The sequence below is a fragment of the Coenobita brevimanus genome, chromosome 63 (genome assembly GCF_032717465.1).
Source record: "Coenobita brevimanus isolate Jiangsu-jjx chromosome 63, ASM3271746v2, whole genome shotgun sequence".
Lineage (NCBI taxonomy): Eukaryota > Metazoa > Arthropoda > Malacostraca > Decapoda > Coenobitidae > Coenobita > Coenobita brevimanus.
The window spans coordinates 22,610,008-22,682,096 of record NC_137016.1 but is presented as its reverse complement, the minus strand read 5'-3'; the positions used below and the strand labels follow the sequence as shown (position 1 = coordinate 22,682,096).

Genomic DNA, 72,089 nt, shown 5'->3' with positions numbered 1-72,089 from the left:
AACATAACACCAACACCTAGAGAACACAGTTTTTCTCCTCGCTACCATCAGTGACCTTTAGCCGTCTAATTAGAGTCGCTTGTCAAGTAATGTTACTGTTCACAGGTGATTTGGACATAATTATAGAATTTTTTTGAATGGAGGACACTGTAAACTGGCGTGTGGATCTGTTTTTTTTTTTTTTTTTCTTTCCTCCTATCATCTTAAAAAAAAAAAAAGTGACTGATATTTCTCTTTATTTCAGATTGGAATCGTAACCATAGAAACGATTCAGATTTATTATTATACTTATTACGACAAATTACATCTAAAGCCAGTAAGGACAAATATTACTTTTTAAAATTACGCTTTTCATGACGAAGGCAATAATATTATCGGTATATATTCTAGCTTACGTGGGATTTCTTCTTTTTTTTCGGGGGGGAGGGGGAGTGACCACAGGATTATAGGGGTGTTAATATTGCTATCATTAACAGTTTTTTGCATTGCTTGATCTTTTAAAGGATAAATTTGAGTCACAGAACCACTGGAGTGCTAAGAAAATAAAGTGTTGGGTGGGAGAGAGAGATAGTATGAGGCCTTTATTTTCTCTAACTCATCTTCAGCCCGAAAGTTTAGAGAAAATAAAGAATTCAAACTCTTACCTATGTCTTTCTCCCAGCCAACATTTTCACTTGTCGTAGTGGATCATCAAGAAGTAAGAGTATTTCTTTACTGAAGGTTTAGGGTATCGTGTGTGTCACCTGCCCTGCGTGAAGCTACCAAGAGCTGACATGTCCTGCTATGTGTGCTTGTGCCACCAACTGCCCTTCCTACTGCGCCCAATCACCGGGTCCTGCCTCCTGCTGGAGATGTGATTGTGGGGGCAGGCCTGGGAATCCTATGCTGGCAGTGGTGGAAACGGTGTTAAGATGCGTCCTACCCTCGGCCCGTGTCCTTCCAATTATCAGAGAGTTGTGGACAGCAGTGGGTGCCCTGGGTGTGTGTACAGAGCCTTCCCCGCCTACATGTCCCCCTGTGGCTTGTCGAGGGCTGCACTGAGGATATAAACGAGGATGGTTGTCGGAAGTGTATCTGTGACGGAACAGGCATTTGTCCCGAGGTTCCTTAGTGTCTCCGTGGCTGTGTCGACCAGAATGAGGACAGTGGGTGTTTCTTGTGTAAGTGTACCCACCAACAGGACCCCAAAGATCAACTCAACCCTATGGAGCCAACCACGACACAGGGTCCTGAACTAAATCATCCAAATCCCTACCCAAATCCCCATAATCTTACAATTTCTCTATGTAACAGGAATCCTCACAATCCACTCACTCCAAAATTGGGACCAAAGAGGCCACTGGTCTTCGAGTTTGGGTCTAGCAGTTCTGGTCACCACAATCCTGCCTCTCGTCCACCCAGACAGTGACGACCCACAAACCAGAGACGACCTGCAACAAGACGACCTCCTGTGTCCTTCCCTCGCCCCCCCTAGTGTCCTCGCCCTCTGTCCTGTCCTCGTAACTGCCGACCAGCTATAATGATGATGCTTGGCTGCCAGGAGTGTATATGTGGGTATGAGGCCTATCTCTGTCCAGGGGTCCCAAGCTGTCCGAACCATTGTCAGTTCCTCAGCCCGAAAGATAGATGTTGCAACTGCCGATGCCCACAGAGAAACACGAACACCAATATCCAGTTCACGAGATATACAGTGAACAGCGTCCTTCCATTGCGTCTCATCTTGCCATTCAATCCATTCCCGATGTGGTTATAAGGGAATTCGCTCACATGCCGTTCTTCAGCCAGCTCTTCCCCACACACCAACAGAGGACAGAGGCTGTGTATCATTTTGGACCAGACTCCACTACCCATATTTCCAGTTTGGGTACTTTTGGTCCCCCTGATCCTTCTCCGCAAGGTCCTACTCCTACTGACCCTCAAAACACTGATCCAGCCAGCCCTCAAGATCCCTCTCAGCTCATCCCTCATTATCTTTCTCATCCCAGTCCTCAAAGTCCTCCTCAGCCCACACCTCAAGGTCCTACTCCTACTCGCCCTCAAAGCCCTGATCCAGCCAGCTCTCAAGATTATTCCCCCACCAGCCCTGAAAATCCTGATTCTTCTCAGTCCAGCCCACAAAACCCAGATCCTTACAGCCCTGATCCTTCAAGCCTCCCAAACCCTGATCCTGCTCAACCCAGCCCTCAAGTTGTTGTTGTTGTTAGATTTATCCCCAAAAAAGATTGGGACACGGGCAAACAAAGAGCCCGTCAGAGTTGCACAGGGCACACGCATACTATATTTAGTGAAGGGGAGGGTAAACCTTGACCATGTTTAAAAGAATATTTAGGGGAGTACCACCAATAATGCCATCAGCATCCACAACATCGTCCCACGAACGAACAAATTTCCAGTTTGGCCGGGACCTGAGCAGAGTGGTGGCCGGGCAGTCAAGGATGTAATGTAAGAGCAGCTTGTCGGACCTCGTAAGGCAATGGGAACATGGGTCAGGCTCCAAGCCAGCAATCTTCTTATAACAAGGAAATCCCATCCACAACCTAAGGACCTGCACCAGTAAGTAATTAGGGAGACCTGGGGGAGGTGAAAGTAGAGTGTAGGACGTGGCTGTGGCATACCAGGTAGCAGATCTGGAGCCCTCAGAGATTCAGAGTTGATGGTCATCATGTGAAAGCCTATCAATAGTGTTGGCCATCATGCGAATAACGTGTGCGGTACTGGGGCACAGGTGGATTGTAATTTCTGGGAAAGAGCAAGCGTCACGTGCAGCTGCATCGGCAAGCTCATTGCCAGCAATTCCAACATGGCCTGGGAGCCAATGTAGTGTGACGGTGCCACCACTGTTGGTGATGAGCGATGCGACAGCGTGTATGGCAGTTAGGAGAAACATATTGTCAGTGAGAGAGAAAGATTACAGGCTCTGAAGCGAGGAGAGGGAGTCAGTATGAAAAATAACACGCTGGTGTTGATGTTGATGGGCGTGGGGCAGTGCACCTAGTACTGCAACGAGTTCTGCCTGAAAAGCAGAGGCACCTGGGAAGAGTCGCCATGATTCAATATATAGGCCGAAGGCAAAGGCTGAGCCCGCAGAACCATTGGGGCAGACAGAGCCATTGGTAAAATAAGTTGCCGAGTCATAAGAGTGCAGAGCAGATATTCGACGGAGGCCCTCCTGTCGAAGGATGGCGGAAATGGAGAAACGAGGTTTTGCCTCCGTGGGATAGAGATTCGTGAAAGGAGGAGGAGTCCATAGTGATGAGGCAGAATATTTAGGACAGGGTAAGTCAGGATCACGACAAATGGCAGGGGCAGCATCCAAACAGTGAACAGCGGCAGCAGTGGTGTGAGCTCAATCTTGGAGGGGTCGAGGGTCCAGTGGCCTGCTTAACAAATGCCTGAGCAACGCAGTGCAATTCGATGTTCCAGGTAAGGCAAACCACTCTCAACCCAAAGATTGACTAGACGGGTCCAGCGGGGGGCACCCAACATAATGCGTAGTGCATCATTTTGCACGACCTCCAGAGAGCGGATGGAGGGTGGGGCCAGACGAGTGAGGAGGATACCGAATCAGAGAGCTTATGGCGTGGGTATAGAATATTCGAAGAACATTATAGGATGCACCCAGGCTGCTTTTCGAAAGAAACCTGAGCGCAGCAGTGCAGGAGGTAGCCAGTTCTTGTAAGTATTTGATATGCCTGGTGAAGGTAAGCCTACTGTCAAGCCAAACCCCCAGATATTGTGCAGAGTGACGAGGGTGAGGTGGTGGCCACTAAGCAGCAGCGCGGAGAGTGAGGGACAGAGTCAAAATGACAGACATTTGGTTTTTGCAAAGTTGATTTTAAGACCCAACTCATTATATTGAGCATGTAGCCTGGAAAGAGCAACAAAGGTCCGGGCGAAACAGTCCCTTCTCGAAAAAAACAAGTACCAAATCATTGGCATAGCAAAGCAGAGTAGTGCCAGGACCATAGTTAACAGAGAGTAAACCCTCCACCAGGGTATTAAATAGCAGGGGACTCAAGACACTTCCCTGTGGGGTGCCATTGTTATGCCGATAAAAGGGGGAAAGTTGTCCTTGGAACCTGACCCCAGCAGTGCGTCCAGTGAAAAAATCGCAGACCTCTAAGAGAAGCCTACCTCCCACTCCCCGGGCTGCAAGGGCTGCCTGAACAGCAACTGGGTTAGCCAGTTCAAAGGCTTTTTGAAGGTTGAGGAAGACAGCCATACCCCATCCACCTTGGAGCACCCCAAGGAAGGATGGGAGTCAATGAGTGGCACTCCTGCCTGGATGATAAGCAAAGATCGTTGGGTGCAATGATCCCAGCCGCCAAGAGAGGTGAGCATGAATGATCCTCTCAGCCATCTTAGCGATGCAACTCAGGAAGGAGATGGGGCGCATGGCAACGGGATCAAGAGGCATTGGAATCAGATGTATGACCGCTGTCCTCCACGACCTCGGCAGACGACCCATAGACCACGAGAGGTTGAGCAGATCAAGCAGGTGCTCGCTACCACAATCTCCAGCATGGGACAGGATGGAAAAAGTGAGCCCGTCAAGCCCCGGCGCAGTGTCTTTTCTGTGATGCAGCTCTTGGTGCAGTTCCTGGCTGGTGATGGGCCCATCAGCAGGATGAGGCTCAAGACAGGTAGCTTGAATTGCTGCAACACTAGATTCAGACAGTTGGGCCTGCAAGGCTCTGACGGGCAGCGGGAGATTGTGGGGCACAGAACGTTCAGCGAAGTGCCGTGCAAGACAGCTGGCTTCGGCAGCATGGTTAGGATGAGAAGGCGTTTGAGGAGGACGTGGATCAGAGATGGACCGGAGTCGACCCCACATCTCTCTGAGAGTGGAGTGAGAGTCCAAGGTATGACACCCATGGATCTACGCCTCCTCCTGGAGGCGGTGCTTCTCAGAAATGACATGTTGCGTAACAGCAACAAGGTGCCGGCGGTGAGGAGATGTACGGTGCCGCCGGTACTGTTTGTGTGCCGCATTTAGCTGGTGATTCAGTTCCTTAACCATGTTGCTATAATACCAGCCGTCCCTGTAGCACCTCGCAGACCATCGCCGCAGTGGAATAGCAAGAGCCACAGCCTGGGAAAATACCTGGGCCACTTGATCTGCTCGACCCTCGAGGTCTGGAGCTGGAGGAGATGCCTTAAAGCCTGCAGCCAAAGCATGAGCAAATTCAGCCCAATCAGCCTAGTGGAGGTCCCACTGTGGCGGAGGGAGAGAGGGGGTGGAAGAGGCGTTAATGGCAGATCAACCACCAGGGCAAAGTGGTCATTCGTGAGATGAGGGTGGAGGGACCACAAGGCTGAGCTTGCAAGGGGGGAGGACACAAAAGAAAGATCAAGGTGGCCCATATGGATGTGGGTGGGATCCGTGGTATCATTTAATAAGGACACACCACCTATCTCCTCCAAAATGAGGGAGATATGACGGCCTCTTCATTGGTCTGAGAGGGCGACGAGAGGATCTCGTGATGGGCATTAAAGTCGCCCCCAATGAAAACGAAGCCCGAGGGAGCTTTGGAGAAAATTTCCCCCACGTCTAAAGTTCCCATATGGTTCCTATAAACAATGTACATCTTCAGTGGGGATGTATCCAGGTGAAGGACCACACCTTGCACCTCCAAATCAGGGCCACAAAAAGGAGGAGGGACGCAAACAGAGCAGGAGATGTGCTCCTGCACCAAAAAGGCACAGCCACGTGTGGAGCCATGGATATATGGGAGATGATAGGTGGCATATCCCGGGAGCCTGAAGGTGGAATTGCTGGGCAGCAGTGTCTCCTGGAGGAGGAACACGTGCGGCTGGTCTTGCATTGCCACCTCCTGTAAGAGTGGGAGCTTGTTGCCGGCTCCTCAGTTCCACTGAATTATTCTGAGGTGGCTAACGTCAGGTCGCCGACAGGCGGGGGCATCTAAGGTCCAACCTGCAGGGAAATTGGGTCCTTGGACATAGATGAAACTGCTGCTGGTTTTAACTGGGGTGTTATGGAGGCGAGAGGAGGACAACTTGAATGTGCAGCAGGAATTGGTGCACTAGAGCGTCGAGGCCTGACCTTCCGCACCTGGGAGGCCGCCGTGCGAGGGGAAGGCCTTCCATGTCGGGTGAGCTGGCCTGCGGGGAAGAGGAGGGGCACAGAGGCGCCGCTTCTGTTCCACAGCCTGGTCGAGGACCTGATCAACTGTAGCGACAACGGGTGCTGTGTTGAGCTGCACCCCTAAGGCCTGTGTGAGAGCTTGTGTGATGGCAACTGCAATCTGGGTACCCAACGTCTTCAACTCCTTCAGAGTGAAGAGCGGAGGCTACTAGGCAGAAGCGGGGGGGGGGACTGGAGGTGTCGCTGGTCTCTGGACCATGTGATGGCTGTGGTGGGTGGTGCACCTCGACCGTTGTCTGACCCTCGACAACAGCCGAGGGTAACGGGGGAAAGACAGTTCCGTCGAGAAGAGGTGGACTTGGCACAGGAGGGCTGCACCTCTGCCCCCACACAAAAGTGCCTGGAGGAGCTGGAGCGGCACATGTGGATTGCTGCTCCTTCACCCAGGTAACCTGTCTCTCCCTGCCATGTGTCACCCTCTTTACCCTCGCAGGGCAGCTGGGATGCCATGCGTGCTGTGATCCGGAGCAGTTTGTGCATCGTGATGTAACTGGCTCATTTGAAATGAACTTGGAGAGGCATTGTATGGTGTCGTGAGCACCGTTGCAGATGCCGCAGACTACCAGGCAGTTGCAGTTGGCACGGTGGTGGCCGACCCTCTGGCACAGGTAGCAGCGAAGAGGTTCTGGTGTGTAAGGCCTCAGCCAGAACACACCCCAGTTGCTGAGGTCTAGGGACAGCACAAGCAGTCCACGAAGGGTGACACAAACTTGCTGTGTCTCCTCCCTCGTCCTGCGATTTTGACATCGCGATGCCTCCTCCACTAGCTGGTGCTATAGGAGTATGGCCACTGGCATGCGTCATTAGTAGCCCATCACTACAGCCTTGGTGACCTGGCCACCCAGAGGCAGCTGTGCTATTCAGATGAGTGGAGCTTCATCCTCTACCACCACCTTCAGCTGGAGATAAGCATCCTCAGTGGAGGGGATGAGGACACAGCTCTCGTCCCTCCCATAGCAGTTCGTGACTGCAAGCCCCAGCAGATGGTTTTCTAGGGCTGCAACTGCGTCGTAGCTTGTGGCAAAGCCCTACTGCACAGGGACACGGAAGGCAGGAAAGTTTGAGTGGGGCAGCAGTGGTATCTGGATTGATACTGACAGGCGTGGAGCAGGTGGAGACCTTGGTGGAGCTGCCGGGCGGGATACCGGTGCTGGATCGTTTCCCTGCATAGCTTGCCGTGGTTTTTGCGACTCAGTGATCCAGGCGTCTTCCTCTGGAGAGGCAGCAGTGACTGCGACAGTGGCAGCCTGGGAAGGAGGAGCAGTGGCTGGAGGCACCACTGCAGCGCAAATGCTCTGAATCTTGCCAGAACGAGCTGGCGAGGGTGACGTCGTGGAGGAAGCCGACGTTGAGCTGCATGGCTTCGTTCTTTTGGCTGCAGGGCCCCGCACAGAACGCGAGGAGGCTGGGTTGGCAGAGGTGGTGGACAGAGCAGAGGACGCAGGAGGCATCTCCTCGATCACCTCATGGAGGCAGACAACCTTGACCAAACAGGCTGAGGAGAAGGAAGGCTTTGTAGCAGCGCAATGACGAGCTACAGCCCCGCTGGATCGAGGAGCAGGGTGAGCAGCATTAGAATCCTCAGGTGTGGACGAGTGGGAGCTACTGGAGATAAGCCTCCGCTCCTGCTTCGCACATGCAACAGGTGTTGGTGAGGTGAGCCTCAATGCAGAGGCAGGGGGACGGGCAGGCCCCACGTGCTTAGGGATACCGGATCCCTTCATTGCTGCTACACACACAGACACACACACACACACACACACACACACACAGACACGGACTACACACACGCAAACACTCAGCCAGAGCAAACGATTAAACCGAAAAAGTGGCCAAAGTCCCTACAGTGACGGGCAACCTATGCTCCCCGCCCTCTAAAGGGCGACGTATGAGGCCCCGCCACTTTCCCGTGAGGGTCTTCCCTAATCTAACAGAGCCGCCCTCACTGCCTCCTTTAACCAGGCCCTAATGGCCCCCCTTCATGGAAGTGCCCTAACGGCATCCCCTCAGGGTTCGGCGTCGTACTACAGTGAGGGACACTAACGGCAGGCCAAAGAAAAAGAAAAAACTCACGCACACACACACACACACACACACACACACACACACATCAAAACACAGTCAGACAGACGTCTGTCTTGGAGACAGACTCCCAACAAGAAGCAGTGAAACACAGAAAAATTCTCCTCAGCGCCAGAGACTAAGTCCCTTAAGTGGCAAAACTGGGAAAAACGCAAGAAATTCTTCCTTCATAACTGAGGCAAAGTCCAGTGTTAGAGACGTGCCAGAGATCTGCACAACACGGCAGCTGGTCAGAGAGTAGTCCAGCCCTCAAGATCCTGGTCCTGCTCCTACTAGACCTCAAAGTCAAGATCCTTACAGCCCTGATCCTTTCAGCCCTGATCCTTACAGTCCTGATCTTCAAGCCCTGATCCTTCAAGCTCTGATCCTTATAGCCCTGATCCTTACAGCCCTGACCCTTACAGCCCTGATCCTTCCAGCCCTGATCCTTCCAGCCCTGATCTTCCCAGTCCTGATCCTTTCAATCCAGATCCTTACAATCCTGATCCTGCAAGCCCTGATCCTTTCAATCATGATCCTTCCAACCCTGATCCTTTCAATCCTGATTCTCTAAGCCCTGATCCTCCAGCCCTGATCCTGCAAGATTTGATCCTTTCAATCCTGATCCTTCCAACCCTGATCCTTTCAATCCTGATTCTCTAAGCCCTGATCATCCAGCCCTGATCCTGCAAGCCTTGATAGTCCCTCCTTCCTTCAAAAGCCTCCTCATCAACCCAATCCCTTTGACCCCATCCATGAGGCCTATTCCCCTGACTACATCCCACCGCCTCTCAATCCCAGTCCCCCTAATCCCAGCACTAATCACAATACCGTGGCCACGAAACGCGAAATCCCAAGCCCAACCCAGGATGAGCCAGTGAATAATCCCAATCCATCCCAGCCTGACCACGAGGTGACGTAGAGAACAAGGTCAAATGCCAATGCTCTTCCTACTGATCCACCCAGAAGTGATCCACCCGGTTCTCCTAGTGATCCACCCAGTCCTAGTGATCCATCCAGAAGTGATCCACCCAGTCCTAGTGATCCACCCAAAAGTGATCCACCCAGTCCTAGTGATCCAACCAGAAGTGATCTACCCAGTCCTACTGATCGATCCAGTCTAAACAATCCACCCAGTCCTTCAAGTGATCCACCCAGTCCTCCAGGTGATCCAGCCAGCCCTCCAGGCAATCCTAATTCACCACAGACTGATCTTACAAACCTAGATCCTTCTTAAAGTGATCCTGCAAACCGTGATCCCTCACCAGATCCTACAAACCCTGCTCCTACAAACCCTGCTCCTAGAAACCCTGATCCTGCAAACCCTGATTCTGCACCAAACGATCCTACAAACTCTGATTCTGCAAACTCTGATTCTGCACCAAGCGATCCTACAAACCCTGATCCTGCCCCTAGTGATCCTGCAAACACTTACTCTTTGCTCAGACGCTGTCTGGTACGGAGTTCTGGCCACTCTCACTCTAAGACTGGACTAAGTCTCATTTGCTGAGGTTGATTTTTGCCAGTTTTTCCTTGTTTTCGGCTCTTTTGGACTTAGTCTCCAGCACAGAGAGTGAATTTCTTTCTCTTTCTGTGCTTTGGCTCTTACTCTGTCTCTGACAGACAGCCACCGCTTGACTGTGAGAGTGTTTGTGTAGTGGTCCAGGGGGTGGTGTGTTTGGGTCCTATGTGACACTTGTGTATGTGTTTTTATCTCGAAGTCTACTGTGGTCTGATCACTGTAACTTGTCTGTTTGAGATATTAGAGGTGAGATGGAAACATATCCACTAATGCCACTTAAAATATCGAACACACTACGTCCTGTGGTACGCATATTTGAGGGCGATTGTACATCATGAACACCCTCACAATCACACACATTTTCGTTATGTGAAAAGTCACTCAAAAACGTCAGTCACAGAATCTAGACAATTTTTCAGTACTGACCTTGCTACTAAGATATGTCAATAAGATTCATCAGTGGTTTATGCGCAACGTTTTCAGTACTATTCATGCTCTTGCAGTTCACACCCTCGAGAAAAGGTTGTGTTAATGAGTATATTGTTCCTAGAGTAAAAAGACAAGTTTCTCTTTTCTCTCGCTTGTGACAAATGTATCCAGTGTATGTGTCCTGCCATGTATTAAAATTGGTAGCCTTATGATATGCATTTATTTATACCCTACTTCTACGACATAATTTACAAGTGTACCAGAACAGATATGAGCTGCTAATGAAGCCTAATTTAGAAGAGAGAGACAAGCTTTAAAAAAAATAACGATGTAATGGAGACGAGGAAGACAGAAATGGGGAAGTAGGTACGGAAGCGTGACAGAGCGGAATGTGACTAATGGAAACACGAAGGTAAACAGCAGCGTTGTGGAGGTCAGGGTCTTGGAGTGATGTATGCCTGGTAAGGTTGCCATCTCTATTCTCAGGCAAAGGCCTATATAGAAAAGAAGTGTGCCAGGAGGGTAATTATTAGAGTGTTGGATCCGTTCGTGAAAGTGGTCGTGGAGATACGATAAGTGTAGTTATGAAATACCTAGTCTCCTCTCTCTCTCTCTCTCTCTCTCTCTCTCTCTCTCTCTCTCTCTCTCTCTCTCTCGTAGCGACCCCGGGATAGGCTAACCAGTCGCAACATTTAAGGCTAACATGAATATAGGACCAAGGAAAAAATAGTCTTACAAGAGTTTTTAAAACTTAGACAGGGAGACTTTATGCTGTATTTAGTACTATAGTCCGTCTGATTGATTTATACAGAGATTTCCTGATATTTCAGGTTATAATCAACTATACTCATTTTACTCTAACTTGGCCTAAAATTGTCTTCTCTCCATCTTGAATGCAGACCTATAACACGAGATTAACACTTGAATGCAGTGCTAGTCATGAAGAAGAGCTATAGAAAGGATGTAGAGCCGTAGCTTTGTCATTTTCTGCCCCTGAGCTACGTGAAATACTCTGGAAAAGGGCGAAAATTTAGGCTATGTTACTGTAAAAGACGTATAGTATTCTATCCATACATCATTCCTTTAACATTTCTTCATAGCTATACTCTTTTCACTCTATCTTGGCCCAGGTTTTCACGTTTTCAAGCTTATTTCACGTCGTTCACTGGCAGAAAAAGATGACACTACAGCTCTACATCCTTTCCAAAGCATTTTCTCGTGACGAACATCACATCCCATTGTTAAAGAATTTTTACAGCTCAGCATACATGATGGAGAGAAGGCAGTTTTGGGCCAAGATAGTGTAAAAAGAGTATAGCATCACATTTCACTTCCCATTTCTTATAACAATTCAGCATTCGACATGGACATTTGGAAGATTTGTCACGTGAGAGTTAATTAGTAATAGACCTGTTACCTGGAGAAAGATATGTCACTGAATGAAAGCAAAAATGGACAGACTATAGCAAGCACACACACACACACACACACACACACACACACACACACACACACACACACACACACACACACACAGACACACACACACACACACACACACACACACACACACACACACACACACACACACACACACACACACACACAAACACACACACACACACACACAGAGTGAGAGAGAGATCAGTGCTTAAAGTTAGACACAGGGAAACATAACTTGTGATAAGTGACGGTGTGTGGCGCCATCAGTTCTGTGGATGTGGACTAAAGGACAGTGAGAAAGGGACGACCAAGAGACGAAAATACATAAAAAAAAAAAAATACACCCTAAAGCCCTAGTCTCCTTAACTCCTTTTCCTAATCGATTCATTTTGCTTATAACACCTAGCTCTCCTCTTCTGAGGTATATCAGTCACTCTAACATCACAATACTTTGCATAAATAACCTACAAAGCGATGTTACTCAGCCATATCCAAAAATAAATCGCTAAAGTTGAGTTGTTAGGGAGCTTGCTTAACCGAGGGGATTACAAGCCTAATTTTCGTGCTAGGAAGAGAAAAATAATCTTATAAATCCGGCGATTACTCATATTTAATGATAATCTAAAGACATTTTACCGAATGGAATAGTAAGATCATTTGTAGCCACATAAGACGGAAGATTTCATGAGTCAGAGAGAGAGAGAGAGAGAGAGAGGGGGAGAGAGAGAGAGAGAGAGAGAAAGAGAGACAGACAACAGAAATACAGACAGACAGTCAGATAGAAAGACAAAGACAGAGAGAGAGAGAGAGAGGGAGAGATAGACAGACAGACACACAGACAGACAGACACACAGACAGACAGACACACACACACACACACACACACACACACACACACACACACACACACACACACACACACACACACACACACACAGGGAGGGAGACTGATAAATGATAAAGACTTACTGAGGATAATCAATGATGAATTAAATGACGCAGGATCATGATATTTATAAGTCTCTTTGGGGGTAACTAATTAAAACCAACATATTATTAACATTATTATCACTGTACGCAATCAGTCGAGATGAGGAGAGAGGAAAATGGATGTAGTGAGATGGAGGGATGGTGGAGAAAAGATGAGAGGGAGAGAAAGAAGTGGAATAGGAATGGGAGGGATATGGAGGGAGTGAGAAGGGATGGAAAATGAGGGGAAGGAGAGGAATAGAGAGAAGACATGGGAGAGGCAGGGATGTAGGTGGAGAAATGTTGAGGGGATGCAAGGGAGAAAGATAGATGAAGGGATGGGAGAGAGAGAGAGGGTAAGGGAAGTGATGTGGAGAAGGGATGGAGGGGAAAAGGGTAGATGAAAAGGAGACTGGATGGAGAGAGAGAGAGAGATGAAGCATGAGAGACTATAAAAGGATTGAAAGAAGAGGAATAGATGAAGAAGGGATGGGGAGAGGAAGGGAGGGAGCAGGAGAGATCTGCAATAGAGAGTATGAGAGAGAGAAGGTAGAATAGAATGAACAGGTAAGGGATGGGAGAGAGAAAGGGATCGGAAAAGAAGAAAGATGTATTTTCCGAAACAAACTTTATATGAATAAGAATAATTGTCTTCGATTGTACTTCTGAATACTGTTATGTGTATACTTGTAAGGATGTATGCAGTATACCTTTGCCATAAAGCCAAGTATACTACACAAAAGGGTATACCAAGGCCAGTGTTTTCGTTGTTTAAGGAGGCTCCCAATCACCTTTTCCTTAGCGATTAATTTTCGATATGGCTGGTTAGTATCCTTTGGTACGTTGTTTATGCAGAGTATAGAGGCACTGGAAGGATTTATATAACGCAGAGTAGGAAAGTAAGTGTAATTAGATAAATAAATCGTTTAGGAGAATGCATGGCGGTATTGAAATGGATTTATATAACACAGAATAGGACAGTATGGTGTAATAAGCAGAATAAATCGGTTAATAGTAGAGTAAGGCGTAACAAGCAAAAAAAAATCTCTTGAGGAAAGGTGTTAGGATGCTTCTTTCACGGACGAGAATCTGGTTCACTTTCCGACAAGCAGGCCTTGACCCTCACGCCCCTCTTCCCCCCTCTTCCCCTCCCTCCGCCTCTTTTTTTTTTGGGGGGGGGGGAGCATCAGCCAGTAAATATAAAGGCTTTCAGAAGGAACAGAGAGACAAACACGATCCTGCCCCACAACAGACAGGTAACGGAACACGAATCAGGAACGGATCATAAAGCAATGATACAGACACGTAAAAGAAACAATAATAATAATAATAATAATAATAATAATAATAATAATTTAATAATAATAACAATAATAATAATAATAATAAACATAATCATAAACATAAACTTGTCTAATTCCAACCTTTAAACATAGATAACATTACAAACACTAACATTCAGAGTCTACCACAAAACGTCAGGGATTTGACACGACAGTAACATATTTATACACATTTCGTATCCTCCTGTCAACTACAATAATATATAGAAAATATTCTAAAATGTTGATCAACGTTTATATGTGTTGCAGCCTGAGACATCTTGGTTGCTGTGAGATGAAGCTCGCTACCTGGATTGTCCTGACAGGTGAGTTCTAATTAGTTTATTTTTTATTAATTGCCTTACACTTACAGCTCTCTTGGCTCATTACATTTGCTCTTGACAAACATTTACGATTTGTTTTTATCATAAGATGGACTACGTAGTTTCAGTTGTCTAGTATAGAAAAAATATTACCTTCCACTAAATAATAACTCATATACTTGCCCGACAGACCAACCCAAGGAAACTATCTATCTATTTATCTATATTTCTATCTATCTATCGACCTATAGCCCACCAAAACACTCACCCCCTCCTATTCTAATCTCTCTCTCTCTCTCTCTCTCTCTCTCTCTCTCTCTCTGTCAACTAATTGGTGTTCTGTTGCTCACCCGTGCACAGCCGTTCTTGGCGTGTCTGTTGCTGCCAGACTGGGCCATGGCAACGGCAACGGGTTCACCAACGGCCATGGCAACGGGTTCACTAATGGCAACGGTGCGATTGGTAACTCCTACCTTCCTCCTGCTGTTAATGGCAACGGCAATGGCAACGGCTTCACCAACGGTATTCATGGCAACGGTTTTACCAACGGTGTTAATGAAAACGGAGTGAATGGTAACGGGTATACCAACGGTGTTAATGGCAACGGCTACACCAACGGTGTTAATGGCAACGGAGTGAATGGCAACGGCATCACCAACGGTGTTAATGGCAACGGTTTTACCAACGGTGTCAATGGCAAGGGAGTGAATGGCAACGGCATCACCAACGGTATTAATGAAAACGGTTTCACAAACGGTGTTAATGGCAACGGAGCAAATGGCAATGGTTATACCAAAGGTGTTAATGGCAACGGTTATGCCAACGGTGTTATTGGCAACGGCTTTGCCAACGGTAATAATGGCACTGGTGTTAATGGCAACGGAGTGAATGGCAACGGGTATACCAATGGTGTTAATGGCAACAGATTTACCAACGGTGTTAATGGTAACGGGTATACCAACGGTGTTAATGGTAACGGTTACACCAACGGTATTAATGGTAATGGTTACACCAACGATGTTAAGGGTAATGGTTACACCAACGATGTTAATGGTAATGGTTACACCAACGGTGTTAATGGTAATGGTTACACCAACGGTGTTAATGGTAATGGTTACACCAACGGTGTTAATGGTAACGGTTACACCAACGGTATTAATGGTAATGGTTACACCAACGATTTTAAGGGTAATGGTTACACCAACGATGTTAACGGTAATGGTTACACCAACGGTGTTAATGGTAATGGTTACACCAACGGTATTAATGGTAATGGTTACACCAACGATGTTAAGGGTAATGGTTACACCAACGATGTTAATGGTAATGGTTACACCAACGGTGTTAATGGTAATGGTTACACCAACGGTGTTAATGGTAATGGTTACACCAACGGTGTTAATGGTAACGGTTACACTATCTATCTATCTATCTATTGCCAGACGCCTCAATCCCGTTTGGGGTGGCCACAAACAAATCGCCTCCAAGTCGCCCTGTCCCCCGCCATTTCACCACCCTGCTCCCAACTCACACCCCCCTCTCTCATATACCTCTCCACCCCATCCCTCCATCTCATCCTCGGTCTCCCCCTCCCTCTTCCACCCTCCACCTCACTCACATACACTCTCTTCGTCAGTCTTTCACCCTCCATCCTCTCCACATGGCCAAACCACCTCAGTGTGTTCCTCACAACGCTCCCTATCACATCCACATCAACACCACAACGCTCCTTTATATCCTCATTCGTCAGCCTGTCTCTCCACGTGACTCCACAAGCTCCTCTTAAATAACTCATTTCCACTGCTCTCACTCTTGACTTGTGTCCTTCCAACAACGTCCAAGCTTCACTTCCGTACGTTAGAGTTGGTATCACAATACTGTCATGTAGTAACTTTTTTACTTCCATGCTCACTTCCCTGTTTCTCTATCACTGCTTTCAAGGAACCAGCAACCTTTCTTCCCTGCTGTACCCTTTCAAGCACTTCACCCTCCAAACCTCCATCCTTACTCATCACACTACCCAAATACTTAAACGTACTCACATTTTCCAATTCCTCACCATCCAACCTCGCTATACATTCACTGACTTCACCTCTCTCAAAGACCATCACTTTACTCTTCCCTACATTCACCTTTAGGTTCCGTTTCTTACACACTCTCTCAAACTCATCCACCAAGCCTTGCAGCTCCCCTTCATCTTCACTCAACAACACAGTATCATCTGCAAACAACAGTACAGGGAGTTTCCAAACACTATCCTCTCTCACCAGGGCCACTCCAACATCCACTACCCTACCTTGTACCTCTGTTATTACCCCATCCATGTACAGATTGAACAACCATGGAGACATGACACATCCCTGTTTCAAACCAACTTTCAAAGAGAAAAATTCACTTAGTTCACCATCCACACGCACTGCAGCCTTAGCACCATCATACATACTCTTCACAGCATTCAACAACTTCCCATCTACTCCATATATTCTTAACACTTTCCACAATCCTTGTCTATCCACCCTGTCATATGCTTTCTCCAAATCCATGAAAGCCGCATACAACTTCTTTCCCTTCTCTAGAAACTTTTCCAGTAAAGATCTAAGAATGAATATCTGATCTACACAACCTCTTCCCTTCCTAAAGCCTCCCTGTTCTTCTCCAACTAATTTCTCTGTTCTTTCTCTAACTCTGTCTATAAGTATCCTACCATACACTTTTCCTATTATACTAAGAAGACAAATGCCCCTATGATTACCACACACTTCTTTTTCCCTTTTCCTTTGTACAAGGGAATAATTATACCTGACTTCCAATCCTCCGGGACTCTACCTTCCTCCCAGGCCAATCTGCACATCTTCCACATCCATTCTACTACTATCTCTCCCCCATGCTTCAGCATCTCACCACACACTCCATCAATTCCTGGGGCTTTCCCCGATTTAACTTTCTTCATTGCTTCCACAACCTCTATCTTACTGATTTCTACCTGTCTTCTCACCTCCCTCCTTCTCCCAGCCATTCCCCAGCCACTTATACTCGCATTACTTCCATCCTCTACGTTCAACAATTCCTTAAAGTGTTCTCTCCATCTGCTCACTTTTTCTCCCTTCTCCACTAGTAATCTACCATGTTTATCTTTCACTCCCCTGCTAACTTCACTTCCACCCTGTCTTACTCTTTTCACTTCTCTCCAGAACATTTTCTTACAGTCCCTCCACTTTACACTCAAATTCCTTCCAAATTCCTGATCCACTCTCTTCTTACTCTCTCTTACTAATCTTTTCACCTCTCTCTTCCTTTCCACATATAACTCTCTCTTCTGCCTCTCAACTTCTTCCACGCCCCTATTTCTCATCCATTCATTGTATGCTTTCTTCTTTTGTGCCACAGCCTGTTTCACCTCTTCAGTCCACCACGCTGTTCCTTGCTCCCCCTCCGTCTTCTCTTCCTTCCACACACCACATCACATGCTGCACATATTTCTTCTGTAAATATCTTACACACACCTTCCATGTCTCCCATCTGCTCCAATTCATATTTGCCCAATCGTTCCTCCACTTCTCTCTTATACTCTGCCTTTTTCTCATCCTCTTGTAACCTTTCCACTCTCCTTGCAACTACTCCTTCCTCTCGTCTTTCCCTTCTTCTATTCCTCCATCTTACTTGCATCCTAATTCTGGCCACCACCAAGTAGTGGTCAGAAAGGCCACTCCCCCAACCTCTATAAACTCTTGCATCCAATATACATCTTCGCATCCTTTCATCCACACACACATAATCAATCATTGCCTTCCTTTCATTCAGTTCACCACCCACCCTTCTCATCACTCGCCATGTATACCTGTGGATCATTTTATGCCTGAAGAGGGTATTGGCTATTACCAACCCCCTCCCAGCACAGATGTCCACTAACGCACTCCCATTCTCATCTATCTCAGCAGGCACACCCCACTCACCAACTATTCCATCCACCTTCACATTACCAACTTTACCATTCATATCACCGATCAAAAACACTCTCTCATTCCTTCCAAACTTTTCCATGCACACTTCCACATTTGTCCAGAACTCTTCTCTCACTCTTCTAGCACGATCTTGCGTTGGCGCATACACACACACAATCGCCCACATTTGTATTCCAACTTTCAACTTTACCCACACAATCCTTGACCCAACTGATCCATACTGTCTTATGCTCTTCTTCCATCTTTTACTCACAACTATACACACTCCTTCCTTTGCCCTCTCATTCTCATCTACTCCCGCACATATACCCCATCCATACTCCCATTCTCTCACACTTTCTCCTCTCCATTTTGTTTCAGTTATTCCACATACATCCACTTTCGCATCCTCAAGCACCTGGACAATCTCTCTCTCTTTCACCTCATCATTCGCTCCTCTTACATTCCATGTACACATTACCAAGTCCTTTGTCCGGTCCTGGGTCGTCAACGTTTGGTCAGTCCTTGTCCGAGGCTTCTTGTTTGTTTTTTTAGTTAGTTGTTTTCCGGGGAGGGGCACTAACCCTCCGCCAACCCTTTTAGTCGCCTTTTACGACAAGCAGGGATACTGGGGGAGTATTCTTGAAAACCCCCCTACCCCCAGGTAATGGTTACACCAACGATGTTAAGGGTAATGGTTACACCAACGATGTTAATGGTAATGGTTACACCAACGGTGTAAATGGTAATGGTTACACCAACGGTATTAATTTGAATGGTTACACCAACGGTGTTAACGGTAATGGAGTGAATGGCAACAGTTACACGAACTTTGTTAATGGCAACGGAGTGGATGGCAACGGTTATACCAACGGAATTAACAGTAATGGACTGAATGGAAACGGGTATACCAACGGAGTGAATGGCAACGGTGTCAATGGCAACGGGTACAGCAGCGGCAATGGTGGTAACGGCAACGGATACACCAATGGATATCGCAGGAGACTAAATGGAAACGGATATAGAAGCAGACTTAACAGCAACGGTGTTAACGGCAACGGTTATACCAACGGTAATGGCAACGGTGTGGTCAACGGTAACAGTAACGGTGTGGTCAACGGTGTGGTCAACGGTAATGGCAACGGTGTGGTCAACGGTAACAGTAACGGTCTGGTCAACGGTAGTGGCAACGGTCTGGTCAACGGTAATGGCAACAGGTATTCGTATTCGGCCCCCGCCACTCCATCTGGCTTGTACCAGACGCCAGGCCGCTGAGCCCAAATACCTCTTCCTTAACGATTTCTTGCTGATTCTGCTCCGTTACTAGATTCTTGTCTGATAATCTGAGTCGACATTAAGAAGATATAGGAAGCAATGAGGATATTAATGGGTAGTTCGGATAATAAATCGCTAAGGAAGTTGTGCTAGGGAGCCTCCTTACCCTCGAGGACTCACCATTGACAAATATTTATTCATTCTCTGTCCTTATGTATTTAATTCCTTGGCAAAGACAGACGCCATCATAAACATCAGTGAAAATATACTACCTGTTTTACTATCAACAACCCACTACCAACAGAGAGAGAGAGAGAGAGAGAGAATGGGATGGTATTTCTTTGAGCAATGGTTTTCATATTTTTCGTTCCTTTCAACCTTAAGGTACTCTGAAAATCCTTATGTCCCTCCTAATTTCTCCTGTCAACCTCTCTCCCCCTTAAAAAAAATAAAATAAAATAATACATTTTTTCCAAAATGGCAATAGAATGTAGCTTCTCAGCTACCAAGTCAAAATAGATAACAGTAAAAAAAAATCTGTACTTTACTTTTTGATGGCCAGAGTTCCTTGCAATCTATCGCAATTTAGAAACAGCCTCTTATGCCCCCCCCCTTTCCCAAAAATCTTTTTTGGTTTCGAGTTTGGGAACCACCGGTTTAGTTTTAAATAATGGTTAACATATTTCAGAGGGCTATAGATTAGCAAGAAATATTGGGATGGCTGGGTTATGAGGCTAATAGCAATGTCTAACAGTAATAAGACTTAGAATATAAAACACGCCAACAGATTAAAGAGGCTATCCGCCAACAAAGAGTGCTGTATGACACTACTCATCCTGAGTACATGAAGGGATCTTATAAAGACGAGATATGGGCTGCGACTGCATGCACTCTACAATTTAAAGATGGTAAGTATATTGCTGTATGAATAATAATATCATGAACTTGCATACGTATACGACTGAGATATAGGCTTTCCGTTGATGTGTACCGTTGCATCTTGTGTGTGTGTGTGTGTGTGTGTGTGTGTGTGTGTGTGTGTGTGTGAGAGAGAGAGAGAGAGAGAGAGAGAGAGAGAGAGAGAGAGAGAGAGAGAGAGAGAGAGAGAGAGAGAGAAAGGGAGAGAGAAAGAGAGGTGGTACCAATGAATTGTAAATAATAAAATTAGCTCTTAGGATATTGGATATACTGTAGTTAGTATATATCAAGTAATTCTATGAAAGCTGTTATATGATGCAAATCGTATTACACAACGAAATTTATCAAAAATATTAACAAGCCCATGGTGAGTGTAGCCTATACACTGTTTATACACTGTATATGGCTAGTGAGGGAGTGATCGCCCTCTACCTACACAGATCAAAAGCCCTCGAGAGCAGGGGGGTGGTTGCTTTCTCAGGCAGAGGAACTCCTTGAGAGCGAAATGGCTGGGAAGCATGCCGGCACGTGACTGGCTATAGCATAGCTGGGTCTTTCGGGTGTGGGCAATCAGGCAAGTTAGCTGCCTACTGCGACTGCAACACAATGGCGAGGTGTTCAGGAAGTTAGCCAAAGAAACCTTGATGGACTCTAAAAGAACAATAATCCCCCCCAGTCCCGTGCAGCCCTTAAATGGGCAGGGGGTGCTTAGAATCTCACGGTTGCCTCAATTACAATCTAATTCCTTTGTCAATGCAAAAAAATACAATTAAAATTGGTAACTGGAATGTGAGAACGCTAAATCATGACGGTAAAATCGATGAGTTAGTGAAGGTTTTTCAAAATTACGGACTTGATATTTGTGCTCTGACAGAAACTAGATTAACTGGAGTCGATAAGTTGGATTTTGAGGATGGTATACGTTTATTGATATCTGGTCGACAGGACGGAATGCATTATCAGGGAGTAGGATTGTTGCTGGGTTGTAAGGCAAATAAGGCTTTATGTGAGTGGGATCCTATAGATGAGCGATTGTTATACGCACGGTTTAAATCAAATCATGGCAACATCAGTCTGTTTGTGTGTTATGCACCTACTAATGATGCACTCGATGAAAGGAAAGACACATTTTATGAAAAGTTGCAAGAAGGAGTGGGAAGGGTACCTAGACATGATGTTTTGATCTGCGTTGGAGACTTTAATGCAGTAATGGGCTGTTCAAATGAGGGATTTGAGGCATGTATGGGTAAGATGGGAGTTGGCAGTAGGATGAGTGAAAACGGAGTGAGGTTTGGAAGCTTCTGTCTAGCAAATGACTTAGTCATCGGGGGCACACTCTTTCAGCATTGCAATATACACAAGACAACTTGGGTGTCGCCGTGTGGAAAATATAAAAATCAGATTGATCACATCGCTATCAGTAGGAGGCATAGAAGTTCTCTGCTAGATGTTCATGTTAAACGGGGAGCAGATATTGGTAGTGACCATCAACTCAGCATTGCAAAAATAAGGTTTAAACTTAAAAGTCAGAAGAAGGAAAAATCTGGTGTTGGTAGATACGATATTGTTAAGCTTAGAAGGGAAGGAGAAGAAAAGGAGGAATTCAGATTAGAATGCAGAAATAGGTTTCTGGTGTTGGAAACGTTGGAAGAGGGGGAGAGAAGTATAGATGAGATGTGGGAGGATGTGAACAAAGTTTTGCATGAGACTGCTGAATGAACGATTGGAAGGAGACATAGCTTCAGGAGAAAGAAATGGATATCAGAGGAAACGTGGGATATGATAAAAAAGAGAGGTGAGGCTAAATTGAGGAGTGAGATGCAATGCGTTGATGAACAAGAGATTGAATTAGCAAGAGCTGCGTACTGGAGTTTGAATTCAGAAGTAAGAAGGTTAGCTAGGAGAGATAAAAGAAGATGTGTGGATGAAAAGGTTGCAGAGACTGAAATCTTAATAAACAAAAATGATGGACAGAGTCAAAGAATAGCATATGAATCGATTAGAGAACTGAGTGGTAATGCAGGTAAACGCAAGGAAATACCAGTTAGAGACAGGGAAGGAAATTTTTTGACCAAAGATGGAGATATTAAAAATAGATGGAAAGAGCATTTTGAGACAGTTCTTAATAGACCAATACCACCAGAAGAGGATATACCGTCTGCTCAGGAAGATTTAAATATAGAAACAGGAGAGTTGAGGTTTGCAGAAGTGGAGAAAGCAGTAAAACAGTTAAAGAATAATAAGGCACCAGGGGAGGATGGTTTATTTCCGGAAATGTTTAAAGTGAAGGGGGATAGATTAATAATGATCTTGACCAAGCTATTCAATAAGATATGGGTGACGGGGTTACTACCATCAGTTTGGAAGAATGGTGTGATTGTTAAAGTTCCGAAGAAGGGAGACCTGAGTGAATGTGGTAATTGGAGGGGAATCTCTTTGTCACCGATAGCTTTGAAAGTTTTCAGTAGAGTGTTGTTAAATAGGTTGGAGCCAGTGGTTGAGGGTATTCTGAGGGATGAACAGGCTGGTTTTAGAAAGGGACGTGGTTGCAATGATCAGATCTTTATAGTTAGGCATTTGATGCAGCAAGTTAATGAAATGAGAGTACCGTTAAGTCTTTGTTTTGTTGATTTTGAAAAGGCTTTTGATAGTGTTTCGAGAGAGACTATGGGGAAGATCATGAGACATTATGGAATACCAGAGGAGTTTGTGAGGGTCATTATGAACATGCATGAGGACACATTTTGTAAAGTGATGGTTGATGGTTGTCTGAGTGATTCGTTTGAAGTCAAGTCCGGAGTAATTCAAGGTGGTGTTCTATCGCCTTTACTATTTATATTGGTCATTGATTACATTATGAAACGCGTTGGAACAGAAACCGGTGCAGGTATACTTTGGGGAGAGAACAGGAAACTTTTGGATTTAGATTATGCAGATGATATAGTTTTGATTTGTGATGGGCCAGAAGAGATGCAGAGAGTGTTGGACTGTTTGGTGAGTGAAGGTCGCAAGGTGGGTTTGGTTATTAATTGTGGAAAAACTGAAATAATCAATATGAATATGGAAAATGCGCAGGAATGTGTAATTGGAGGTATGGTTGTAAAGCAAGTTGATAGGTTTAAATATTTAGGTACTTATTTAGCCAAGTATGGTTCTTTGAACTTTGAATTCGAGGAAAGGTTAAAGAAGGCTAATCAGGCAATGGGAATGCTTAAAAATATTTGGAATAATAACAATTTCTCTGTGCATACAAAAATCAAACTTTATAAGGTAATGGTTAGGAGTATCTTAATTTATGGACACGAGTCTTGGTACAGCACAGTGACTATGGAAAATAAATTCTTGGTGTTTGAAAATAAAGCACTTAGAAGAATATTAGGAGTTAAGTGGTGGGAAAGGATACCAAATAGTAGAATTAGAGAAATAACGGTAGTGCAGCCGGTCGATGAATATGTTAGGTTCTCACGATGGAAGTGGCTAGGACATGTGTATAGGAGACAGGGAATAGTACGAGTCACACCAGGGTGGGCTGCACTTGGTAGGAGAGGTAGAGGAAGGCCAAAAGAGACGTGGGTGAGGACAATGAGACGGGAAGCTGGAGATGAATGTTGGGGAGATCTTGAGGAGTTAGCACAAGATTGGATGTGGTGGTGTGAGTTCATCGAGGCCCTATGCATCCCCGAGGGTGCCACAGGAAATGATTGATTGATTGATATACCCTGTATCCTCATTATTTTTCCCGTCATCATTACTACCCTTTACCACTTATTCCTTCCTCTCCTCTTTTAAGGTTTCTTAAGTAATCTTGAGCGAAAGCCATGACCATAGTACCCGTACAGGACGACAGACTGCTTCTCAATGTGCGCACCACGCCAATGCTGCCCTGTGTTGTTCTGCCCTGCCCTGCCCTGTGTCTGCCCTGCTCTACGCTGCCCTGCGTCTCAATGTGCGCCCGTACACACGGATTTACACGGTCAAGGGTAAAATAAGGAGAGAGAGAGAGAGAGAGAGAGAGAGAGAGAGAGAGAGAGAGAGAGAGAGAGAGAGAGAATTTTTGAGTGACAGACAGGGAGTGACGGACATGCTGACATTAAACAGCCACGCGGAACGGAATAAGGATGTAACACCCCCACACTCACGTACACACGCTGATACATATATTCATACATACACTCATACATATATATTGGTAGACATTCGCTTAGGCCTACGTATACACACACACACACACACACACACACACACACACACACACACACACTACCGAATGAAATAGTGTGTGCCAAAACAATTCACAAATTTAAGGATATGTACGATAAATATGGTTTAAGACACGGGACAGTACGAACTTGACTCATTACTGTAAAGATACAATTAGGTAAGAACACACACACACACACACACACACACACACACACACACACACACACACACACACACAAGAAGCTATTTCCTCTCCGTATCCTGAAGTCGCCCTTGGTATGTCCGAGCTGGGTCAAAGGGCAAGAACAGAAGAAGAAAGTAGTGAAGATCTGGAGGGAGGAAGAGGAGGGAGGATAGGGGGAGGGAAGGAGAGACTGGTTGGAGAAGTGGTGGAGAGAGAGAGAGAGAGTGAGAGAGAGACTGAATGGAGTGATGGGAGAGGAGAGACTAGCTAGAAGAGAGAGAGAGACAGAGAGAGAGACTGGCTGGAAGAGAGATGGAAAAAATGAGAGACTGGCACAAGGAGAGATGAAGAGAAGGAGAAAGAGACTGACTACAGGGAGAGAAATGATGGGGAGAGGGAAGAGGGGAAGACAGACTGAGATCGGACACAAACTATCCACCCACTTGGTGTAGCAGTACCTTAAGGTGACTACACTGAAGGACAAGATTTCCAAGATTTCCAAGATCCTAGGAAGTCATTAGATGTTTAGTCATAATTATAATTCAGCCAATGAATGGATGGCTAGAGGAGAGGAAAGGAGACGACAGGAGACGAGAGGAGAGAAGAGAAGAGGAGAGGAGAGGAGACGAGACGAGAGGAGAGCAGAAGGATTGTGAGAAGGGAAGAGAGGAAGAAGGGAATTGGAGAGCAGGTAGGAAAGGAGAAGAGTGAGGGGCAGGAGGGAGAGGTAGGAAGGAAGAGAGAAGAGAGGAAGAGGGAGAAGAGAGATGATGGAGAAGGAAGGGGTAGGAAGAGAGGAAGGATTGGTGGGAGGATAGGAGGAGGGATGGAGAGAATAGGAGGAGATATGAGAAATGCAGAAGAGGAGGGAGGGAGCGAAAGAGTAAGGAAAGGGGATGGGGGAAAGACTGACACGTTTAGAGTGATATAGGGGTAGGGAGAGAATGATAAGGGAATGAGAGGGCGATATAGGAAGAGGAGAAGGAAGGGGAGAAAGGAGGAAAAGTGAAGGGAAGAGATGAAGGCAGAGGAGGGGAGAGGGGAGTGATGAGGATATAAACGCATCCTGTCATTACTGATGGGAATAAAATGTAATGATCGGTGAGAGGCGGGTCAAGTGAAACTGATAAGTGACGAAATGCAATGAAACAACAATGGCCTAGGAAGAAACAAATGATGCATAGTTTGTTGACGTTAGAAGCACCTTGATTTTGTTTACCGATGCATGGAGATGTCACATAGATCCGGCTCACCACAACAACATTCCCTGGTGAGCTGGCCGGCACTGCAAAATTCTATCTATCTATCTATCTATCTATTTATAGCCAGACGCCTTAATCCCGTAAGAGGTGGCCACAAACATATCGCCTCCATGTCGCCCTGTCCCTGCCATATCGCTGCCCTACCCGCAATTTACACTCCCCTCTCTCATATACCTCTCCATCGCTCCATCTCATCTTCGGTTTCCCATTCCCTCTCCCTCCCTCCAGCTCACTTAAATACACTCTCCTGGTTCGTCTCTCAATCTCCATCCCCCCAGCTTACACCTCTTCTCTCATGTAGGCCTACCTCTCCACTCCACCCCATCTAATCCTAGGTCTCAGACTCCCTCTCACTCCCTCTAGCTCAGTTATATACACTCTCCTAGTTAGTCCCTCACTCTCCATCCTCTCCACATGGCCAAACCACCTCAGTGTCTGTCTCCTAACGCATTCCATCACATCCACACAACGCTCCTTCACTGCAAAATTCACTGCACCTAATTCTTCCCTCTTTCCGTACTGCTTTCAATTATCGAATCCTAGAAATACCACGGGATGGAGGAGTTATGAGACCGAGAATTTGACTCAGAAGAATTTTAACCATATCTCCTTTCTGGGGACGATGTTGGGGGGTGAGGGACATATAACCAGGGAGAGCTATCACCGAGACAAGTGCCATCACGTGAAGGGGTCCTCTCCAACACTAGGCACAAGATAGCCTTACATAACATTAATTACTACTAAACAATATGCAACAGGGGAAGTGATGCGAGCACCACTAAATTCACAATAATAAAGACCTTTCCCCCTATTCTCGTCGGTTAAAAAAGCTCCCTAACACTTGTTCCATAGCGATTTATTTCTAGATACACTTGGTTAATATCCTCTTGCACGTTACTTATGCATGTTATGGTGATATTACAATGATTTATGTAATGTAGAGATGGACTAAGGTGTAATAGGCAAACTAAGTTGCTTAGGAAAAGATGTTAAGGGGTAAGAATAAGAGAGTGTCCAAGTATTTACCATCGACCTTGAATTAGGACGAGAAATTTACCTGCATTCATTTTGGCAAAGAAATTGTGAATATATATAGATGCTTGTGAGAAACTGACACTAACACTTACACACACACACACACACACACACACACACACACAAGTACAAATGCCCCTGGTGCACGAACACATATTCATAGAGATCAAGAAACACACACACACACACACACACACACACACAGCCTTCACATATTCACACACGTACAGAAGTACGTAGGAAAAGAAGCGATACGGTGAGGAAGAGTGAGTCAGTGAAAAAAAAAACAAAAAAACAATTGCTGAGTGGGGGAAGGAGAGAGAGGGAGAGGATGGGAAGAGAGGTAAACGATGGGAGAAAGAGAGAGGGGTGTAGGGGTAGAGAGAGAGATGGGAAGGAAGAGAATGAGAGGGGTATAGGGGTAGAGGTAGAGGAAGGGAGGAAGAGAGAGGAAAATGGGCGAGGGAGAGGAGGAAAAGGAGAGGAAAGGTGGAAAACGAGGAGGAGAAGTGAGTGGGGGGAGAGGGGAGACAGTGGAATCTGGAAGGAAACAAGGAGGGAGAGAGGAGGGGAGAGGAGAGGGAAGGAGTGGAGGGAATACAAAGGAAAGCAAACAACAACAGGCCTTATGATCCTTTCAAGGCTATTTCAGAGAAGACTATAACAATGATATCTAGTTTTTTAAGCAGAAGACAAAGATAGTAAAGGAGGAAGGAAGAGGGATGGGAGTGAGAAGGGAGGAGGGAGAGAGGGAGGAGGGAGAGTGGGATAGGTGAGAGAGGGTGGACGGAAAACAGGAGGAAAGATAGGTGGATGAGAAGGGGGATTACCGGTAGGGAGAGGCGAAGGACTAGCGAGAGAAGAAGGGTGATAAGATGGAGGGAGGGAAGGTAAGAAGCTGGAGGGAGGGCAGGTGGGGGAGGGGATGGAGGGAGGGAAGGTAAAGGGATGGAGGAAGGGAAGGTAGGGGGAATTGTATAAAGAAGCGAGCTAGGACGCAACCTAGCGAAGGGAAAGGATTAAGAGGCGCTGTACTCTTGTCCCTCCCTATCTTTGTCTTATCCCGTTCTGTGTCATAGGACCTTATCAGTATGGAATCCTGCGCTAGTCGCTGTGATAGTGATGATAGCGGCCACTTTATCAGGCGTTTCTGAAGGTAATGTTATCTCTAGGGTCAAGTGGCGTGGAAAGATAGTGAAATAGAAGAGTCTAGTGTGAAGTATGAGGGGATAGAGAGGAATATAAGAGCATAAAGTGATCATAACGACATAGTGAGGAGTATAAGTATAGAGGGGTATATAAGTATATGTATTATAGAGCAAGAGAGAGTTAACTAGATATGTATAATTTCATGAGATATACAGTATAAACATAACACCAACACCTAGAGAACACAGTTTTTCTCCTCGCTACCATCAGTGACCTTTAGCCGTCTAATTAGAGTCGCTTGTGAAGCAATGTTACTTTTCACAGGTGATTTGGACATAATTATAGAATTTTTTTGCATGGAGAATACCTGTAAACTGGCGTGTGGATCTGTTTTTTTTTTTTTTTTCGTTCCTCTTATCATCTTAAAAAAAAAAAAAAAGTGACTGATATTACTCATTATTTCAGATTGGAATTGTAACCATAGAAACGATTCAGATTTATTATTATACTTATTACGACAAATTAACCATAGTCTGGCCATCTTTTCTCACGTATTCTATTACATGTAAAGCCAGTGACAATATTCAGATGTGTAAATAAAGGTGTCAAGGACAAATATTAATTTTTAAATTTACGCTTTTCATGACGAAGGCAATAATATTATCGGTATATATTCTAGCTTACGTGAGATTTCTTCTTTTTTTTCGGGGGAGAGGGGGAGTGACCACAGGATTTTAGGGGTGTTAATATTGCTATCATTAACAATTTTTTGCATTGCTTGATCTTTCAAAGAATAAATTTGAGTCACAGGACCACTGGAGTGTTAAGAAAATAAAGTTTTGGGTGAGAGAGAGAGATAGTATGAAGTCTTTATTTTCTTTAACCCATCTTCAACCCGAAAGTTTAGAGAAAATAAAGAATTCAAACTCTTACCTATGTCTTTCTCCCAGCCAACATTTTCACTTGTCGTAGTGAATCATCAAGAAGTAAGAGTATTTCTTTACTGAAGGTTTAGGGTATCGTGTGTGTCACCTGCCCTGCGTGAAGCTACCAAGAGCTGACGTGTCCTGCTATGTGTGCTTGTGCCACCAACTGCCCTTCCTACTGCGCCCAAACACCGGGTCCTGCCTGCTGCTGGAGATGTGATTGTAGGGGAAGGCTTGGGAATTCTATGGTGGAAGTGGTGGAAACGGTGGTATGCTGCATCCTACCCTCGGCCCGTGTCCTTCCAATTGTCGGAGTGTTGTGGACAGCAGTGGGTGCCCTGGGTGTGTGTACAGAGCCTCCCCCGCCTACATGTCCCCCTGTGGCTTGTCGAGGGCTGCACTGAGGATAAAAACGAGGATGGTTGTCGGAAGTGTATCTGTGACGGAATAGGCATTTGTCCCGAGGTTCCTCAGTGTCTCCGTGGCTGTGTCGACCAGGATGATAACAGTGGGTGTTTCTTGTGTAAGTGTACCCACCAGCAGGACCCCAAAGATCAACCGAACCCTAAAGAGCCAACCACGACAAAGGGTCCTGAACTAAATCATCCAAATCCCTACTTAAATCCGCATAATCTTACAATTTCTCTATGTAACAGGAATCCTCACAATCAACTCGCTCCAAAATTAGGACCAAACAGGCCACTGGTCTTCGAGTTTGGGTCAAGCAGTTCTGGTCACCACAATCCTGCCTCTCGTCCACCCAGACAGTGACGACTCAAAAACCAGAGACGACCTGCAACAAGACGACCTCCTGTGTCCTTCCCTCGCCCCCCCTAGTGTCCTCGCCCTCTGTCCTGTCCTCGTAACTGCCGACCAGCTATAATGATGATGCTTGGCTGCCAGGAGTGTATATGTGGGTACGAGGCCTATCTCTGTCCAGGGGTCCCAAGCTGTCCGAACCGTTGTCAATTCCTCAGCCCGAAAGATAGATGTTGCAAGTGCCGATGCCCACAGAGAAACACAAACACCAATATCCAGTTCACGGGATATACAGTGAACGGCGTCCTTCCCTTGCATCTCATCTTGCCATTTAATCTCTTCCCAATGTGGTTATAAGGGAATTCGCTCACATGCCGTTCTTCAGCCAGCCCTTCCCCACACACCAAGAGAGGACAGAGGCTGTGTATCATTTTGGACCAGACTCCACTACCCATATTTCCAGTTTGGGTACTTTTGGTCCCCCTGATCCTTCTCCACAAGGTCCTACTCCTACTGACCCTCAAAACTCTGATCCAGCCAGCCTTCAAGATCCCTCTCAGTCCAGCCCTCATTATCTTTCTCATCCCAGCCCTCAAAGTCCTTCTCAGCCCACACCTCAAGGTCCTACTCCTACTCGCCCTCAAAGCCCTGATCCAGCCAGCCCTCAAGATCCTTCCCCCACCAGCCCTGAAAATCCTGATTCTTCTCAGTCCAGCCCACAAAACCCAGATCCTTACAGCCCTGATCCTTCAAGCCCCCAAAACCCTGATCCTGCTCAACCCAGCCCTCAAGTTGTTGTTGTTGTTAGATTTATCCCCAAAAAAGATTGGGACACGGGCAAACAAAGAGCCTGTCAGAGTTGCACAGGGCACACGCATACTATATTTAGTGAAGGGGAGGGTAAACCTTGACCATGTTTAAAAGAATATTTAGGGGAGTACCACCAATAATGCCATCAGCATCCGCAACATCGTCCCACGAACGAACAAATTTCCAGTTTGGCCGGGACCTGAGCAGAGTGGTGGCCGGGCAGTCAAGGATGTAATGTAAGAGCGGCTCGTCGGACCTCGTAAGGCAATGGGAACATGGGTCAGGCTCCAAGCCAGCAATCTTCTTATAACAAGGAAATCCCATCCACAACCTAAGGACCTGCACCAGTAAGTAATTAGGGAGACCTGGGGGACGTGAACGTAGAGTGTAGGATGTGGCTGTGGTATACCAGGTAGCAGATCTGGAGCCCTCAGAGATTCAGAGTTGATGGTCATCATGCGAAAGCCAATCAATAGTGTTGGCCATCATGCGAATAATATGTGCGGTACTTGGACACAGGTGGATTGTAATTTCTGAGAAAGAGCAAGCGGCACGTGCAGCTGCAATGGCAAGCTCATTGCCAGCAATTCCAACATGGCCTGGGAGCCAATGAAGTGTGACGATGCCATTACTGTTGGTGATGAGAGATGCAACAGCGTGTATGGCAATTAGGAGAAACGTATTGTCAATGAGAGAGAAAGATTGCAGGCTGTGAGGCGAGGAGAGGGAGTCAGTATGAAAAATAACACGCTGGTGTTGATGGCGATGGGCGTGGTGCAGTGCACCTAGTACTGCAACGAGTTCTGCCTGAAAAGCAGAGGCACCTGGGAAGAATCGCCATGATTCAATATATAGGCCGAAGGCAAAGGCTGAGCCTGCAGAACCATTGGGGCAGACAGAGCCATTGGTAAAATAAGTTGCCGAGTCATGAGAGTGCAGAGCAGATATTCGATGGAGGCCCTCCTGTCGAAGGATGGCGGAAATGGAGAAACAAGGTTTCGCCTCCGAGGGATAGAGAATCGTGAAAGGAGGAGGAGTCAATAGTGGTGAGGCAGAATATTCAGGACAGGGTAAGTCAGGATTATGACAAATGGCAGGGGCAGCATCCAAACAGTGAACAACAGCAGCAGTGATGTGAGCTCAATCTTGGTAGGGTCGAGGGTCCAGTGGCCTGCTTATCAAATGCCTGAGCAAGGTAGATACAGGCAGGTGAGGTTGACGGTGCACCAGTTGAAGAGTGGTAACCACCACACGCAGTGCAATTCGATGTTCCAGGGAAGGCAAACCACTCTCAGCCCAAAGATTGAATAGACGGGTCCAGCGGGGGGCACCCAACATAACGCGTAGCGCATCATTTTGCACGACCTCCAGAGAGCGGATGGATGGTAGGGCCAGACGAGTGAGGCAGATACCACTATAATCAATCAGAGAGCATATGGCGTGGGTATAGAATATTCGAAGAACATTATAGGATGCACCCAGGCTGCTTTTCGAGAGAAACCTGAGTGCATCAGTGTGGGAGGTAGCCCGTTCTCGTAAGTATGTGATATGCCTGGAGCCTACTGTCAAGCCAAACCCCCAGATATTGTGCAGAGTGACGAGGGTGAGGTGGTGGCCACTAAGCAGCAGCGTGGAGTCTGGGGGACGGAGTCCAAACGACAGACATTTGGTCTTTTCAAAGTTGATTTTAAGACCCAACTCATTATATTTAGCATGTAGCCTGGAAAGAGCAGCAAGGGTCCGGGCGAAATAGTAACTTCTCCAAAAAAAAAGTGCCAAATTATTGGCATAGCAAAGCAGAGTAGTGCCAGGACCATAGTTAACAGAGAGTAAACCCTCCACCAGGGTATTAAATAGCAGGGGACTCAAGACACTTCCCTGTGGGGTGCCATTGTTATGCCGATAAAAGGGGGAAAGTTGTCCTTGGAACCTTACCCCAGCGGTGCGTCCAGTGAAAAAATCGCAGACCCATAACAGAAGCCTACCTCCCACTCCCCGGGCTGCAATGGGTGCCTGAACAGCAACTGTGTTAGCCAGTTAAAGGCTTTTTCAAGGTTGAGGAAGACAGCCATACCCCATCCACCTCGGAGCACCCCAAGGAACGATGCGAGGCAATGAGTGGCACTCCTGCCTGGATGATAAGCAAAGATCGTTGGGTGCAATGATCCCAGCCGCCAAGAGAGGTGAGCATGAATGATCCTCTCAGCCATCTTAGCGATGCAACTCAAGAAGGAGATGGGGCGCATGGCGACGGGATCACGAGGCATTGGAATCGGATGCATGACAGCTGTCCTCCACGACCTCGGCAGATGACCCATAGACCACGAGAGGTTGAGCAGATCAAGCAGGCGCTTGCTACCACAATCTCCAGCATGGGACAGGATGGAATAAGTAAGCCCGTCAAGCCCCGGCACAGTGTCTTTTCTGTGATGCAGCGCTTGGTTTGGTTCCTGGCTGGTGATGGGCCCATCAGCAGGATGAGGCTCAAGACAGGCAGCCTGAATTTCTGCAACACGAGATTCAGACAGTTGGGCCTGCAAGGCTCTGACGGGCAGCGGGAGGTTGTGGGGGCGCAGAACGGTCCGCGAAGTGCCGTGCAAGACGGCTGGCTTCGGCAGCATGGTTAGGATGAGAGGGCGTTTGAGGAGGACGTGGATCAGAGATGGACCGGAGTCGACCCCACATCTCTCTGAGAGTGGAGTGAGAGTCCAAGGTATGACACCCATGGATCCACGCCTCCTCCTGGTTGCGGCACTTCTCAGAAATGACATGTTGCGTAACAGCAACAAGGTATCGGCGGTGAGGAGATGTACGGTTCCGCCGGTACTGTTTGTGCGCCGCATTTAGCTGGTGATTCAGTTCCTTAACCATGTTGCTATAATACCAGCCGTCCCTGTATCACCTCACAGACCATCGCCGCAGTGGAATAGCAAGAGCCGCAGCCTGGGAAAATACCTGGGCCACTTGATCTGCTCAACCCTCGAGGTCTGGAGCTGGAGGAGAGGCCTTAAAACCTGCAGCCAAAGCATGAGCAAAGGCAGCCCAATCAGCCTGGTGGAGGTCCCACTGTGGCGGGGGGAGAGGGGGGGTGGAAGAGGCGTTAATGGCAGATCAACCACCAGGGCAAAGTGGTCACTCGTGAGGTGAGGGTGGAGGGACCACAAGGCTGAGCTTGCAAGGGGGGAGGACTCAAAAGAAAGATCAAGGTGGTCCCCATGGATGTGGGTGGGATCCGTGGTATCATTTAATAAGGACACACCACCTATCTCCTCCAAAATGAGGGAGATATGACGGCCTGTTTCATTGGTCTGAGAGGGCGACGAGACGATCTCGTGATGGGCATTAAAGTCTCCCCCAATGAAAACGAAGCCCGAGGGAGCTTTGGAGAAAATTTCCCCCACGTCTAAAGTTCCCATATGGTTCCTATAAACAATGTAGGGGAGGGCGGTGATGATTCGGCCACTTTTTCGAAAAAAAATCGTAATAAATAAAGTTTAAGAAATTCTTAAAATCTGCTTATTCCAAGAGGAAGCCACATCTTTTGGCTCTTTTGTGTGCTATTGTCAGTTCTTAAACTTACGACATTTCTTGGCAGTAATCCAAACTCTTAAGGTCTCCAAAATGGCCGAACCATCCCTCTTGGTGTGGATGATTCGGCCACTGGCGTTGGATGGTTCGGCCACCATGTGGGATGATTTGGCCACTTGTCTCTGGGGCTCAATTAAAGATTAGATACAGTAGAAAAATTAAGAATCTAATTTTCATCTGTGCTGACATGATTTATTGGATTTATTTTTACCTAAACAATCTCCTTTTAATGAAACAAGTAACAAACAATCTCCTTATAATGAAATTAAATGGCTCTACTCTTGCCTATCTCAGATAAAATAAAACTATAATTTTGTGAAAGAAAATATCCGAGTCAAATGAAAGCCACTTCTCTTACATGCTGTTTACTCTTAACGCATTTTAAATTCAGTGAAACAAAAATCCAAAGTTGTAATACCTTTGCCTTCGCTTAGTGCTTTGTGAAACTGGTTCAGGTAATACTCCAATTATAGCGTTTCTTGAAACAGAAGCTTCATCAATTTCTGAGGGAAAGTAGAGAGAGAGAGAGAGAGAGAGAGAGAGAGAATATGTAATTTTATAGAAAAAAGGTAAGGGGATGAGTCTGTTATGATGTGGCAGGGGTAAACCAGCTCTGCTGTTGGGCCCTGCTGCGGATGTTACTGAGTCCATTGCGCAGTTGACCCTTGTGCGGTGTGGTGCGGTGAGGACCAGTCCGTTCTCCCCTTTGGGGCAAAGATGCGAATGAGTGGTTGAATGGATGAGTAAATGGGGAGTGTGTCGTCCTGTCTCGGCTACCTCCCTTTCCTTGGGGGAAGCAGCCTAGGTATAAAGATAGATAGACAGATAGAAAAAAATCATCAAATAAAGAAAATAAATCATTAGATAATTATGAGGGATGGTTCGGCCACCTGGCAACCCTGCCGAACCATCCCTCACTTCAAGTGGCCGAATCATCCCCCATGTATAAAGATGTACACATGGCGCCCCGAAACCCAGAGTTCATAAGCTGTTCGAGCGTTATCTACTCTCACGTCACCTATAGACAATAAATGATATTTGCACTATATATGGATAACAACCCTGAAGTATTAATGGAGCTACTGCTTACGTTGGATCACCGAAAAAGTACATAGGGGTCATGAAAAATCATAAAATCTAACCTGACGTTGCTGTTTCCCGGCCAACCAAAACAAAAACACATATACCATCTGTCAGCAAGATCACGCAACTTCATGTGAAATCTCAATGATCTAGGTCCCCTACATTATTCAGGAAGGCCAGTGGCCGAACCATCCTCCTGGCCGAACTATCACTGCGCTCCCCTACATCTTCAGTGGGGATGTATCCAGGTGAAGGACCACACCTTGCACCTCCACATCAGGGCCACAAAAAGGAGGAGGGTCGCAAACAGAGCAGGAGATGTGCTCCTGCACCAAAAAGGCACAGCCACGTGTGGAGCCATGAATATATGGGAGGAGATAGGTGGCATATCCCGGGAGCCAGAAGGTGGAATTACTGGGCAGCAGTGTCTCCTGGAGGAGGAAGACGTGCGGCTGGTCTCGCATTGCCACCTCCTGTAAGAGTGGGAGCTTGTTGCCGGCCCCTATGCAGTTCCACTGAATTATTCTGAGGTGGCTAACGTCAGGTCGCCGACAGGCGGAGGCATCTAAGGTCCAACCTGCAGGGGAATTGGGTCCTTGGACATAGATGAAACTGTTGCTGGTGTTAACTGGGGTGTTACAGAGGCAAGAGGAGGACAACTTGCCTCTGCGGCAGGAATTGGTGCACTAGAGCGTCGAGGCCTGACCTTCCGCACCTGGGGGGCCGCCGTGCAAGGGGAAGGCCTTCCATGTCGGGTGAGCTGGCCTGCGGGGAAGAGGAGGGGCACAGAGGCACCGCTTCTGCTCCACAGCCTGGTCGAGGACCTGATCGACTGTGGCGACAACGGGTGCTGTGTTGAGCTGCACCCCTAAGGCCTGTGTGAGAGCTTGTGTGATGGCAACTGCAATCTGGGTACCCAACGTCTTCAGCTCCTCCAGAGTGAAGAGCGGTGGCTACTAGGCAGAAGCGAGGGGAGGACTGGAGGTGGAGCTGGTCTCTGGACCCTGTGATGGCTGTGGTGGGTGGTGCACCTCGATCGTTGTCTGACCCTCGACAAGAGCCGAGGGTAACGGGGGAAAGACAGTTCCGTCAAGAAGAGGTGGACTTGGCACAGGAGGGCTGCACATCTGCCCCCACACAAAAGTGCCTGGAGGAGCTGGAGCGGCACATGTGGATTGCTGCTCCTTCACCCAGGCAACCTGTCTCTCCCTGCCATGTGTCACCCTCTTTACCCTCGCAGGGCAGCTGGGGTGCCATGCATGCTGTGATCCGGAGCAGTTTGTGCATTGTGATGTAACCGGCTCATTTGCCTTGAACTTGGAGAGGCATTGTATGGTGTCGTGAGCACCGCTGCAGATGCTGCAGACTACCAGGCGGTTGCAGTTGGCACGGTGGTGGCCAACCCTCTGGCATCGGTAGCAGCGAAGAGGTTCCGGTGTGTAAGGGCTCAGCCAGAACAAACCCCAGTTGCCGAGGTCTAGGGACGGCACAAGCAGTCCACGAAGGGTGACACAAACTTGCTGTGTCCCCTCCCTCGTCCTGCGATTTTGACATCGCGATGCCTCCTCCACTAGCTGGTGCTGTAGGAGTATGGCCACTGGCATGCGTCGCGGGTAGCCCATCACTACAGCCTTGGTGACCTGGCCACCCAGAGGCAGCTGTGCTATTCAGACGAGCGGAGCTTCATCCACTGCCACCACCTTCAGCTGGAGATAAGCATCCTCAGTTGAGGGGATGAGGACACAGCTCTCGTCCCTCCCATAGCAGTTCGTGACTGCAAGCCCCAGCAGATGGTTTTCTAGGGCTGCAACTGCGTCGTAGCTCGTGGCAAAGCCCTACTGCACAGGGACACGGAAGGCAGGAAAGTTTGAGTGGGGCAGCAGTGGTATCTGGACTGATACTGACGGACGTGGAGCAGGTGGAGACCTTGGTGGAGCTGCCGGACTGGTTACCGGTGCTGGATCGTTTCCCTGCATCGCTTGCTGTGGTTTTTGCCACACAGTGATCCAGGCGTCTTCCTCAGGAGAGGCAGTAGTGACTGCAACAGTGGCAGCCTGGGAAGGAGGAGCAGTGTTTGGAGGCACCACTGCAGCACAAATGCTCTGAATCTTGCCAGAACGAGCTGGCGAGGGTGACGTCGTGGAGGGAGCCGACGTTGAGCTGCATGGCTTCGTTCTTTTGGCTGCAGGACCTCTCACAGAACGTGAGCATGCTGGGTTGGCAGAGGTGGTGGACAGAGCAAAGGATGCAGGAGGCACCTCCTCCGTCACCTCATGGAGGCAGACAACCTTGACCAAACAGGCTGAGGAGAAGAAAGGCTTTGTAGCAGCGGAATGACGAGCTACAGCCCCGCTGGATCGAGGAGCAGGGTGAGCAGCATTAGAATCCTCAGGTGTGGACGAGTGGGAGCTACTGGAGAAGAGCCTCCGCTTCTGCTTCGCACCTGCAACAGGCGTTGGTGAGGTGAGCCTCAATGCAGAGGCAGGGGGGTGGGCAGGCCCCACGGGCTTAGGGATACCGTATCCCTTCATCGCTGCTACACACACACACACACACACACACACACACACACACACACACACACACACACACACACACACACACACACGGACTACACACACGCAAACACTCAGCCAGAGCAAAAGATTATACCGAAAAAGTGGCCAACGTCCCTACAGTGATGGGCAACCTATGCTCCCCTCCCTCTAAAGGGCGACGTATGAGGCCCCGCAACTTCTCCGTGAGGGTCTTCCCTAATCTAACAGAGCCGCCCTCACTGCCTCCTTTAACGAGGCCCTAATGGCCCCCCTTCATGGAAGTGCTCTAACGGCATCCCCTCAGGGTTCGGCGTCGTACTGCAGTGAGGGACACTAACGGTAGGCAAAAAAAAAAAAAACGTGCACACACACACACACACACACACACACACACACACACACACAGGGATTCAATCTAGGCGGACATGCGACACGGCGCTCCGTACTGAACCAACACGGCCAGTGGCATTACCTAAATTAATATCTTTGTATAAGTCAAGCTCTGTACCAGGTTAGACTAAACGATTGTTCATTATTAAAAGGAAAAAAATAATAAGTTTAAACAAGACTTGTACAAACAGGAAAAAGAACCAAGATGAAAGAATACGCTGAGTCATCTCTGAGGTTTGTTTAGACTACAACAACACGGGGATTGTAAGTACATGCTCTGCACTTTTAGTATTGCGAAATGGATATATACTTTAGTAAAGCAAATTTGGAAAAGAAAAGGGATAAAGGTAAAAAGCAAAATGATGATTTCTACCAAGAACTGGTTGAAGTGGAGACTCACAATAGACTGGTTGAACATGTAAACAAACTAGAAATGGCTTTCAAAAATGAAATTGATGAAATAAAGAAGCAGATGCACTTGCAAAAGGAAGAAATAGAAAAACTAGGAAGGGAGGCCAATAAGAAAGACAGAACCATCAGTGAACTAACAGTGGAATTGAGTACACTTAGGAAGAAAATGAGTGAAATGGCAAGTACAGTAGTCAATCACGAGAGTGTTATGGAAGAGTTCAAAAATGACACAGACCTTTAGACAAGTAAGCAGTCTTATTATTGACCAGAGCAGTGATATTGAGGAGAACATAACACAAGTGAATGAAGCTGTGCAAAGCTACAAAAATGATGTGGAAACCACGTATGCTGAAATGGTGAAAGTAAAGAAAGACTTAGAAACAAGGGTGGAGGAAAAAAGCATTAAAAAGGAGGTGAAAAGAATAATTCAAAACAATCCAAAGTTAGTCAGAGATTCAGTAGATATAAACAAATCTATAGTAATGACTGGTATAGAAGAGGAAGAAGTAAAAAATAAGATCACAAGAGACAAAAAGGAGATGGCAAATGTAATGAGCTTACTGAAAGAAGTATCAGAGGAAATCTGTAGTAAAGACATAAAGGAGCAAAAAGGTTAGGGAAATATGAGAAAAGCAAGACAAAACCTCTAAAGGTGACTTTCCAGAGTGTAAACACTGTGGAAGAGATACTAAAAAATGCAAAGAATCTAATGGAAAAAGAGGAGTTCAAAAATGTTTGGATAAAAAGATGCCTAACACAAGAGGAACTGGAATTACTGAAAGAGAAAAGGGAGGAAGCAAAAACAAAAAATGAGGGAAGATCAGAAGAGAAGAAGACATTTTTTTTACAAAGTAATAGGATTGCAGGTACGAAAGTAGTACACAAACAGGATGGAATAAAAAGGAGGAAGGTAGTAGAACCATGTCATGACAAGTATATTAACAAGATGATAAAGTTGATGTACTCAAATGTGGATGGAATGGTATCTAAATTACTAGAGATGAATGATTATGTCAGAGAAAATGAACCACAAATAATATGCCTAACTGAAACAAAATTAACACCAAGGATATCTAATGACATACTAAACTTATAGGAATACAATATATGGAGAAGAGACAGAAATTTAAAAAAAGGAGGAATTATAATATTAACTAAGAGAAATCTAAAAGTCAATGAAATAAAACTAGATATACCATCACAAGTAGAACTGATTGCAGTAGAGATCAACACATCTGAAGGTAAAGTATCTATCTATCTCTCTATTGCCAGACGCCTCAATCCCGTTTGGGGTGGCCACAAACAAATCGCCTCCAAGTCGCCCTGTCCCCCGCCATTTCACTCCCCTGCTCCCAACTCACATCCTCCTCTCTCATATACCTCTCCACCCCATCCCTCCATCTCATCCTCGGCCTCCCCCTCCCTCTTTCCCCCTCCACCTCACTCACATACACTCTCTTCGTCAGTCTTTCACCCTCCATCCTCTCCACATGGCCAAACCACCTCAGTGTTTTCCTCATAACGCTTCCTATCACATCCACATCAACACCACAACGCTCCTTTATATCCTCATTCGCCAGCCTGTCTCTCCATGTGACTTCACAGGCTCCTCTTAAATAACTCATTTCCACTGCTCTCACTCTTGACTTGTGTCCTTCCAACAACGTCCAAGCTTCACTTCCGTACGTTAGAGTTGGTATCAAAATACTGTCATGTAGTAACTTTTTCACTTCCATGCTCACTTCCCTGTTTCTTATCACTGCTTTCAAGGAAACAGCAACCTTTCTTCCCTGCTGTACCCTTTCAAGCACTTCACCCTCCAAACCTCCATCCTTACTCATCACACTACCCAAGTACTTAAACGTACTCACATTTTCCAATTCCTCACCATCCAACCTCGCTGTACATTCACTGACTTCACCTCTCTCAAAGACCATCACTTTACTCTTCCCTACATTCACCTTTAGATTAGGTTTCTTACACTCCCAAACCCATCCACCAAGCCTTGCAGCTCTCCTTCGTCTTCACTCAACAACACAGTATCATCTGCAAACAACAGTACAGGGAGTTTCCAAACACTATCCTCTCTCACCATGGCCACTCCAACATCCACTACCCTACCTTGTACCTCTTTTATTACCCCATCCATGTACAGATTGAACAACCATGGAGACATGACACACCTCTGTTTCAACCCAACCTTGAAAGAGAAAAATTCACTTAGTTCACCATCCACACGCACTGCAGCCTTCGCACCATCGTACATACTCTTCACAGCATTCAACAACTTTCCATCTACTCCATATATTCTTAACACTTTCCACAATCCTTGTCTATCCACCCTGTCATATGCTTTCTCCAAATCCATGAAAGCCGCATACAACTTCTTTCCCTTCTCTAGAAACTTTTCCACTAAAGATCTGAGAATGAATATCTGATCTACACAACCTCTTCCCTTCCTAAAGCCTCCCTGTTCTTCTCCAACTAATTCCTCTGTTCTTTCTCTAACTCTGTCAATAAGTATCCTTCCATACACTTTTCCTATTATACTAAGAAGACAAATGCCCCTATGGTTACCACACACTTCTTTTTCCCCTTTTCCTTTGTACAAGGGAATAATTATACCTGACTTCCAATCCTCCGGGACTCTACCTTCCTCCCAGGCCAATCTGCACAGCTTCCACATCCATTCTACTACTATCTCTCCCCCATGCTTTAGCATTTCACCACACACTTCATCAATTCCTGGGGCTTTCCCCAATTTAACTTTCTTCATTGCTTCCACAACTTCTGTCCTACTGATTTCTTCCTGTATTCTCACCTCCCTCCTTCTCCCAGCCATTCCCCAGCCACTTATACTCGCATTACTTCCATCCTCTACGTTCAACAATTCCTTAAAGTGTTCTCTCCATCTGCTCACTTTTTCTCCCTTCTCCAGTAGTAATCTACCATTTTTATCTTTCACTCCCCTGCTAATTTCACTTCCACCCTGTCTTACTCTTTTCACCTCCCTCCAGAACATTTTCTTACAGTCCCTCCACTTTACACTCAAATTTCTTCCAAATTCCTCATCCACTCTCTTCTTACTCTCTCTTACTAATCTTTTCACCTCTCTCTTCCTTTCTACATATAACTCTCTCTTCCGCCTCTCAACCTCTTCCACGCCCCTATTTCTCATCCATTCATTGTATGCTTTCTTCTTTTGTGCCACGGCCTGTTTCACCTCTTCAGTCCACCACGCTGTTCCTTGCACCCCCCTCCGTCTTCTCTTCCTTCCACACACCACATCACATGCTGCATATATTTGTTCTGTAAATAATCTACACACACATTCCACGTCTCCCATCCGCTCCAATTCATATTTGCCCAATCGTTCCTCCACTTCTCTCTTATACTCTGCCTTTTTCTCATCCTCCTGTAACCTTTCCACTCTCCTTGCAACTACTCCTTCCTCTCGTCTTTCCCTTCTTCTATTCCTCCAACTTTCTTGTACTTTAATTCTGGCCATCACCAAGTAGTGGTCAGAAAGTCCACTCCCCCAACCTCTATGCACTCTTGCATCCATTACACATCTTCACATTCTTTCATCCACACACACATAATCAATCATTGCCTTCCTTTCATTCAGTTCACCACCCACCCTTCTCATCACTCGCCATGTATACCTGTGAATCATTTTATGCCTGAAGAGGGTATTGGCTATCACCAACCCCCTCCCAGCACAAATGTCCACTAACGCACTCCCATTCTCATCTATCTCAGCAGGCACCCCCCACTCACCAACTATTCCATCCACCTTCACATTCCCAACTTTACCATTCATATCACCAATCAAAAACACTCTCTCATTCCTTCCAAACTTTTCCATGCACACTTCTACATTTGTTCAGAACTCTTCTCTCACTCTTCTAGCACGATCTTGCGTTGGCGCATACACACACACAATCGCCCACATTTGTATTCCAACTTTCAACTTTACCCACACAATCCTTGACCCAACTGATCCATACTGTCTTATGCTCCTCTTCCATCTTTTACTCACAACTATACATACTCCTTCCTTTGCCCTCTCATTCTCACCTACTCCTGCGCATATACCCCATCCATACTCCCATTCTCTCACACTTTCTCCTCTCCATTTTGTTTCAGTTATTCCACATACATCCACTTTCGCATCCTCAAGCACCTGGACAATCTCTCTCTCTTTCATCTCATCATTCGCTCCCCTTACATTCCAGGTTCCAATTATAATGTCCTTTGTCCGGTCCTTGGTCGTCATCGTTTGGTCAGTCCTTGTCCGAGGCTTATTGTTTGTTTTTTTAGTTAGTTGTTTTCCGGGGAGGGGCACTAACCCTCCGCCAACCCTTTTATTCGCCTTTTACGACAAGCAGGGATACTGGGGGAGTATTCTTGAAAACCCCCCCTACCCCCAGGGGGTAGGATTCGAACCAGAGCTTGCAACTGCCTGAGTACAGCAGGTAAAGTAATTGTAGCCAATTTGTACATGCCACCCAGATCAAACACATGGGAAAGAGATGAATATGAGGACCTGGCAGAGAGTACAATTCAGAGTTTAAGATCATTACTACTTAAAATGGAAGAGAAATCGGAAAGAATTATACTAACTGGGGATTTTTATACAAATATAAATTGGAATACTCTAGATATAATTAGCCAAGAAAGCTGTTGGAACCTAAAGCTCCTGGATCTCGTACAAGAGTTCTTCCTAACGCAATATGTGAGGGAAACCACCAGAAAAAGAGGACGATGTACATTCAGTGTTAGAGCTTATATTTACTAGGCAAGAAAATGATATTGACAGTTTAATATATCACCCACCACTCGGCAAAAGCGATCATCCAGTACTAAACTATAACTTCAGGATAGCATATGACATAGTAAACAGCAATGACAGTTACAAAAAGAGTCTAAACTATAAAAAGGAAATTATCAAGACCTAAAGAAGTATTTCTTAGAAGTTGATTGGGAAAATGAGCTTAGAGGACAAGATTTAAATGCTGTATATAAAAAATTCTGTGAATTTTATGAAATAGGAGTCCAGATGTACATCCCACAGCACAAAGAAGCAGGTAAGAAAATACAGAAATGGTTCAATACAGAATGTAAAAAATCAAAAGAAAGAAGAGATTTGTTGTGGAATAGATACAGAAGACATAATAGTGAAAGGGCGTATAATAATTACAAACAGGCAAGAAACGATTATTCAAGAATAAGGAGGGAAGCCCAAAAACAGTTTGAGGAGGATATAATAAATAAAAGTAGTGATCAACCAAAGCTGTTTTACAGCTATATCAGAAGCAAAACCAAAGTAAAAGATATATTACAATCAATTACGGACGAGGGAATCACTTATAGACAAGAGAAAGATATTTGTGAAGCACTAAATAAGAATTTCCAATTAGTTTTTACAGAAGAAAAAAAATTTGAGAGGGACTATGTAGAACATGCATGTCCACACATGCTACCAGATATACAAATAGCAGAAAAAGTAATACAGGAGGAGTTAAGTAGATTAGACAGAGGAAAAGCAAGTGGTCCTGATAAAATTTCATGTTGGGTAATACGAGAATGTGCAAAGGAGTTAAGTAAACCATTATTTTTAATTTTCAAGAAATCATTGAGTCAAGAGAACTACCTGACATTTGGAAAAAAGCAAATATTGTCCCCTTATTCAAGAAAGGAAGTAGATAAAATCCACTCAACTACCGACCAGTATCACTGACCAGTGTTGTAAGCAAGGTATTAGAAAAACTTATAAGAAAAGCTTGGGTAAATCATCTAGAAGAACACAGTATGATAACAGAAAGACAGTTTGGTTTCAGAAAAGGAAAATCATGTGTTACTAATCTGTTTAGCTACTATGACAGAGTAACAAACACAATACAGGAAAGGGAAGGGTGGGTGGACAGTATCTATTTAGATTTCAAGAAAGCTTTTGACACAGTACCACACCAAAGACTTTTATGGAAACTGTACCATCATGGAGGAATTCGAGGCAAACTGTTTTGTTGGATGCAAGATTTTCTCATAAAAAGAGAAATGAGAACAGTACTAAAAGGAAACTACTCATCATGGAAAGAAGTGATTAGTGGAGTACCACAGGGTTCAGTGCTGGCACCAATCATGTTTTTAGTGTATATAAATGATATAAACAGTAACACTGGAAATGAGAGCTATCTGAATATGTTTGCAGATGATGCAAAAATACAAAGGAGAATTACTAACACAGACTCTTGTAAAGAGCTACAAGAAGAACTAAATAAATTTCATGAATGGAGTAGTACATGGTAAATGGAATTCAATGTGGACAAGTGTCATGTGATCAAGTTTGGTAAAAGTGGAAAAAGACCTGATTGGGATTATAAGTTAGGAAATAAAACCCTATACACATCAGAGAGAAAGACCTAGGTGTGATTATCAACAACAGACGATCTCCGGCTGACCACATCAGCAAGAAGGAACGGAACATGTATACACTGCTTGCAAATATGAGAATTGCATTCACATACATAAATGAAGACATGCTAAGAAGGATCATAACATCATTCATTAGACCAACCCTGGAATATGCATCAGTAGTCTGGAGTCCTCATCTCAAAAAGCACATAGACAAGATTGAAAAAGTTCAAAGGGCCGCTACAAGATGGATACCAAGCTTAAGGGACCTAAGCTACGAAGAAAGACTAAATAAACTGAATCTACCAACACTACAGGAGAGAAGGAAAAAAGGTGACATGATAATGCTATATAAGTGCATATCAGGGAAGGAGAAAATAGACATAAATGATTACTTAACATATGGAGAAGCATCAGCAAGAGGACACTGCAAAAAACTGCATAAGAAGGGAGGTGATAAAGACGTAAGGAAATTCAGTTTCCCAAACAGAGCAATTGATCAATGGAATGCACTACCGAATGAAATTGTGTGTGCCAAAACAATTCACAAATTTAAGGATATGTACGATAAATATGGTTTAAGACACGGGACAGTACGAGCTTAACTCATTCCTGTAAAGATACAATTAGGTAAGAACAATTAGGTAAGAACAAACACGCACACCAGAACACATTCAGACAGACGTCTGTCTTGGAGACAGCCTCCCAACAAAAAGCAGTGAAACACAGAAAAATTCTCCTCAGCGCCAGAGACTAAGTCCCTTAAGTGGCAAAACTGGGAAAAACGCAAGAAATTCTTCCTTCATAACTGAGGCAAAGTCCAGTGTTAGAGACATGCCAGAGATCTGCACAACACGGCGGCTGGTCAGAGAGTAGTCCAGCCCTCAAGATTCTGGTCCTGCTCCTACTAGACCTCAAAGTCAAGATCCTTACAGCCCTGATCCTTTCAGCCCTGATCCTTACAGTCCTGATCTTCAAGCCCTGATCCTTCAAGCTCTGATCCTTATAGCCCTGATCCTTACAGCCCTGACCCTTCCAGCCCTGATCCTTCCAGCCCTGATCTTCCCAGTCCTGATCCTTTCAATCCAGATCCTTACAGTCCTGATCCTGCAAGCCCTGATCCTTTCAATCCTGATCCTTCCAACCCTGATCCTTTCAATCCTGATTCTCTAAGCTCTGATCCTCCAGCCCTGATCCTGCAAGCCCTGATAGTTCCTCCTTCCTTCAAAAGCCTCCTCATCAACCTAATCCCTTTGACCCCATCCATGGGGCCTATTCTCCTGAGTACATCCCATCGCCTCTCACTCCCACTCCCCCTAATCCCAGCACTAATCACAATACCGTGGCCACGAAACGCGAAATCCCAAGCCCAACCCAGGACGAGCCAGTGAATAATCCCAATCCATCCAAGCCTGACCACGAGGTGACGTAGAGAACAAGGTCAAATGCCAATGCTCTTCCTACTGATCCACCCAGAAGTGATCCACCCGGTTCTCCTAGTGATCCACCCAGTCCTAGTGATCCATCCAGAAGTGATCCACCCAGTCCTAGTGATCCATCCAGAAGTGATCCACCCAGTCCTAGTGATCCATCCAGAAGTGATCCACCCAGTCCTAGTGATCCATCCAGAAGTGATCCACCCAGTCCTAGCGATCCATCCAGAAGTGATCCACCCAGTCCTAGTGATCCATCCAGAAGTGATCCACCCAGCCCTAGTGATCCACCCGGTTCTCTTAGTGATCCACCCAGTCCTAGTGATCCATCCAGAAGTGATCCACCCAGTCCTAGTGATCCACCCAGTCCTAGTGATCCACCCAAAAGTGATCCACCCAGTCCTAGTGATCCAACCAGAAGTGATCTACCCAGTCCTAGTGATCGATCCAGTCTAAACGATCCACCCAGTCCTTCAAGTGATCCACCCAGTCCTCCAGGTGATCCAGCCAGCCCTCCAGGCAATCCTAATTCACCACAGACTAACCCTACAAACCTAGATCCTTCTTAAAGTGATCCTGCAAACCATGATCCCTCACCAGATCCTACAAACCCTGATCCTGTACCAAGCGATCCTACAAACTCTGATTCTGGACCAAGCGATCCTACAAACCCTGATCCTGCGCCTAGTCATCCTGCAAACACTGATCTTACAGACCCCGTTCCTACAAACCCCGAATCCTCACCAAGTGATCCTGCAAACTTTGATCCTGCAAACCTTGATCCTTCACCAAATTATCCTACAAACCCTGACTCTGAAAACCCTGATCCTGCAAACCCTGATCCTGCAAACCCTGATCCTGCAAACCCTGATCCTACAAATCCTGATCCTTCAAACCCTGGTTCTACTCTCTGTGACTCTACAAACCCTGATCCTACAAACACCTACCCTGAAAACCCTGATCCTACAAACCCGGACCCTGAAAACTCTGATCCTGCAAACCCTGATCCTTCTCCCCCTGATCCTACAAACTTTGATCCTACAAACCCTGATCCTGCAAACCCTGATCGTATTGACCCCGACCCTGAAAACCCTGATCCTACAAACCCCGACCCTGAAAACCCTGATCCTACAAACTCCGACCCTGAAAACCCTGATCCTACAAACCCCGACCCTGAAAACCCTCTTCCTACAAACAGTGATCCTTCTCCCACGGATCCTACAAACCCTGACCCTAAAAACCATGATCCTACAAACCCTGAACTCTCTCCCGGTAATTCTACAAACCCTGACCCTACAAACCCTGATCCTTCTCCCAGTGATCATACAAAATCCTGATCCAACCCCAAGTGATCCTTCTACCGATCCCCCAGCAGACGAGCCGACGGAAGAAGAAAGAAGGCAGCGTCTTCAACACGTAACCATTCTCATCTTCATAGTGTTGGAGGAAAACTTGGACCTAGAATAGGCTTTCATGTGAATATCAATGGGTAACGTGTGGTAAAATTAAGGTACAATCGCTGTCAACTACTAGTGGTGCAGGGGGTGGTGTGTTTATGTCCTATGTGACACTTGTGTATGTGTTTTTATCTCGAAGTCTACTGTGGTCTGATCACTGTAACTTGTCTGTTTGAGATATTAGAGGTGAGAAGGAAACATATCCACTAATGCCACTTAAAATATCGAACACACTACGTCCTGTGGTACGCATATTTGAGGGCGATTGTACATTATGAACATCCTCACAATCACACACATTTTCGTTATGTGAAAAGTCACTCAAAAACGTCAGTCACAGAATCTAGACAATTTTTCAGTACTGACCTTGCTACTAAGATATGTCAATAAAACTCATCAGTGGTTTATGCGCAATGTTTTCAGTACTATTCATGCTCTTGCAGTTCACACCCTCGAGAAAAGGTTGTGTTAATGAGTATATTGTTCCTAGAGTAAAAAGACAAGTTCCTCTTTTCTCTCGCTTGTGACAAATGTATCCGGTGTATGTGTCCTGCCATGTAATAAAATTGGTAGCCTTATGATATGCATTTATTTATACCCTACTTCTCCGACAATTTACAAGTGTACCAGAACAGATATGAGCTGCTAATGAATCCTAATTTAGAAAAGAGAGACAATCCTTAAAAAAAATAATAACTCGATGTAATGGAGACGAAGAAGACAGAAATGGGGAAGTAGGTACGGAAGCGTGACAGAGTAGAATGTGACTAATGGAAACACGAAGGTAAACAGCAGCGTTGTGGAGGTCAGGGTCTTGGAGTGATGTATGCCTGGTAAGGTTGCCATCTCTATTCTCAGGCAAAGGCCTATATAGAAAAGAATTGTGCCAGGAGGGTAATTATTAGAGTGTTGCATCCGTTCGAGAAAGTGGTCGTGGAGATACGATAAGTGTAGTTTTGAAATACCTAGTCTCCTCTCTCTCTCTCTCTCTCTCTCTCTCTCTCTCTCTCTCTCTCTCTCTCGTAGGGACCCCGGGATAGGCTAACCAGTCGCAACATTTAAGACTAATATGAATATAGGACCAAGGAAAAAATAGTCTTACAAGAGTTTTTAAAACTTAGACAGAGAGACTTTATGCTGTATTTAGTACTATAGTCCGTCTGATTGATTTATACAGAGATTTCCTGATATTTCAGGTTATAATCAACTATAGTCATTTTACTCTAACTTGGCCTAAAATTGTCTTCTCTCCATCTTGAATGCAGACCTATAACACGAGATTAACACTTGAATGCAGTGCTAGTCATGAAGAAGAGGTATAGAAAGGATGTAGAGCCTTAGCTTTGTCATTTTCTGCCCCTGAGCTACGTGAAATACGCTGGAAAAGGAAGAAAATTTAGGCTATGTTACTGTAAAAGACGTATAGTATTCTATCCATACATCATTCCTTTAACATTTCTTCATAGCTATACTCTTTTCACTCTATCTTGGTCCAGGTTTTCACGTTTTCAAGCTTATTTCACGTCGTTCACTGGCAGAAAAAGATGACACTACAGCTCTACATCCTTTCCAAAGCATTTTCTCGTGACGAACATCATATCCCATTGTTAAAGTATTTTTACAGCTCAGCATACATGATGGAGAGAAGGCAGTTTTGGGCCAAGATAGTGTAAAAAGAGTATAGCATCACATTTCACTTCCCATTTCTTATAACAATTCAGCATTCGACATGGACATTTGGAAGATTTGTCATGTGAGAGTTAATTAGTAATAGACCTGTTACCTGGAGAAAGATATGTCACTGAATGAAAGCAAAAATGGACAGACTATAGCAAGCACACACACACACACACACACACACACACACACACACACACACACACACACACACACACACACACACACACACACACACACACACACACACACACACACACACACACACACACACACACACACACACACACACACACACACACACACACACACACACAGAGTGAGAGAGAGATCAATGCTTAAAGTTAGACAGAGGGAAACATAACTTGTGATAAGTGACGGTGTGTGGCGCCATCAGTTCTGTGGATGTGGACTAATGGACCATGAGAAAGGAACGACCAAGAGGCGAAAATACATGAAAAAAAAAAATAGACCCTAAAGTCCTACTCTCCTTAACTCCTTTTCCTAATCGATTCATTTTGCTTATAACACCTAGCTCTCCTCTTCTGAGGTATATCAGTCACTCTAACATCACCATACTTTGCATAAATAACCTACAAAGCGATGTTACTCAGCCATATCCAAAAATAAATCGCTAAAGTTGAGTTGTTAGGGAGCTTGCATAACCGAGAGGATTACAAGCCTAATTTTCGTGGCAGGAAAGAAAAATAATCTTATAAATCCGGCGATTACTCATATTTAATGATAATCTTAAGACATTTTACCGAATGGAATAGTAAGATCATTTTTAGCCCACATAAGACGGAAGATTTCAGGAGTCAGAGAGAGAGAGAGACAGACAGACAGACAGACAGACAGATAGACAGACAGACAGACAGACAGACAACAGACAGACAGACAGACAACAGAAAGACAGACAGACAGTCAGACAGAAAGACGAAGACAGAGAGAGAGAGAGGGAGAGATAGACAGACATACAGACAGACAGACAGAACACACACACACACACACACACACACACACACACACACACACACACACACACACACACTCACACACACACACACAGGGAGGGAGATTGATAAATGATAAAGACTTATTGAGGATAATCAATGATGAATTAAATTATGCAGGATCATGATATTTATAAGTCTCTTTGGGGGTAACTAATTAAAATCAACATATTATTAACATTATTATCACTGCACGCAATCAGTCGAGATGAGGAGAGAGGAAAATGGATGTAGTGAGATGGAGGGATGGTGGAGAAAAGATGAGAGGGAGAGAAAGAAGTGGAATAGGAATGGGAGGGATATGGAGGGATTGAGAAGGGATGGAAAATGAGGGGAAGGAGAGGAATAGAGAGAAGACATGGGAGAGGCAGGGATGTAGGTGGAGAAATGTTGAGGGGATGCAAGGGAGAAAGATAGATGAAGTGATGGGAGGGAGAGAGAGGGATAAGGGAAGTGAGGTGGAGAAGGGATGGAGGGGAGAAGGGTAGATGAAAAGGAGACTGGAGGGAGAGAGAGAGAGATGAAGCATGAGAGACTGTGAAAGGATTGAAAGAAGAGGAATAGATGAAGAAGGGATGGGGAGAGGAAGGGAGGGAGCAGGAGAGATCTGTAATAGAGAGTATGCGAGAGAGAGGGTAGAATAGAATGAACAGGTAAGGGATGGGAGGGAGAAAAGGATGGGAAAAGAAGAAAGTTGTATTTTCCCAAACAAAACTTTATATGAATAAGAATAATTGTCTTCGATTGTACTTCTGAATACTGTTATGTGTACACTTGTAAGGATGTATGCAGTATACCTTTGCCATAAAGCCAAGTATAGTACACAAAAGAGTATACCAAGGCCAGTGTTTTCCTTGTTTAAGCAGGCTCCCAATCACCTTTTCCTTAGCGATTAATTTTCGATATGGCTGGTTAGTATCCTTTGGTACATTGTTTATGCAGAGTATAGAGGCACTGGAAGGATTTATATAACGCAGAGTAGGAAAGTAAGTGTAATTAGATAAGTAAATCGTTTAGGAGAATGCATGGCGGTATTGAAATGGATTTATATAGCACAGAATAGGACAGTATGGTGTAATAAGCAGAATAAATCGGTTAATAGTAGAGTAAGGGGTAACAAGCAAAAATAAATCTCTTGAGGAAAGGTGTTAGGATGTTTCTTTCACCGACGAGAATCTGGTTTCACTTTCCGACAAGCAGGCCTTGACCCTCACGCCCCTCTTGCCCTCCCCCCTCGCCTCCCTCCGCCTCTGTGGGGGAGGGGAAGCATCAGCCAGTAAATATAAAGGCTTTCAGAAGGAACAGAGAGACAGACACGATCCTGCCCCACAACAGACAGGTAACGGAACACGAAAGAATCAGGAATGGATCATAAAGCAATGATACAGACACGTAAAAGAAACAACAATAATAATAATAATAATAATAATAATAATAATAATTAACATAATCATAAACATAAACCTGTCTAGTTCCAACCTTTAAACATAGATAACATTACAAACACTAACATTCAGAGTCCACCACAAAACGTCAGGGATTTGAGACGACAATAACACATTTATACACAATTCGTATCCTCCTGTCAACTACAATAATGTTTAAAATATATTCTAAAATGTTGATCAACGTTTATATGTGTTGCAGCCTGAGACATCTTGGTTGCTGTGAGATGAAGCTCGCTACCTGGATTGTCCTGACAGGTGAGTTCCAATTAGTTTATTTTTTATTAATTGCCTTACACTTACAGCTCTCTTGGCTCATTACATTTGCCCTTGACAAACATTTACGATTTGTTTTTATCATAAGATGAACTACGTAGTTTCAGTTCTCTAGTATAGAAAAAATATTACCTTCCACTAAATAATAACTCATATACTTGCCCGACAGATCAACCCAAGGAATTTAGCTATCTATTTATCTATATTTCTATCTATCTATCGACCTATAGCCCACCAAAACACTCACCCCCTCCTATTCTAATCTTTCTCTCTCTCTCTCTCTCTCTCTCTCTCTCTCTCTCTCTCTCTCTCTCTCTCTCTCTCAACTAATTGGTGTTCTGTTGTTCACGCGTGCACAGCCGTTCTTGGCGTGTCTGTTGCTGCCAGACTGGGCCATGGCAACGGCAACGGGTTCACCAACGGCCATGGCAACGGGTTCACTAATGGCAACGGTGCGATTGGTAACTCCTACCTTCCTCCTGCTGTTAATGGCAACGGCAATGGCAACGGCTTTACCAACGGTATTCATGGCAACGGTTTTACCAACGGTGTTAATGGAAACGGAGTGAATGGTAACGGGTATACCAACGGTGTTAATGGCAACGGCTACACCAACGGTGTTAATGGCAACGGAGTGAATGTCAACGGCATCACCAACGATGTTAATGGCAACAGTTTTACCAACGGTGTCAATGGCAACGGAGTGAATGGCAACGGCATCACCAACGGTATTAATGACAACGGTTTCACAAACGGTGTTAATGACAACGGAGCAAATGGTAATGGTTATACCAAAGGTGTTAATGGCAACTTTTATGCCAACGGTGTTATTGGCAACGGCTTTGCCAACGATATTAATGGCATTGGTGTTAATGGCAACGGAGTGAATGGCAACGGGTATACCAATGGTGTTAATGGTAACAGATTTACCAACGGTGTTAATGGTAACGGGTATACCAACGGTGTTAATGTTAACGGTTACGCCAACGGTGTTAATGGTAATGGTTACACCAACGGTGTTAATGGTAATGGTTACACCAACGGTGTTAATGGTAATGGTTACACTAACGGTGTTAATGGTAATGGTTACACCAACGGTGTCAATGGTAACGGTTACACCAGAGGTATTAATGGTAACGGTTACACCAACGGTGTTAATGGTAATGGTTACACCAACGGAGTTAATGGTAATGGTTACACCAACGGTGTTAATGGTAATGGTTACACCAACGGTGTTAATGGTAATGGTTACACCAACGGTATTAATGGCAATGGTTACACCAACGGTGTTAACGGTAATGGAGTGAATGGCAACAGTTACACGAACGGTGTTAATGGCAACGGAGTGAATGGCAACGGTTACACCAACGGAATTAACAGTAATGGACTGAATGGAAACGGGTATACCAACTGAGTGAATGGCAACGGTGTCAATGGCAACGGGTACAGCAGCGGCAATGGTGGTAACGACAACGGATACACCAATGGATATCGCAGGAGACTAAATGGAAACGGATATAGAAGCAGACTTAACAGCAACGGTGTTAACGGCAACGGTTATACCAACGGTAATGGCAACGGTGTGGTCAATGGTAACAGTAACGGTCTGGTCAACGGTAGTGGCAACGGTGTGGTCAACGGTAATGGCAACAGATATTCGTATTCGGCCCCCGCCACTCCATCTGGCCTGTACCAGACGCCAGGCCGCTGAGCCCAAACACCTCTTCCTTAACGATTTCTTGCTGATTCTGCTCCGTTACTATATTCTTGTCTGATAATCTATGTCGACATTAAGAAGATATAGGAAGCAAAGAGGATATTAATGGGTAGTTCGGAAAATAAATCGCTAAGGAAGTGGTGCTAGGGAGCCTCCTTACCCTCGAGGACTCACTATTGACAAATATTTATTCATTCTCTGTCCTTATGTATTTTATTACTTGCAAAGACAGACGCCATCATAAACATCAGTGAAAATATACTACCTGTTTTACTATCAACAACCCACTACCAACAGAGAGAGAGAGAGAGAGAGAATGGGATGGTATTTCTTTGAGCAATGGTTTTCATATTTTTCGTTCCTTTCCACCTTAAGGTACTCTGAAAATCCTTATGTCCCTTTTAATTTCTCCTGTCAATCTCTCTCCCCCTTTAAAAAAAAAAAATAATAATAATTAATACATTTTTTCCAAAATGGCAATAGAATGTAGCTTCTCAGCTACCAAATCAAAATAGATAACAGTAAAAAAAAAATCAGTACTTTATATTTTGATGGCCAGAGTTCCTTGCAATCTATCGCAATTTAGAAACAGTCTCCTATGCCCCTTCCCCCCTTTCCCGAAAATCTTTTTTGGTTTCGAGTTTCCGAACCACCGGGTTATTTATCTCTATCTATCTATTGCCAGACGCCTCAATCCCGTTTGGGGTGGCCACAAACAAATCGCCTCCATGTCGCCCTGTCCCCCGCCATTTCACTGCCCTGCTCCCAACTCACACCCCTCTCTCTCATATACCTCTCCACCCCATCCCTCCATCTCATCTTCTTCCTCACCCTCCCTCTTCCCCCCTCCACCTCACTCACATACACTCTCTTCGTCAGTCTTTCACCCTTCATCCTCTCCACATGACCAAACCACCTCAGTGTGTTCCTCATAACGCTTCCTATCACATCCACATCCACACCACAACGCTCCTTTATATTGTTACGGAACAAAGATAATGAACACTTCAAGTGAGAATACTAAAAAATCACTACTGTCCCGCAACGTTCCAGGTTCAAAACAAAAGAGTTAGGTAAAATTACAAGTTAAAGTTTAATGCACAAACTAACAACTAAACATTCAGGGCTCATAAGGATAATGTAATGGCAAAAACAGGTTAAATATATGGTTAACTGCAATAGCCGCTATTAACACGAAATTAGCAAGAGTAAATTTATCTGTCAGCCCTGATAAAATGAGAAAACCGGATAATGCTCAGTAAATGCAAGATATATGATTACAGATACAAAATATTATTACTACTGGCTGACAGTAAAACTTTACACCAATCACAAAAACCTCACCAGGCCTACGAATTAACACCTTATGCTATACAGTACAAGAAAAAATGTAATAACACTTATACTCAAATTACACAGCAGCTAGATGGTTGGAGACTTCCTGAGCACTCACAAAAATAATAACAACTGTACAGGGGAGGACAGAGATGTGAACAAAATGAGGAGCAGATCTAAGTGGCAATTAATGCAGAGACTGAGCTCATTATATAGGGGCCGGCAGAGCTTGATACAACTTGTAAAAAGGAGGCGCAAATGAAGCCAAAGGGGACAAAGAGTTGACAATCCTGCTCTGAACAACAGAAAGTACGACTTACTCTACTATAAGGGGGGAAAGGGGGGAGTGAGGTAGAACACGCACTATGGAAGCCACGAGGCGAATCGTGATCAAACATGCAGCATACTGTACGATGGAATTATAAAAAGGATGATGAAATCATAGGCTATGTAACACCTCCCCACAAAGAAAAAGAAATTTACAAAGGAAATTTCTTATTACTCTAAAACAATCTGTCTAAAGTCTAGATAAGCAATCTGCAATAATATTTTCTTTCCCCTTGACATGTTGTATGTCTAATGAATACTCCTGAAGAAGTAGACTCCATCTTGTCAATCTCTGATTTTTATCTTTAAACTTACTAAGGAATTTCAGTGGGTTATGATCGGTATAAATGACTATGAGGTCAAAACCAGAACACAAATAAAATGAAAACTGCTGTAAACCCAAAATCAAGGCCAAAAGCTCTTTCTCAATAGTTGAGTAGTTCTTTTGAGGTGGAGTGAACTTCTTACTATAATAAGATACAGGGTGTTCAATACCCTGATCATACTCTTGCAGCAAAACAACCCCAGCTCCTGTATCACTTGCGACAACAACCATATTAAAAGGCTTAGCAAAATTTGGAGTAGCGAGCACTGGCTGACTTAATAGGATAGCTTTAAGTTTGCTGAAAGAGGATTCACAGTTATCGGTCCAGACAAATTTAACTCCCTTTTTCAGTAGGTTTGTAAGTGGTGATACAAGAATTGAAAAGTTAAGAACAAATCTCCTGTAATAACCTACCATTCACAAAAAATCTTTGTAGCTCTTTCCTACTTTTAGGTCTGGGAAGATCACTTATAACCTGGACCATAGCTGCTGGTGGTGCAACATGTCCATCACCAATTACGTACCCAAGGTACTGAACTTTAGCTTGACCAAACTCACACTTTGATAAATTAGCTACAAGATTAGCCTGAACCAAAGGCTCAAGAAATTTACTGACATGGCATAGGTGATCTTTCCAGTTGTCACTGAATATTAATACATCATCAATATAAACAACACATCCTGCCAAACCCTCTGTTACAACATTCATGAGCTTCTGAAATGTGGCTGGTGCATTCTTCATACCATACGACATTACAGAACATGCAAAAGTCTTTCCTAGTGTTACAAAACATGAGATCTCCCTAGCTCGTCCAGTCATAGGTACTTGGCAGTATCCCTTTAACTAATCAAACTTACTTATGTACCTAGCCTTTCCGATCTTGTCTATGCAATCTTCAACACGAGGGAGAGGGTAAGTGTCTGTTTTGGTTATCTGATTAACACGTCTGTAGTCGATGCAAAGCCGCTGTGACCCACCTGGCTTAGGGACTAGAGTGACAGGAGATCTCCACTCGCTCTGACAGGGCTCAATCATCTTGTGGTCCAACAGGTAGCCAAGCTCCTTCTGGATGAGAGGAACATTCACTGGGTTCACACGGTAAGGAGGCAGATTAATTGGCTTTGCGTCTCCAACATCGACATCATGCATCAACACAGTGGTTCTTCCTGGAGTGGCACGGAACACTTGCGGGTACTCCTGCAGTAATGCCGAAAACTCCTGCCTTGCCTCGGGAGGTAGAAGAGAAAGCTTAGTCTGGAGATCATTCATGATATCAGAATTCTTCCCCAAACTATCACTCAGGCTCACACTGCATGGGAGAACTTCACTTGCAGACTCGGGTGGAACAGCTACAGTGCAGACTGGGTTATTTTCGTCCTGCCTGTGATATAACTTTAGCATGTTGATGTGATAAAGTTGCTTATTCTTTCTACGATCTGGTGTGGCGATGACATACTTGACATCACTGAGTTTCTTCTCCATGAAATAAGGACCACTAAACTTGGCTTGAAGAGGTTGCCCATGCACCGGTAGCAGAATCAAAACCTGATCTCCTGGCTGAAAGTGGCGTAACCTGGACTTCTTATCATACCAAGTCTTCATCTTCTCCTGAGCAGCTCCTAAATTCTCTCTCGCCAGCTGTAAAGCAGTGGACAGCCTTTCTTTAAACTTCATCACATACTTCAGCATGTTGACGTCATCTTCCTCCGACAGCCAGCATTCCTTGAGTAGCTTAATGGGTCCTCTTACTTCATGGCCAAACAGTAGTTCAAAGGGTGAGAAGCCCAGTGATTCATTTGGAGATTCTCTTGCGGCAAATACAACGAATGGAAGACCTTTATCCCAGTCTTTCTGATGTTCCAAACAGTATTTCCTGAGCATCGATTTGAGTGTTTGATGATACCTCTCCATTGCTCCTTGGGTCTGAAGACGTGATCTGGGTGATGCCCAACTCTTTCAGAGACTGCTTGAAAACATTTGACATGAAATTACTTCCCCGGTCTGACTGTATCTCCTTGGGCAGACCAGACTTGGTGAAGAACCCTAGCATTTCCTTAACCACGTTCTTTCCTGAGATATTTCTAAGTGGAATGGCTTCAGGATAACGAGTAGCCATAACAATCAGGGTCAACACATAAGAAAATCCTGAAGAAGTCTTAGGGAGAGGGCCCACAATATCCACCAACACACGGGTGAATGGCGCCTCAAAAGGAGGAATGGGAACTAGAAGTGGAATCTTTTCGGTCTGATTACACTTCCCCACAACTTGACAGGTGTGACAAGACTTACAATACCAGGAAATATCTCTGAAGATACCTGGCCAGTAGAAGTGTTTCACATTGCGTGCCATAGTCTTCCTCACTCCAAGGTGTCCCGCCAAACTGGAATCATGAGCCACTCTAATGATATCCTGCCTACAAACACGAGGGATGACAACTTGATGTACAACCTCCCATTCACAGTCGGCTGATGCTGTTGGGGGTCTCCACTTCCTCATAAGTACTCCTGACTTTATATAATAACAAGTAGAAGCACGAGCTGACTCTTCCTCACTGCAAGCAGAGTTAGCTAGACCTTTCAACTCAGGGTCAGTAACCTGCAACTCAACCAACTCTTGATGAGACAAATTATCAACGCTACGGGGTACTGCCTCATCTGGTGGGTGGTCAGTAACCTGCAACTCAACCAACTCTTGACGAGACAAATTTTCAACACTACGGGGTACTGCCTCATCTGGTGGGTGGTCCAAATTAGCAAGAAAAGTGTCAGCTAGGATAACATCATCATCATCATTATCCTCTAAGTCACCAGTAACTTTAGACTTAGCCCTAGTGACAGCACGTGCAGAGAACACATCAGGGACATCACAATCCTGGGTCGCAGTCACTGGTTCAGTAGACAACTGAGGAGCTGGACACACTTGACTTCCACCAATATCATTTCCAAGTAAGAAAGTTACACCTGACATTGGGAGTGTCTCAACCAACCCAACCATAACGGAACCATTAACAAAACCAGACTCTAAATTCACTCTGCACAGAGGGACAGAGAAGTAATTATTCCCTACACCTTGTAAGATTACGGTTTCATCAGAGGAATTAACATTAGAGCCTAGAACACTGGTCAGCATAAGGGATTGACAAGCACCTGTATCACGATATAGTTTAACTGATTTCCTGTCATTACTGTCCAGAGGACTGACAAAACCATTAGACAGGAAATTAGCACATGAACTCTTGAGAGTGTCACCCACGTTACTGCTCAAAAGAGGAGCTTCATCATGAGAATTTAATTTACCCCTCAAAGCAGATCAGTTAACTCGGTTAAAGAATTCTGGGAACTCTCAAGGGTGGACACTAGACCAATTGACTGAATATTTAAAGACTCCTTTTTCTTCACATCACGCTGTCTCCTGAAACATTTCTCCGTAGTATGACCAAGCTTACTACAATAAGTACATTTACTTTTCTGAAACACAGAGGTGGAGCTGGTATTTACTTCCTGAGAAACATCATCTTTATTCTCTTTCCTGTTACCTGTACTCTGAGTAGAGGCAACGTACTTACTCTCAGCTTTCCCTTTTTCTTTATAATATCTCTTGTGAGTGAGAACATATTCATCACCTAAAACTGCAGCGTCAGACAAAATATCTATTCTTTTCTCATCAAGATATAAGCTTACACCATTATTAATACACCTTTTGAAGTCATCCAGCAAAATCATCTGCTTAAATTTATGAAAATCAGAATTTACATTCATAGAATTTAACCACTGCTCTAACAGATCTTCTTTGATTTTTGCATACTCAACATGGGATTGCTTATCTTGCTTATAAGTTGTCCTAAATTTTACTCTATAGGCTTCAGGAACAAGCTCATAGGCCTTAAGAATCAAGCTCTTAACTACATCATAATTATCAGATTGATCCTGAGGCAAAGATGCATAAGTTACTTGAGCTTTACCGGTGAGAACAGTTTGAAGGAGTACTGACCAATACTTTTTGGGCCAATTAAAACCTGTAGCTACCCTCTCAAACAACTGAAAATACTTGGTTAAATCAGATTCATTAAAAGGAGAGACAAGTTTAACATTTTTAGCCACATCAAAATCATCAGAGCTAGATGATCCAGTTCCACCTTGTTTCATGCGATACTCATGGTCTGCCTGAATCCTAGCAAGTTCAGCTTGTGCCTGTGCCTCCTTAGAACGTCCCTGAAACTCAGCCTCCTTAGCACGAGCCTCCTGCAGGGCTAGCTGTAACTTAGCTATTTCAATCGGCGGTTGCTCATCTGGAGGAGTTACATTAAACAAGCTTTTATTAATCATGTCAACAATTTGATCTTTAGACTGATGAGAGCGAACAGCAATTCCCAATTGTTGAGCAACAAGCTTAAGTTCATTCTTTGTTTTGTTTTCTACATCACACACTGTTTGCACATTTGACAAAAAATCTTTGGCTTCATCAAGCGTTGTAATAGTAGACATCATGAATAAATCACAGTCACAAAATATCAAGCAATATTCTTATGATAATATCCTGAATATCCTGATGAGAGGTCGCCAATTTTATGTTATGGTACAGAGAAAGATAATGAACACTTCAAGTGAGAATACTAAAAAATCACTACTGTCCCGCAACTTCCCAGGTTCAAAACAAAAGAGTTAGGTAAAATTACAAGTTAAAGTTTAATGCACAAACTAACAACTAAACATTCAGGACTCATAAGGATAATGTAATGGCAAAAACAGGTTAAATATATGGTTAACTGCAATAGCCGCTATTAACACGAAATTAGCAAGAGTAAATTTATCTAAGTCAGCCCTGATAAAATGAGAAAACCGGATAATGCTCAGTAAATGCAAGATATATGATTACAGATACAAAATATTATTACTACTGGCAGACAGTGAAACTTTACACCAATCACAAAAACCTCACCACGCCTACGAATTAACAACTTATGCTATACAATACAAGAAAAAATGTAATAACACTTATACTCAAATTACACAGCTGCTAGATGGTTGGAGACTTCCTGAGCACTCACAAAAATAATAACAACCGTACAGGGGAGGACAGAGATGTGAACAAAATGAGGAGTAGATCTAAGTGGCAATTAATGCAGAGACTGAGCTCATTATATAGGGGCCGGCAGAGCTTGATACAACTTGTAAGAAGACGCGCAAATGAAGCCATAGGGGACAAAGAGTTGACAATCCTGCTCTGAGCAACGGAAAGAACGACTTACTCTACTATAAGGGGGGGAGGGGGAGAGTGAGGTAGAACACGCACTATGGAAGCCACGAGGCGAATCGTGATCAAACATGCAACATACTATACGTAAGAATTATAAAAAGCATGATGAAATCATCGGCTATGTAACAATATCCTCATTCGTCAGCCTGTCTCTCCACGTGACTCCACAGGCTCCTCTTAAACAACTCATTTCCACTGCTCTCACTCTTGACTTGTGTCCTTCCAACAATGTCCAAGCTTCACTTCCGTACGTTAGAGTTGGTATCACAATACTGTCGTAGTAACTTTTTCACTTCCATGCTCACCTCCCTGTTTCTTATCACTGCTTTCAAAGAACCAGCAACCTTTCTTCCCTGCTGTACCCTTTCAAGCACTTCACCCTCCAAACCTCCATCCTTACTCATCACACTACCCAAGTACTTAAACGTACTCACATTTTCCAATTCCTCACCATCCAACCTCGCTGTACATTCACTGACTTCACCTCTCTCAAAGACCATCACTTTACTCTTCCCTACATTCACCTTTAGATTCCGTTTCTTACACACTCTCTCAAACTCATCCACCAAGCCTTGCAGCTCCCCTTCGTCTTCACTCAACAACACAGTATCATCTGCAAACAACAGTACAGGGAGTTTCCAAACACTATCCTCTCTCACCAGGGCCACTCCAACATCTACTACCCTACTTTATACCTCTTTTATTACCCCATCCATGTACAGATTGAACAGCCATGGAGACATGACACATCCCTGTTTCAAACCAACTTTCAAAGAGAAAAATTCACTTAGTTCACCATCCACACCCACTGCAGCCTTCGCACCATCGTACATACTCTTCACAGCATTCAACAACTTCCCATCTACTCTTAACTCTTCCCATATATTCTTAACACTTTCCACAATCCTTGTCTATCCACCCTGTCATATGCTTTCTCCAAATCCATGAAAGCCGCATACAACTTCTTTCTCTTCTCTAGAAACTTTTCCACTAAAGATCTAAGAATGAATATCTGATCTACACAACCTCTTTCCTTCCTAAAGCCTCCCTGTTCTTCTCCAACTAATTTCTCTGTTCTTTCTCTAACTCTGTCTATAAGTATCCTACCATACACTCTTCTTATTATACTAAGAAGACAAATGCCCCTATGATTACCACACACTTCTTTTTCCCCTTAACTAATTTCTCTGTTCTTTCTCTAACTCTGTCTATAAGTATCCTACCATACACTTTTCCTATTATACTAAGAAGACAAATGCCCCTATGATTACCACACACTTCTTTTTCCACTTTTCCTTTGTACAAGGGAATAATTATACCTGACTTCCAATCCTCCGGGACTCTACCTTCCTCCCAGGCCAATCTGCACATCTTCCACATCCATTCGACTACTATCTTTCCCCCATGCTTCAGCATTTCACCACACACTCCATCAATTCCTGGGGCTTTCCCCGATTTAACTTTCTTCATTGCTTCCACAACTTCTATCCTACTGATTTCTTCCTGTCTTCTCACCTCCCTCCTTCTCCCAGCCATTCCCCAGCCACTTATACTTGCATTACTTCCATCCTCTACGTTCAACAATTCCTAAAAGGGTTCTCTCCATCTGTTCACTTTTTCTCCCTTCTCCACTAGTAATCTACCATTTTTATCTTTCACTCCCCTGCTAACTTCACTTCCACCCTGTCTTACTCTTTTCACTTCTCTCCAGAACATTTTCTTACAGTCCCTCCACTTAACACTCAAATTCCTTCCAAATTCCTCATCCACTCTCTTCTTACTCTCTCTTACTAATCTTTTCACCTCTTTCTTTCCACATATAACTCTCTCTTCCGCCTCTCAACTTCTTCCACGCCCCTATTTCTCATCCATTCATTGTATGCTTTCTTCTTTTGTGCCACGGCCTGTTTCACCTCTTCAGTCCACCAAGCTGTTCCTTGCACCCCCCCTCCGTCTTCTCTTCCTTCCACACACCACATCACATGCTGCACATATTTCTTCTGTAAATATCTTACACACACCTTCCATCTGCTCCAATTCATATTTGCCCAATCATTCCTCCATTTCTCTCTTATACTCTGCCTTTTTCTCATCCTCTTATAACCTTTCCACTCTCCTTGCAACTACTCCTTCCTCTCGTCTTTCCCTACTTCTATTCCATCATCTTACTTGCATTCCAATTCTGGCCACCACCAAGTAGTGGTCAGAAAGTCCACTGCCCCCAACCTCTATACACTCTTGCATCCTTTACACATCTTCGCATCCTTTCATCCACACACACATAATCAATCATTGTCTTGCTTTCATTCAGTTCACCACCCACCCTTCTCATCACTCGCCATGTATACCTGTGGATCATTTTATGCCTGAAGAGGGTATTGGCTATCACCAACCCCCTCCCAGCACAAATGTCCACTAACGCATTCCCATTCTCATCTATCTCAGCAGGCACACCCCACTCACCAACTATTCCATCCAACTTCACATTCCCAACTTTACCATTCATATCACCAATCAAAAACACTCATTCCTTCCAAACTTTTCCATGCACACTTCCCCATTTGTCCAGAACTCTTCTCTCACTCTTCTAGCACGATCTTGCGTTGGTGCATACACACACACAATCGCCCACATTTGTATTCCAACTTTCAACTTTACCCACACAATCCTTGATCCAACTGATCCATACTGTCTTATGCTCTTCTTCCATCTTTTACTCACAACTATACATACTCCTTCCTTTGCCCTCTCATTCTCACCTACTCCTGCACATATACCCCATCCATACTCCCATTCTCTCACACTTTCTCCTCTCCATTTTGTTTCAGTTATTCCACATACATCCACTATCGCACCCTCAAGCACCTGGGCAATCTCTCTTTCACCTCATCATTCGCTCCTCTTACATTCCATGTACTCATTACCAAGTCCTTTGTCCGGTCCTGGGTCGTCATCGTTTGGTCAGTCCTTGTCCGAGGCTTCTTGTTTGTTTTTTTAGTTACTTGTTTTCCGGGGAGGGGCACTAACCCTCCGCCAACCCTTTTAGTCGCCTTTTACGAAAAGCAGGGATACTGGTTTAGTTTTAAATAATGGTTAACATATTTCAGAGGGCTATAGATCAGCAAGAAATATTGGTATGAGTGGGTTATGAGGCTAATAGCAATGTCTGACAGTAATAAGACTTAGAATATAAAACACGTCACCAGATTAAAGAGGCTATCCGCCAACAAAGAGTGCTGTATGACACTACTCATCCTGAGTACATGAAGGGATCTTATAAAGACGAGATATGGGCTGCGACTGCATGCACTCTACAATTTAAAGATGGTGAGTATATTGCTGTATGAAAAATAATATCATGAACTTGCATACGTATACGACTGAGATATAGGCTTTCCGTTGATGTGTACCGTTGCATCTTGTGTGTGTGTGTGTGTGTGTGTGTGTGTGTGTGTGAGAGAGAGAGAGAGAGAGAGAGAGAGAGAGAGAGAGAGAGAGAGAGAGAGAGAGGTGGTACCAATGAATTATAAATAATAAAGTTAGCTCTTGGGATATTGGATATACTGTAGTTAGTAAATATCATGTAATTCTATGAAAGTTGTTATATGATGTAAATCGTATTACACAACGAAATTTATAAAAAATACTAACATGCCTATATAGCCTGTATCCTCATTATTTTTCCCGTCATCATTACTACCCTTTACCACTTATTCCTTCCTCTCCTCTTTTAAGGTTTCTCAAGTAATCTTGAGCGAAAGCCATGACCATAGTACCCGTACAGGACAACAGACTGCTTCTCAATGTGCGCACCACGCCTATGCTGCCCTGTGTTGTCCCGCCCTGCCCTGCCCTGTGTCTGCCCTGCTCTACGCTGCCCTGCGTCTCAATGTGCGCCCGTACACACGGATTTACACAGTCAAGGGTAAAATAAGTAGAGAGAGAGAGAGAGAGAGAGAATTTTTGAGTGACAGACAGGGAGTGACGGACATGCTGACATTAAACAGCCACGCGGAACGGAATAAGGATGTAACACCCCCACACTCACGTACACACGCTTATACATACATACATACACACATACATATATATTGGTAGACATTCGCTTAGGCCTACGTATACACACACACACACACACACACACACACACATACACACACACACACACACACACACACACACACACACACACACACACACACACACACACACACACACACACACACACACACACACACACACACACACACACACACACACACACACACACACACACACACACACACACACACACACACACAAACACACACACTACCGAATGAAATAGTGTGTGCCAAAACAATTCACAAATTTAAGGATTTGTACGATAAATATGGTTTAAGACACGGGACAGTACGAACTTGACTCATTCCTGTAAAGATACGATTAGGTAAGAACAATTAGGTAAGAACACACACACACACACACACACACACACACACACACACACACACACACACACACACACACCGCTCGCTGGTGCAGTGGTAACGTTCTGGCTTGCCATCTGGTAGACGGGAGTTCGCGCCTCGCTCAGGTTGCGAAAAGTTTCACTGACGAAGTGGGTGGTTACTGTCCCCCTCGAGCAAGGAGACGGGTGTGTGCGTGTGTGAAGGTCACAGCCTTGCCCTTAGATCGGACTATATGAGCTCTCAGCTCCCTTCCGGGAGGGTAAAAGCTGACGATCACGACCATCAGGTGATCCTGACCGACCCGGTGAATTACAAGAAGCTATTTCCTCTCCGAATCCTCAAGTCGCCCTTGGTATGCCCGAGCTGGGTCAAAGGGCAAGAACAGAAGAAGAAAGTAGTGAAGATCTGGAGGGAGGAAGAGGGGGGAGGAGAGGAGTGAGGGGAGGGGGAGGGAAGGAGAGACTGGTTGGAGAAGTGGTAGAGAGAGAGAGAGAGAGAGAGAGAGAGAGAGAGAGAGAGAGAGAGACTGAATGAAGTGATGGGAGAGGAGAGACTAGCTAGAAGAGAGAGAGAGAGAGAGAGAGAGAGAGAGAGAGAGAGAGAGAGAGAGAGAGAGAGAGACTGGCTGGAAGAGAGATGGAAAAAATGAGAGACTGGCACAAGGAGAGATGAAGAGAGGGAGGGAGAGACTGACTACAGGGAGAAAAATGATGGGGAGAGGGAAGAGGGGAAGACAGACTGAGATCGGACACAAACTATCCACTCACTTGGTGTAGCAGTACCTTAAGGTGACTACACTGAAGGACAAGATTTCCAAGATTTCCAAGATCCTAGGAAGTCATTAGATGTTTAGTCATAATTACAATTCAGCCAATGAATGGATGGCTAGAGGAGAGGAAAAGACACGACAGGAGACGAGAGGAGAGAAGAGGAGAGGAGAGGAGAGGAGACGAGAGGAGACGAGACGAGAGGAGAGCAGAAGGATTGTGAGAAGGGAAGAGAGGAAGAAGGGAATTGGAGAGCAGGTAGGCAAGGAGAAGAGTGAGGGGCAGGAGGGAGAGGTAGGAAGGAAGAGAGAAGAAGAGAGGAAGAGGGAGAAGAGAGATGATGGAGAATGAAGGGGTAGTGAGAGAGGAAGGATTGGTGGGAGGATAGGAGGAGGGATGGAGAGAATAAGAGGAGATATGAGAAATGCAGAAGAGGAGGGAGGGAGCGAAAGAGTAAGGAAAGGGGATGGGGGAAAGACTGACACGTTTAGAGTGATGTAGGGGTAGGGAGAGAATGATAAGGGAATGAGAGGGTGATATAGGAAGAGGAGAAGGAAGGGGAGAGAGGAGGAAAAGTGAAGGGAAGAGATGAAGGCAGAGGAGGGGAGAGGGGAGTGATGAGGATATAAACGCATCCTGTCATTACTGATGGGAATAAAATATAATGATCGGTGAGAGGCGGGTCAAGTGAAACTGATAAGTGACGAAATGCAATGAAACAACAATGGCCTAGGAAGAAACAAAGGATGCATAGTTTGTTGACGTTAGAAGCACCTTGATTTTGTTTACCGATGCATGGAGACATCACATAGATCCGTCTCACCACAACAACATTCCCTGGTGAGCTGGGCGGCACTGCAAAATTCTATTTATCTATCTCTCTATTTATAGCCAGACCCCTTAATCCCGTAAGAGGTGGCCACAAACATATCGCCTCCACGTCGCTCTGTCCCTGCCATATCGCTGGCCTACCCGCAGTTTACACTCCCCTCTCTCATATACCTCTCCATCCCTCCATCTCATCTTCGGTCTCCCATTCCCTCTCCCTCCCTCCAGCTCACTTAAATACACTCTCCTGGTTAGTCTCTCAATCTCCATCCCCCCAACTTGCACCTCTTCTTTCATATAGGCGTACCTCTCCACTCCATCCCATCTAATCCTAGGTCTACCACTCCCTCTCACTCCCTCTAGCTCAGTTATATACACTCTCCTAGTTAGTCCCTCACTCTCCATCCTCTCCACATGGCCAAACCACCTCACTGTCTGTCTCCTAACGCATTCCATCACATCCACACAACCGCTCCTTCACTGCAAATTTCACTGCACCTAATTCTTCCCTCTTTCCGTACTGCTTTCAATTATCGAATCCTGGAAATACCACGGGAAGGAGGAGTTATGAGATCGAGAATTTGACTCAGAAGAATTATAACCATATCTCCTTTCGGGGGACGATGATGGGGGGTGAGGGACATGTAACCAGGCAGAGCTGTCGCCGAGACAAGTGCCACCACGTGAAGCGGTCCTCTCCAACACCAGGCACAAGATAGCCTAACATACATAACATTAATTACTACTAAACAATTTGCAACAGGAGAAGTGATGCGAGCCCCACTAAATTCATAATAATAAAGACCTTTGCCCCTATTCTCGTCGGTTAAAAAAGCTCCCGAACACTTGTTCCTTAGCAAATTATTTCTAGATACACTTGGTTAATATCCTCTTGCACGTTACTTATGCATGTTATGGTGATATTACAATGATTTATGTAATGTGGAGATGGACTAAGGTGTAATAGGCAAACTAAGTTGCTTAGGAAAAAATGTTAAGGGGTAAGAATAAGAGAATGTCCAAGTATTTACCATCGACCTTGAATTAGGACGAGAAATTTACCTGCATTCATTTTGGCAAAGAAATTGTGAATATATATAGATGCTTGTGAGAAACTGACACTAACACTTACACACACACACACACACACACACACACACACACACACACACACACACAAGTATAAACGCCCCGGGTGCACGAACACATATTCATAGACATCAAGAAACACACACACACACACACACACACACACACAGCCTTCACATATTGTTACATAGCCTATAATTTCATCATCCTTTGTGTAATTTTAACGAACAGGATGCTGCATGTTTGATCACGAGCGTGTTCTGCCTCAGTCCCCCCCCTTGTACCGTTATAGTAGAATAAGTCGTCCTTTCTGTTGCTCAGAGCGGGATTGTCAACTCTTTGTCCCCATGGCTTCATTTGCGCGTCCTTCTTACAAGTTGTATCAAGCTCTGCTGGCCCCTATATAATGAGCTCAGTCTCTGCATCATTGCCACTTAGATCTGCTCCTCATTTTGTTCACATCTCTGTCCTCCCCTGTACAGTTATTATTGAGTGCTCAGGAAGTCTCCAACCATCTAGCAGCTGTGTAATTTGAGGATAAGTGTTGTTGCATTTTGTTCTTGTACTGTATAGCATAAGTTGTTAATCTGTAGGCCTAGTGAAGTTTTTGTAATTTGTGTAAGGGTTCTTGTTGTTAGCCATCATTAATAATATTTTGCATCTGTAATAATTTATCTTGTATTAACTGAGCATTACCCAGTGTATTTTCATTTTATCAGGGCTAACTTAGATAAATTTACCCATGCTAATTTCGTGTTAATAGAGGCTATTGCAGTTAACAATATATTTAACCTGTTTTTTGCCATTACATTATCCTTATGAGTCCTGAATGTTTTGTTGTTACTTTGAGCATTAAACTTTAACTTGTAATTTTACCTAACTCTTTTATTTTGAACCTGGAACGTTGCGGGACAGTAGTGATTTTTAGCATTCTCACTTAAAGTGTACATATATTTCTCTGTTCCGTAACATAAATTTGGCGACCTCATATCAGGATATTCAGAATATTATCATAAGGATATTGCTTGATATTTTGTGACTGTTACTTATTCATGATGTCTACTATTACTACACTTGACGAAGCCAAAGATTTTTTGTCAAATGTGCAAACAGTGTGTGATGTAGAAAACAGAACAAAGAATGAACTTAAGCTTGTTGCTCAACAATTGGGAATTGCTGTTCGCTCTCATCATTCTAAAGATCAAATTGTTGACATGATTAATGAAAGCTTGTTTAATGTAACTCCTCCAAATGAGCAAATGCAGATTGAATTAGCTAAGTTACAGCTAGCCCTGCAGGAGGCTCAGGCTAAGGAGGCGGAGTGTCGTGCTAAGGAGGCTAAATTTCAAGCAAATGCTAAGGAGGCTGAATCTCAGGCTTGGGGTCAGGAGGCACAGATAAAGGCTCAGGCACAAATTGAACTTGCTAGGATTCAGGCAGACCATGAGTATCGCATGAAACAAGGTGGAACTGGATCATCTAGCTCTGATGATTTTGATGTGGCTAAAAATGTTAAACTTGTCCCTCCTTTTAATGAATCTGATTTAACCAAGTATTTTCAGTTGTTTGAGAGGGTAGCTACAGGTTTTAATTGGCCCAAAAAGTATTGGCCAGTACTCCTTCAAATTGTTCTCACCGGTAAACCTCAAGTAACTTATGCATCTTTTGCCTCAGGATCAATCTGATAATTATGATGTAGTTAAGAGCTTGATTCTTAAGGCCTATGAGCTTGTTCCTGAAGCCTATAGAGTAAAATTTAGGACAACTTATAAGCAAGATAAGCAATCCCATGTTGAGTATGCAAAAATCAAAGAAGATCTGTTAGAGCAGTGGTTAAATTCTAAGAATGTGGATTCTGATTTTGGTAAATTTAAGCAGATGATTTTGCTGGAGGATTTCAAAAGGTGTATTTATAAAGATGTAAGCCGTCTGATGCTGCAGTTTTAGCTGATGAATATGTTCTCACTCACAAGAGATATTCTAAAGAAAAAGGGAAAGCTGAGAGTAAGTACGTTGCCTCTACTCAGAGAACAGGTAACAGGGAAGAGAATAAAGATGATGTTTCTCAGGAAGTAAATACCAGCTTCATCTCTAGATTTCAGAAAAGTAAATGTACTTATTGTAGTAAGCTTGGTCATACTACGGAGAAATGTTTCAGGAGACAGAGTGATGTGAACAAAAAGGAGTCTTTAAATATTCAGTCAATTGGTCTAGTGTCCACCCTTAAGTGTTCCCATAATTCTTTAACTGTGTTAATACCTGCTTTGAGGGGTAACTTAAATTCTCATGATGGAGCTCCTCTTTTCAACAGTAACGTGGGTGACACTCTCAAGAGTTCATGTGCTAATTTCCTGTCTGATGGTTTTGTCAGTCCTCTGGACAGTAATGACAGGAAATCAGTTAAAATATATTGTGATACAGGTGCTTGCCAATCCCTTATGCTGACCAGTGTTCTAGGCTCTAATGTTAAATTCTCTGATGAAACTGTAATCTTACAAGGTGTAGGGAATAATTACTTCTCTGTCCCTCTATGCAGAGTGAATTTAGAGTCTGGTTTTGTTAATGGTTCCGTTATGGTTGGGTTGGTTGAGACACTCCCAATGTCAGGTGTAACTTTCTTACTTGAAAATGATATTGGTGGAAGTCAAGTGTGTCCAGCTCCTCAGTTGTCTAGTGAGCCAGTGGCTGCGACCCAGGATTGTGATGTCCCTGATGTGTTCCCTGCATGGGCTGTCACTAGGGCTAAGTCTAAAGTTACTGGTGATTTAGAGGATAATGATGATGATGATGTTATCCAAGCTGACACTTTTCTTGCTAATTTGGACCACTCACCAGATGAGGCAGTACCCCGTAGTGTTGATAATTTGTCTCGTCAAGAGTTGGTTGAGTTGCAGGTTGCTGACCCTGAGTTGAAAGGTCTAGCTAACTCTGCTTACAGTGAAGAAGAGTCAGCCGGTGCTTCTACTTGTTATTATATAAAGTCAGGAGTACTTATGAGGAAGTGGAGACCCCCAACAGCATCAGCCGACTGTGAATAGGAGGTTGTACATCAAGCTGTCATCCCTCGTGTTTGTAGGCAGGATATCATTAGAGTGGCTCATGATTCCAGTTTGACAGGACACTTGGAGTGAGGAAGACTGTGGCACGCATTTTGAAACACTTCTACTGGCCATGTATCTTCAGGGATGTTTCCTGGTATTGTAAGTCTTGTCACACCTGTCAAGTTGTGGGGAAGTGTAATCAGACTGAAAAGGTTGCACCTCTAGTTCCCATTCCTCCTTTTGAGGCGCCTTTCACCCGTGTGTTGGTGGATATTGTGGGCCCACTTCCTAAGACTTCTTCAGGATTTTCTAATGTGTTGACCCTGATTGATATGGCTACTCGTTATCCTGAAGCCATTCCACTTAGAAATATCTCAGCAAAGAATGTGGTTAAGGAAATGCTAGGGTTCTTCACAAAGTTTGGTCTGCCCAAGGAGGTACAGTCAGACCGGGGAAGTAATTTTATGTCAAATGTTTTCAAGCAGTCTCTTTTTTCGTTCGTTCGTAGATTTCCTGCACCTATAGTG

General features: G+C 44.7%; 1 protein-coding gene and 1 pseudogene across 1 annotated transcript; both read left to right on the top strand.

The window, feature by feature from the left end:
* The first annotated feature begins 14,207 nt into the window (after nucleotides 1–14,207).
* Nucleotides 14,208–19,451, top strand: LOC145404395 (uncharacterized). Its single transcript, XM_080275913.1, has 3 exons — nucleotides 14,208–14,238; nucleotides 14,596–15,630; nucleotides 18,841–19,451. Exons 1-3 carry the CDS (start codon nucleotides 14,208–14,210, stop codon nucleotides 19,449–19,451), a joined length of 1,677 nt encoding a protein of 558 aa, XP_080132039.1.
* A 32,924-nt stretch (nucleotides 19,452–52,375) lies between these two features.
* LOC145404394 (uncharacterized) lies at nucleotides 52,376–54,135 on the top strand (annotated as a pseudogene).
* The last annotated feature ends 17,954 nt before the right edge of the window (nucleotides 54,136–72,089 follow it).

Coding starts and splice junctions, on each gene's coding strand:
- LOC145404395 (XM_080275913.1), top strand. CDS start 14,208: ATGAAGCTCGCTACCTGGATTGTCCTGACAG. Junction 14,239..14,595: donor TACCTGGATTGTCCTGACAG/GTGAGTTCTAAT, acceptor ACCCGTGCACAG/CCGTTCTTGGCGTGTCTGTT. Junction 15,631..18,840: donor TGGTAATGGTTACACCAACG/GTGTTAATGGTA, acceptor CCCTACCCCCAG/GTAATGGTTACACCAACGAT.